The sequence below is a fragment of the Schistocerca cancellata genome, chromosome 3, assembly GCF_023864275.1.
Source record: "Schistocerca cancellata isolate TAMUIC-IGC-003103 chromosome 3, iqSchCanc2.1, whole genome shotgun sequence".
NCBI lineage: Eukaryota > Metazoa > Arthropoda > Insecta > Orthoptera > Acrididae > Schistocerca > Schistocerca cancellata.
In genome coordinates this window covers 705,361,881-705,433,969 of record NC_064628.1, presented here as the reverse complement: position 1 = coordinate 705,433,969, position 72,089 = coordinate 705,361,881, and the positions used below count along the sequence as shown (strand labels likewise).

The window sequence follows — 72,089 nt, the reverse complement described above, 5'->3', positions numbered from 1 at the left end:
TGGACATTTCATCACTGGTTAATATTCTGATGACTAATGACATGATACCCGTTGCAATTGCTCCATGGCACCTCTGAGTAGAGTCTCACGTTGGTTACTATAAGAACACGCAGGCAGTGATATCCGCTCACTGCGGTCAGAGCCAAGGTGATTTCTTTCTGTTTATGGTGAAGCGTCTGCTGCAGTGTCCACGCTCAGCCAACATAAACAAATCACGGCGGCATTGGGCACTGCTGATCGCTGCGCTTGTCGCGAGCCTCGACAACAAGAGCGCACTGTCTCTGCTAACGATACGATGGAGTTAATACATCTTACTTAACGTAACATGCAGGACGTGGGTTGGGTGAAAATTCAGTTTCTAACTTCCCATCGCATTAAAATACTTTACAGTCATATTTGATGAATTATTTATTGTTGGTTGTCTCTCTAATGTTAATAGTATTGATTCAGATTGTCCATGAAGACGAAAACACACATACATACACACACACACACACACACACACAGTCATTGATTCCAGTGAGGGTGAGAACTACTGTGTGCTGAACAACACATGCCCCGGTCAGTTCCGCAGTTGGCGTAGAGTGGATGAGTTTTTTCAATAACCTTGCATTGCAAGAATTGTAAGGAGGAGCCTGAAAGTAAATGGACTTGTATGCTAAAGAGCTGCGACAAAGCAAAGGTTGACCGATTGTCAGATAATTGTCCACATGGGTTTTGTGGACGAGTATACTTTTAGTAGCCGCGCGGGATTAGCCGAGCGGTCTCGGGCGCTGCAGTCATGGGCTGCGTGGCTGATCCCGGTGGAGGTTCGAGTCCTCCCTCGGGCATGAGTGTGTGTGTTTGTCCTTAGGATAATTTAGGTTAAGTAGTGTGTAAGCTTAGGTACTGATGACATTAGCAGTTGAGTCCCATAAGATTTCACACACATTTGAACATTTTTTATACTTTTAGTAACCAACCCATCCACGATCATTACGTAAGATTTCTCGAAGGCGTAGAGGAATTGATTTCATTAAGTCGTCGACAGTTTAGCGTGATGGTTTACTTCCCAACATATGTTTTCTATATTTGTCCAAAGGTCGCTTGCTTTTGTAGATCCACGTGGCAATGGCCTTGTTACCTCTGCCCGCATATTCTCTATCTGGTTGATGTTTGGTGATCGTGGAATAAACGGCAACAACTTTATCCTCTCTTGGCCCTGAAACCAATCTCGCACTGCTCTGCTATGATGGATGGCGCTCTGCTCCTGTAAATAAACTGCTAACTCGTTAGTTCATATGTTTATATTTAAATTACGTATTTATAATAAGCACATTGGATTATTATTTTCCACAGTGTTTAAGAATTCAGGCCCTGTCATAGATAAGTGATCTCTATCTAACAGTCCTATTAAGAATGTGATTTACCCAGTCTATTACATGATGAGAGTCGTAGTCGGATATCCACATTAAGACTTCCTGGCTGAATCCGATTAGAACTATCTGGTATCGAAACGAAATTACAGAAATCGGATAATTTGAACGTCTGTATTGCAACAATGCTGCGCACATAAATTCCTCTGATGGAGTAACAGGTAGCAACTGTCTACGAAAATGTGAGAAATATGTCTACTAGCAGCAATGTAACGTAATTATAACCCACATTTATGTGATGGAAATACTGAATCGAACAATACACATCTATATCAGTGGTGGGAAGATACACCATATCGGATTTGCTCATGACATAATGACAATAATAATAATAATAATAATAATAATAATAATAATAATCCCGTGTGGCGGATAGAGGAAACCCTCCCCCTATGGGTGGTACCGAGGAAATCAAATACTAAGGGTGAACCAAATACTAACACAATCCCGAACGGCTACTAAATCCGTTGAACCCAAAATCCAGACACGTCTGAGGGAAAATCACCGCTACTCTGGTCACCGTCTGTTAGCTCAATGAGCTCGGCTGAAAATATTTGCTTTCAAAGGCTTCAGCACCCTCTGGTCCTGTCCGATCCTGGTATCACCCAAGCCAAACCAATGAAACACAAGCAAACATGAACTATGCAAGCAAAGTCAACTTTACCCCAGGTGGTACACAACCCGGCTGTTGACAGGCGTCAGTTGGATTTTCGGATTCTGGAGAGTCCAGGTTAGCACGGCAGAGAATATCGAAGATCTCTGGTAAATTTCCCTACAAGCAAGAAACTTGCATTTAAAAGTAAACATCGATACATTGATCCAAACACGAAAACTAAATAATCTCACAAAAGAAATCCACCGACAAAAAATTCTCATCCTTGCTCCTCAAGAACCACGACTAACTGACAATGAAACCATTGCATTAGGGAAACCATTGCATCTTCAAGAGCAAAATACAATAAAAGATAGCGAAAGGCGTACCAATCTTCGGCACTGCATTTCTCGAACACAGATCTATCATCAACTCTGTCAAAGAAATCACAGCGCCCGCATCTCGTGGTCGTGCGATAGCGTTTTCGCTTCCCACGCCCGGGTTCCCGGGTTTGATTGCAGGCGGGGCAGGGATTTTCTCTGCCTCGTGATGGCTGCGTGTTGTGTGCTGTCCTCAGGTTTGATAGGTTTAAGTTCTAGGGGACTGATGACCATAGATGTTAAGTCCCATAGTGCTCAGAGCCATTTGAACCATTTTTTGGAAAGAAATCACACCCATCAACAATCAAACGGTTCAAATGGCTCTGAGCACTATGGGACTCAACAGCGGAGGTCATCAGTCAACTAGAACTTAGAACTACTTAAACGTAACTAACCTAAGGACATCACACACATCCATGCCAGAGGCTGGATTCGAATTTCGACCGTAGCAGTCGCGCGGTTCCGAACTGAAGCGCCTAGAACAAGTCGGCCACCGCGGCCGGCCCATCAACAAGCGACTTATGACTATGCTCATTCAGAGCCCCAGAAAAAAATATACACTCATCAATGCACGTGTCCCCACCAACATCGAAAATTAGAAAAACACCGAAAATGTCGAAAAATTATGGAACACACTCGAAAATACTATGAGCAAAATTCACCAGGATGACGTGAAAATACTAATGGGAGACTTCAACTCTCTATTTGGGGCAGAAAAAACCTGTAGAAAAATCTTTGGTACAAATTCAACTCACCGAAACGCTTAGACCAACGGCGCACGTCTGACTGACATTTGCCAACAATTCAACCACAAAAGGATGTCTTCCCACCTTAGGAAAAAACCAGTTCCCAGGTAACATGCTTAGCTAACAGGCGCAAGCTGCTTTCGTTCGCCTTTCGAGACTCGCTGAAAGCCAGGTTTTTAATTCTTTTGTAGCACAGCTACAAGCAGGCTGATAAAAACTCAATAAGGGAATCGTAAGACAACGCTCGAGCAAAATTCGTCTCGCTACTTTCAGTAACTCTTAGTGTCAGAGCGAAAACCATACGGTACTGCCAAATTCATAAGGCCACTTTTGTTCTCTGCCGACATATTGTTGTGAATACATAATTTTATCTATGAAATGTCACATTTTCATAATACTTACGAATGGTAGAGGAAATGAAATAAATACAGATCTTTTCGAAGTCAAAAGTCGGTAATATACTACTAATTCGTGTTAAAGTAGGCTCAATCGTCTCACAGACACTTAATGCTTTATTAAGATAGACTGCCGTCGTGATGTTTCTGTAGTAAGCTGAATTTAATTTGTATTAGTACAGTGAATATTTTAATGGCATTTTCCATTAGTTTACTAAACGCAACAGTAATTGTCAAAGAGAAATTAATCAGCAGCAGAACTTGCTTTCACGATATCTAAAACGATCTGACAATGCTAAAGTTGTTTACAAATTCTACGCCTGTAGAAACCTACTGGTTCTAACCATGTAATTAAACTAGAGCAGTTTAAAGAGTATTTTCGTCTAGAAATGAATTGCCTTGACGGTTGATCGATCAAGAGCGGGAAAGGTAAAATTTTACAAATATATGACGAGAGGGACAAGTGCTTGAGAGAGGACTTCCCTATCAATACAAGTGCCTGAGAGACGACTTTCCTATCAATCTCCTGGATAGTTTTGTTTCTCAAATCAACATAGTGCGTTATCACGCAGTAGCACAGGTGATGTAGTTTTGTTGCTCGATTTTTGTTTCACTGCGACCGAAAGGTGTCTGAGTTGTTGGCAACAAATTCCATCTGTGTTGCACACACACTGAGGGGCAGAATTCGTAGCCCAAAACACACTTTTGGATCTATCAGATATAAAATATTATGTTCACACTACTCTCTCCTCGAGTTTACGCTTTTGGTGGGGCTCAGCCTTTCATTTCTTCTTAGGAAGTTAACGATAAACCCATCATAACACGTCACCAGTAACAGTACTGTATAGGAATGCTCGATGAGTGACCTGATGACATTCAATAATAGTCACTCCGTTGATTTTTGTTGTTTAGAATTAGAGCATGCACTACTCCTACACCAGACGTCTGAACTTTGCCTGTTGAATGCAAATGTCGCATGATGGTTAAATGGTAATCTATCACATATACGAGGTGCGGCTAGAAAAAAACCGGACTGATGCTGGAAAAAAACATTTATTTACAATTATTTACAATTTCATGTTATCTCCTTCAATGTACTCTCCTCCTCGGTCTCTACACCGCTCCATACGAATTTTCCAGTGTTCATAGCAATGCTGCAGATCATTTTCGGTAAGTCCATACATTACTTCCGTCGCTTTTTCTTTTACTGCTTCAACAGTCTCAAATCTAGTTCCTTTCAAAGCTGACTTGACTTTAGGGAAAAGAAAAAAGTCACAGGGGGCCAAATCAGGTGAGTAGGGTGGATGATCTAAGATGGGAATGTTGTGTTTTGCCAAAAAGTCTTCACTGACAACGCACTGTGAGCTGGGGCATTGTCTTGGTGAAGGATCCATGACTTTTTTCTCCACAAATCGTTCCGTTTTCTCCGTACTCGCTCACGTAGGGTAGCCAGGACGCTAATGTAGTAATGCTGATTCACTGTTTGTCCCTCCGGTACCCAATCAATGTGCACAATCCCTTTGATGTCAAAAAAAAAAACAATCATCATTGCCTTGAATTTCGATTTTGACACTCGTGCTTTTTTTTTTTGTCGTGGAGAACCAGGAGTTTTCCAATGCATCGATTGGCGTTTAGTTTCGGGATCGTAAGTAAAAAACCACGATTCATCGCAAGTAATAACATTTTGTAAGAAGGTGGGATCACTTTCAGTGTTTTCCAGGATGTCAGAACAAATCATTCTTCGGCGTTCCTTCTGTTCAATTGTGAGACACTTTGGAACCATTTTTGAACACACTTTGTTCATGTTGAAACTTTCATGAAGAATCTGCCTAACACTTTCCTTGTCAACTCCTGTTAACTCAGACACTGCTCTGATTGTTAAACGGCGATCTTGTCGAACAAGTTTACCAATTTTTTCAATGTTTGCATCAGTTTTTGCTGACAATGGTCTGCCAGTGCGAGTGTCATCACTGGTGTCTTCGCGGCCATCTTTAAATCGTTTAAACCACTCAAACACTTGTGTTCGCGATAAACAATCATCGCCGTACACTTGTTGTAACATGACAAACGTTTCACTTGCAGATTTTCTTAGTTTGAAACAAAATTTGATGTTAACACGCTTTTCTTTCTGTACACTCAACATTTTCCGACGCACAGACAAAACGTCAAGTACTTAAAACAGACGCCACGGGCAGACTGAGTGCAGGAGACAGATGAAACTCGAGCAGTAAGCGGAGCGAGAGTCACGTGACAGGCCACGCGACTTTCAGCCTTATTGCATTCGTTTTATTGTTTCACCAGTACTAGTCCGGTTTTTTTCTAGCCACACCTCGTATCAGTAGTCGAGACTTCCTTAATGTGGAAAATCATTCATGCCAAAACGATCTTTGTTGAAACACGTGTATCTTTTTCTGGCGTATTTTTACCAAAAGCACTCGCTCCAAACACAGTTGATACATACACTGACAGCGTGGCTCCGCGTTCACATGGGCGGCGCCGGATTTCAGGCGGCGGGTGGCGTCTGGCCGGTGGCCGGTAGCCGCTGCAGCGCGAGGAAACGCTCGAGCGTAAGCTGTTCTGATCGCGGCGCAGCCACGAGCTGTCGTGGGGAGTTGTTTCTGGAATACTTGTTATTGCTGGTGGGTAGAATATTAAGCGAATTATCTTCGATGCTCAATCAGACTCATAACTTTAGACCGAAATGTGGTAAAAAAAAATAGTTGGACGCGAACAGGCGACCATAAGCTTAGAACGCATGACGATTACCACTTTGTTTTTGTGTTCATCATTGATCGTTGTGTTTGGTCGTTGCGGACGTCGCAGGACATCCTGTTCAAGTTCGGTGGTTGATCCTTCCACTCAGTTTTTTTATTACAAAGGCCAACCGGCTCTCTGACCGAACACGCTGAGCTACCGTGCCGGCTAGCACTAGATCACGGGCTCACACAATCCGAGAACATCTCGGAAGTAGACAACACTTCCTCCTAACACTTCCGCATCTTACAGTGTTGCCAGATTGTGCAGATGGCCAGTCAGTTTTATTGCCCACGTTAAGTGAATAGACTCTGTGGCGGGCGGCCGGCGGTCCGATTTTATGTCTAAGACTGTACACTTGAGATATTTCGTTTCCCATGAAATGGTGGCTGCCGATGCTGTGGCGTCTTCGAAGCGCGAGCTTCGTCAGTCCAACATATCTCAGCACAGCTGAGCGAACGTTTTCTTCCTGTTGCTAGTCTAATGGACAATGGCAATACCGTAGAATACTTTTGAGAACTATGTGATCATCGATTTTTGCTCGTGGGTGGTTCATAATTATGTTAGTTAAATATCTCGATATTTTTATGTCCTTTAAAATACATTTGCTTCAAGATTCGTATTGAAGACGTAGGAAATGTATGTTATTTGGTCCAGGAAGCACGTTCCAACATAAATTGATGCTTACATTGACATTTATGTTGCGAATTAGTCGTCTTATCCATCACATGGATAACGAGGATGCTCCGTTTAGCTACAGTTGTTTCATAGCTAACAAGGGAACCTCCTCATCGCACCCTTCTCAGATTTACTTATAAGTTGGCGCAGTGGATAGGCCTTGAAAAACTGAACACAGATCAATCGAGAAAACAGGAAGAAGTTGTGTGGAACTATGAAAAATGTAAGCAAAATATACAACTGAGTAGTCCATGCGCAGGGAAAGTGTGAGTTCGGGAGCACCGTGGTCGCGTGGTTAGCGTGAGCAGCTGTGGAGTGAAAGGTCCCTGGTTCAAGTCTTCCCTCGAGTGAGTCGTTTTATTTTTTATTTTCAGACAATCATCACCACACGTACTGTTTATCAACAAATGTAGGAAATAATCATACAAATGTTCGACAATCATTCGATCCCTTAAGGAACTTTCCGATGCCTTACAGTTCAGAAAATATTCATTGACATTGTTATTGAAGTCGCGAGCTCTATATGCTAGATTCATATTGCCCACGGAATGCATCTCACGTATTTAATGCACTCTCTTCCAAAGTAGCGAACAGTCAATTGCCAGCCATGGAGCCTCGTTAGCAGGAATACTCTCTCTTCCGTGCGCTGTAGTCGACTGACGTCATGTGTTTCGATGTTTGTTTCGGTGTAGCGTCATCATACTACGGCGCAGTTACCTCGCATCGGACGGACGGACGGACAGATAATAATTGTCTGAAAAGTATAAATTCAAGTTTTCACTCGAGGGATGACTTGAACCAAGGACCTCTAGTTACGCAGCTGCTCACGCTAACCACGGGATCACGGCGCTCCTGAGCTCCATCTGTCCTTGTTGTTGCGTATCTTGCGCATGGACTACTCAGTTTGTATATTTTGCTTATTTTTTTCATAGTTCCACACAACTTCTTCCTGTTTTCTCGATTGATCTGTGTTCAGTTTTTCAAGGCCTATCCACTTTGCCAACTTATAACTAAATCTGAGGGCGGTGCGATGGGGATGTTCCCTTGTTAGTGGTATTGTGTGTTGGTGGCGTTGCCAGTTTACATACTGTGCATGTAACACACAATAAATGTGTTGGATGCCTCCTGTGATCAGTTTACTTGAAAAACGTTTGTTGTCATCGTAATTTATGTAACTGGATCTCCGACTTCCAATTTGACACTTTGTGGAAAAATTGTTTACCTTGCTAGTCCTAGTTTCAAACATTGTCTGACAGAAAACGTAGGCATGAAGGAGTCAGTAAAAGAAATTATTCGCTATTATAGCAAACATTTGAATCCACTGAACACTTGAATTCTCTATATTGATTCTGAGAGTTTTGTTATTTCTCTTGTTATTTACTGTCTCAATGTCATCCGTGAGAATAAATTTAAAGGCAGTTGGATTAGGTTCCTGATCTACAAACTATGATTTAATATTCTGCGCTGCTAAATACATTTTGAAGGTTATATTTTTTACGTAAAACAGAGTATCGGTTTCAGTCCTAGGATTGACGATAAAGTTCAGAAAAACAATTATAGAATAGTGGCATATCGATTATGGCTCCTCACCATCAACAATAGTTGTTACCCATAGTTTCGTATTTGCTATTTTACCGTCGTTACCCTTTACAGACCAACCTGATCATTCCACAATGCCATTTTTGACTTGCTTCTTAATATGTCCTATAACTACAGATTTGTTGAAAATATTAACTGTTAAATACGCTATTCCACAAATTAAAAACTTCCAGTTATTCTTCATATCTTGAAACTTACTACCGTTGACTTTCACTGAAGAAAAGATACATGATAATAAAATGAAATCAAAGATTAGAATGTCAAAGCATAGTGTGAATGGTTAAAATGAAATGAACTAAAAATCATCTTCATGTCTAAAACACGTTACTCTTCCAGAGAACTTCGGCATCTCTCAAAATTTTTTAAACCTCTGATGTTTAGCCACATGTGGACAAATAGTGGGTCTCATGATGCAGCACTGTTTAGCCGTCACAAAATAAAGCCTCAAAAATCAGTAAATAAAACTATTCTTCTACTGTTGCTCCGTATCGCATATACCAACCGCCCTCTGCTGCGACAACGACTCAAAGTCTATTGGGTATTTGATTTTTCTCTGCTTTTTCGGGCCTCCTTACCTCTCCTTCTAGCCCAACCTTTGGTCTCCATTTACGCCTTCATCGGCGAGCTTCTCCTCAATATTTTTCATTTGTGCTGAATTGTTTTGTACCCTTCTTGCATATACACGTGTGTCATGTATTTTTTAGAGACTGCATGAATATATAAGGTGTGTATTTCTTCTCTTGTCAAATTAAATATTACATATCTTGCTGTGAATTAATTTGTTTGTCCCCATTCCACTTACTGCGTTTCCTTGAAATTATATAAAATATACGTCTGTAAATAAAGAAAAAACTTGAAACAGTTGTTGCAGCTGATTGGTGAAGGGCTGAAAAAAAAAACACCTCCGCTGATGCTGCTTAGTATCGCGTATAGCCTCCTTCGGCTTCCACAACAGCTCGAAGTTTGTTGGGCATTGAGCCCACAACTCGAGCCACATAACTAGGAGATTCAAGTAACTCATTCCAAGCGTCATGAATCACATCAGAAAGCTGTCGGCGAGTCGACGGTGACTGCCCCTTTTCTCTTATTACTCTGACCATTTCTGCGCAAATATTCTCAATGGGATTCATGTCAGCTCCTTTAGGTGGCCATTCCATTACAGTAATATTAATATGGTCGTCGAACCACCTCTTAACCACACGTGCCATATGAATAGGCGAGCGATCTTGTTGGAACATGATCTGATCATCGCCAAATCTTGCTGTCACAAAAGGCAACATAACGTTCTCCAGAACTGATATGTAATTGCGCGCATCGAATCTTCCTTCCACTTCCCACAGGAGCCCACACCCTTCGGCCGATATTTATGCCCATGCCTTTACCGACTCCCTGCCACTCCTTCGGCAACTGTAATATATTTTCGATTATACCTAGCACCTTTAGGCCGGTAAACAAGTACTTTTCCGGTTGATGCCGTAGAGTAAACTTCTTCGTACGTGAAAATCACTCGCCTCCAAAACTGGAGAGGTTTGTCGACATTTTCAGCAGCAAAAGCAAGGCGAGCTTCTCTGTGGGAAACAGTCAATGTCTCTTTCACAGCAGCGCTTCTTGCTCTCAGTCCACCTTCCCTTAGACGACGAGTGACGGTCTTACTGCTAACATTGAGACCCAAAGTCTGCTGAATTTGTCGTGCGTTGACAAATGGGTGTTTCTCACTGAAACGGCGTATCTGCTGATCCTGAGCTGCTGTTGTTTTGCGGCGACGGCCATGAGGCCTCCCATTCAGGTTAACACACTCTTCCTTTCGTCTGATCCACCTGGCTACCGTCGACTTGGGAAGACCCATAGTTCTTGCTATATAGCCATTTGAAGATCCCTCTGCATGGAGTGCTATTATAGCGCCCTTGTCTTCCTCAGCCAGATGGGGCATTTAGCATTGACTGAATGATTCGTCGCGGTTAATATCTGCTGCGGAAACGGTGCTAGTAGGAAACAGACTGCCTCCTCCACGACGGCAGCCACAACGCAGTGGCCAAGTATGTGTAACACGGAAATCGATGGCATAAACGAGAGGTCGCAAGCCCGTACCCTTGTCATTACATAGTGGAGCAACTTAGAGTCTGTAATTTTTCTCAGAAGGGACTGGTCCACTCTTGCCATGTCTTATCCTGATAAATATTACATGAAATGAAATGTTTACGTTTTGAATATGCGGCAGCCCTAAAGCAAGAAACATTTCTGAAATATATGAGGCAACCTGAAGAACACTTCGTGAATTTTAGCTGTAGAAGGTTGCCTTATAAGAATGAAAACGTGTTTATCCTCGCTCGCCGTGTTTCCAAGTGGCGCAGTTTACTCTGAGGCATACATAATTCTCGCCAGGCGTAAGAAGAGACTCGACTAACGAGGCGAAGTCGCCAGGTGTCGTAGGCTGATTGTCCGGAAAAATGGTTCAAATGGCTCTGAGCACTATGGGACTCAACTTCTTAGGTCATAAGTCCCCTAGAACTTAGAACTACTTAAACCTAACTAACCTAAGGACATCACACACACCCATGCCCGAGGCAGGATTCGAACCTGCGACCGTAGCAGTCCCGCGGTTCCGGACTGCAGCGCCAGAACCGCTAGACCTCCGCGGCCGGCTGATTGTCCGGAAACTTTGCTCAGTGAAGGAGAGGACAAAATAAGCGAACATGTGTTTCGACTTAGGTGCAGACACTCGACCGTTTCCGAGAAAACGACGGTCAAAGTTATCAACGCGCTCTTGCTATAGTGTAGATACCTTCTGCAGCCGAGAACGCAATTGAAGCGGTGGCTCAGTGGCTACCGTCGTTCCTTCTTAACTTTGATTCCCGTGTTCGAGACCATATTGGGTTTTTTTATTATTATTTTTTCCTGCCTCTCTATCAGAATTATCTACGAATGTTTTTTTTTCTAATTTATGTTGAAATAATGTTGTCATTATTCGCCAATTAACTTTATGTGTAATTAATGAATTAAAAAAATAATAAACGAATGAGACAAGCTGATCTAAAATCATCTGGTCTGCCTCATGTATCGTTATATCCAAATGGTTTATAAATGTTAATCTACATTCAGATCCGATGATGGCACCTTTAGTGTGTTGAAACCGGTTATCCAGTAAAACGGAATTTAAGCGATCTTTGCTTCTGAATTATTTCTACAACAGAGTGATCGCCCCACTATGCACTATGTGTACCCTTTTTAACTTATTTCTTTACACAGTAAATTAACTGACGAATAACGACAACAGTGTTTCAACATAAATTGGAATAAACATTCGTCGATAATTCAGAGAGTGAGGGGGGGGGGGGGGGGGGAGGAAGATCCGGGTTTCGAACTCGCAGCGCAAAGTTCCGAAGTCGCTATGGTAGCCGCAGAGCCACCGCTTCACTTGAATCCTTACCCGCTAAGAGGTATCTACACTATAGCAACAGCGCATTGAAAACTTTGACCGTCGTTTTCTCAGAAGCGGTAGAGTGTAAGCAGATAAGCCGAGACACGTGTTCGCTTATTTTGTCCCCTCTTTCACTGAGCGAAGTTTCAGCAAGATCGGGGTATGACACCTGGCGTGTCCCGTCGTAAGTAGCGTGCGTTGGGATTCAGTAGACAGAATGCGTCCACTTTCCTCGACTACTCATTGACATGTTTGGAAACTTTCTTTCTTGTAGTGGCACTTTGCATTATGAGGGTTGATTTTCCTGATAACGATCTACTAATGGACTTTGCTCCTAATTTACGTTACTGTGTAGTAGACCTACTGCAACTACTTAAACCGGAAATGTTTGTTTATTTGCATACTCCGCTTCTTAGTCGCTACATTTCGCTATAATATTTTCCTTTGTTTCAAAACGGCAAGTTAAGATGACCACTGCAACTTCGTAACATCAGTAACAATTTGATACTTTGAAACAGTTATATGTGGTGTAGAAGGAGTGTACTCTGTTGAATGAGGAATACATTGAACACGAAAGCTGCGTCCAATAACAATAATTAACTTTCGGTTACATGACAAAACACAACTCGAAGCACTGTCAGTTCATCTCAGTACCCAGTAAAACTCAAACTGGAACGATCGAAAACATACTTTTGTGGGGAAGACAAATGAATGACTGCGTTTTATTGGCCGCACACTAAGAATACGCAACAGGCCAACTGAAAACACTGCCTACACTACGTTTGTCCGTCCACTGCTATAATATCCATGACAGACGTGATTGACTGTGCACGCAAAAACGTCCAAGAAACGGTAGCACGATTTGTAATGTCACGAAATAGGGGAGAGAGGGGTCCCAGGTTTGATAATCGAGTTGGGGTAACATTCATGAAAACAAAAGTGTTTTTCGTTGCTGCGAGATCTTTTCACGAAATTTCAATCACCAACATCTGTTCTGAATGCCAAAACATTATTTCCTCGGGAACTTACACAGGAAGAAACCATAGTAATAATGTAGCTCAAGGCTCGCAAGAAAAGATTTAAGTGGTCCTTTTTCCCGCACACTGTTAATGAGTGGGACGGTAGACAAATAGTCCGAACCTTCTGCCAAGTACGTAAGTCTGGATTGCAAAGAAATCTTGTTGATGTAGTCATGTAGATGTAACAACGAAATTATGTTGTAATTGCGACATTTGAGTTGAACATCGAAGTTGTTTGCTGTTTATTTACTTTTTGTTCATTAGTTTCAGCCATATACGAACACCTAGGCGCGTTAAATTGATATTTAAATAAAGTGTGATGCATGGACCAATAACAATAAATTCTTACCTACTTGTTATGGTACTGCAATGTCTGCCAGCGTCTTCAGAAGTGGATATCGCATACGACGTTCCTAGGGTGTTTATAAATGGATATTGCAGACGACTTCGAACAAAGTTTGAATGTGGTTTCGTAAAAGTTCCGTGATCAAACGATCTGAGTTGCTGGCGAATACAGTTTATACTCACTAGACAGTATATATTATCATTATACATGAGGTGAATAGGGTTCCGCCGGGTGCTATCGCCCAGCGGTTCCAGGCGCTTCAGTCACGAACCGCACGGCTATTTCAGTCGCAAGCTGGAATCCTACCTCGGGCATAGATGTCTGCGATGTCCTTAGGCTAGCTAGGTTTAAGTAGTTCTAGGTCTAGGGGCTGATGACATAAGCAGTTTGGTCGCATATTTCTTGAAGCCATTTTTTGACCTTTCGCGTGAATTTTCTTTACATAAACATCCGTATCTTTACATTGCGTTGACATAGAAGCTCACTTGTTTACACCACCAAGGGACCGGTTACCGCAAGAAGTGCGATACATTTCCGCTTATTATGTCCACCCGTTCAGGAGGTAAACGGGTTTTAAAAGTTGGGTAGACCGATAGACGGTCAAGAAAGTGCGACTTGTAGGGTTCCGTTTTTACCGGTATAGGTGACGAAATCCTAACATCGAAAGCAGCTACGACAGCTACTGAAGATGAGGGCCGCAAAAATAACACCTCCTACTATGTATTCGAAATGTTCTAGTTGTAGTCGATACATCAGCATATTAATCGTAGCTACGCTTTCGATCCAAATCATGTTTACAGGAATGCAAATAGAATCCCTTTGCCTATACACGTGGTAATTCACATCCCAGTATTAATGCCACCGCGTTTTAGAAGTGCGAACATTCCCATTGCTAGCTAGCTTAAGAAACACTTAGGCTAATGAACGTTTTATGGCTGTGGCGTGTCTAGTGGAGAATTCGAAACAGTGTAGAATATGTTTGGCAGCTATGTAGCCGTTTATTTCCTGAGGTGGTGCAGAATTAACCTAGTAAATTTACTCTCTAATAACAGTATTTTGCTATTTCGATAAACATCCCGAATGATTGTCACATAAGCGGTGACATAAAGAAAGAACATTCATGTTTTTCAGCCCAGAAAGCTCTATGCAACAGAATCTGCAGATCATTTTGCCATTTCCATTGCGAAATTGCCGGCTTATTCATGTCTGGGGTAATAATAGAGGGCTGCCTGGGTTGTCTGCTAGCGTAGTGAAAGGAAGGTCTGGTTTGTTTTCGGTTCTAATCTTGATGGAGGCAGGTAGAATATCAGTAAAGCAATTTTAAGAAATTCTCGTGCCCCCAATACGTTTTATCGCTACCTTTATTCTGTATTGGCGCCCTGTGCATGTCAATATGACACTCTTGTAGAATTTCGTACATGTTACTGCCTACTTTTTCCGCTTCTGTCAATAATGGAATTGACTTAAGTGAGGCACTGAATGATTTTTAACTGAATTTCCTTATGAATCTTCACGCATTGCTAAATTTGCACACTTTCATGGTAGGTCAGCAACGGTAAGCCAGTATGACTGGTCTGAACGATGACACAGACCGTTTCGCGGCCGAATGCGGATAATATTTTGCTAATTCGTAACGATCTGGGGTTCTTTGTCTTACTAAAACAGTTATGTTATCTCGATAAGTTGAAATTCATTTTTATTGTTACAGTTCATACCAATTAGCGTTTCTTCTTTCAGTTCTGTCTTATATTTATGTGTTGTATTTAACACACTAATCAGCATTAATATTGTCTTACGAATTATTGAAAACAGCCTAAAAAGTTCAGATAGTTTGTCAATTTCACGCCTGTGCATAGTATGTTGGTAGCACTTCGTCGCCTTGCCTGTTATGCTGTGTAGCAGACTTTAAAGCCGTGCGGATCAGCATAACGAAAAGGCGAGGGGTCTCGCTCGTTTTGTCCACGACTGTACAAGTGCGATGCAACAGTTGTGGACAACTACGAAAGAATTAACAAAATTAAAGCACAAATCTTAGCACTACGGCGTAAACAACTGGAAGGCTACCAAATAAGGTCGCGTGCCCAGAACATAGCCCAGCACGAGGTCACTTCCATTTATCATGTCATTCGTGAAAGCAAAAGGGCGGCTCGCAAGATATTATCTGAAATAGCAACTGATGATGGAAGGAAGCTGACGAAGCAAAGAGAGATTAAAGAGGCAATCGTACAGCATTTTAAATCCTTAATGTCTAGTCAGCCGGTTGACGAACAGCTTCAAGACGAGTTAATGATTAACCTCCAGGGCAAAGTATGCCACGCGGAAGCACAAACTCTCATCTCGGAAGTGACTGAAGAAGACGTCGAAGAAGCTATATATGGAAGCACGAAAAATAAGGCTCCAGGGACAGATGGAATTCCGGCAGAATTTTATCGCAGATTCAGTGGCCTCGTAAAAGGCAAGTTTACTCTCATCTGCAACGAACTGCTAAACCCTGAGAATGACATCCCGAAGGAATTTCGTGAGGGACTCGTAGTGCTAGTGCCAAAAACTACCAATACGAAATCTGTAAGCGCTCTGAGGCCAATTACGCTTTTAAACAGCGATTACAAAATCTTTGGCCGCATCCTCGCTCGCAGGCTGAAAACCACAATGACCAGCGTCACTGGCCCTTATCAAACAAGTGTGGGCAAAGACAGAAGAATTCTCCAGACCCTTTGTGATTACAGGGACCTAATCTCAACAGCCGACGTCTGCAAAATAAAATGTGCACTCATCTCACTCGACTTTGACAAAGCCTTCGACAGAGTTAATCATAGTTTTCTCCTTCGCACCATGGGCGCAATGGGCTTCCCACCTCTATTCATTGCGGTAGTAAGAAATACAGTAACAAACAACTCAGCCAGATTTGTCATCAATGAACACAGTAGCCGCACGATTGACGTCACCAGCTCCATTAGGCAAGGGTGTCCAATGTCAGTGGCACTCTTCGCCATCGCCATCGAGCCCCTGCTTGCCTCCCTTATGAAACATCTACAAGGACTACAAATACATGGAGAAAAGATCGTGTGCAAGGCATACGCTGATGATGTTGGCTTCCTAGTCGTGAATGGCGCTGAAGTACAGAGCGCACTACGAATAGTAACAAAATATGAACAGGCATCTGGTGCAAAACTTAATAGAACAAAGTCGGGGATTTTCAACATCGGCCGTGGAATTGGGACGCAAACGCAGGATCTGTTACGTGAGCTTGTAACCATGAAATGTCTCGGCATAGATTTTAAGAGAAATATCAAGCACACTATTGCTGCGAATTATCGAAAATTACTTAACAGCATACGCGCCTCTGTACAAGCACATAGTATTAGGAAACTCGATGAACTTCAAAAAGTAACAGTGGCAAATGTATACATCACATCCAAAGTTAATTATGTAGCACAAGTTCTGCCACCACCTGCGACTTTGTTGAAAAGCATCGCATCTGCACTAGGACACTTTGTGAGCCGCGGACGTATTTTCAAAGTCAAATATGACATTCTGATGCTCCCTACGAAATGTGGTGGGTTAAATCTCACCGATATCAGCAAAAAAGCGCAAGCCTTATACCTTTCAACCACATACAAACAATGGAAAGAACCACGTGGTACCCTTGCTGCACATTTGTTAAACGAAATAGCTCCTGCTGACGTCAGTGCACCTATAAATGTCCAACACATACCCACCGGACTATACCACTTGAAATACTTTTTCGTAGAGTATAGCTATATACAGGCAAGGATTCCTGGAAAAGACATCATGAAAGTAAAAGAACTTTATAATAACTTGATGAAAGACAAACTCAGAAACGACGTAGAACAAAAGTATCCTTGTTATAACTGGGAAACAATATGGGAAAATATTCACTGCCGGAACTTGCCAACGTATGTCAAATCGACCTGGTACTTTGCTGTAAACAGAAAAATTACGACGAACTCTAAACTTCACTCTATTCGATTGGCCGAGTCACCGCTGTGTCCATTATCTAAAATACCAGATACCGAAGAGCATAGATTGCTGTGTGACAGGGTAAAAGAAATATGGCTCTACATAAGACAAAAGATAGCGAGCGTCAGCAGAACTACGCCCAATGCCGTTACGACTGCTGAATTTTTAAACCCTGACGGTATACCTTACCCTAAAACAAAACGAAATGCAATTAACCGGTTTAAAGGCCAAACGATGCATTACGTCCTAACAAAAGAATCAAGCAATAGGGAGGACTTCTGGGTATACCTTACAACTGAGCACCACAAGTTGATGTGTACTAAAAAATACAAAGAAAATTACGCAAACTTTTTAACTAAAACAATCCTGTAACCATTTGAAATGCGTAATTTACATTGCACATCCAAGCATTTCGTATATTAGACGAATGATTTTTGGTTAAAGTTTGTTCTTCACGTAGCAGGAGGAGGTTTTCCAACAGAAAGTAGTCAGAGAAGATCATCAGTATAGACCAATTAAGCCTATGTGTATCTATTACTTTGGTTTCGGGGAAACACAGTGATGAAACTGGTATACGCCATTTATTTAGTTTCTGTTTTTCTTTCCTTTTCTTTTCACAAGAAGACACATTTATGTTAATTAAGTGTAAAATCAAGCAGAAGAAGCCTATTTTACTTCATTACCTTCTGAAAAAGGAAATTATACTTATCAGCAATAATGAGTTTGCTTCTTTCCGTTTTTCCACGCACGGAGAACGAAATTTACAGATGCAGTTACATTTCCACAACAATTATGAGACTGCCTTCTCAATAGAATTTACATTTATTTTTATTCAAGCCATGTTGCGAACAAAGGCAACAGAAGGGGCATATTCGTTCGTCGTTCAGAAGAAGCGCGTTTCCACATCATCAAGTTACACTCATTCTTAAAGGCGGAGAAGCCGGGCCGAGAAGGCAACACTTGGCGAGCGTAAAGGATGGGTTGAAGGGCAGGAAGGAGACCCAAAAAAATTAAAAAAAAAAAAAAACAAAAAAAAGTCTTAGAGCATTCGACTGCAGGTCGAGAGGTCCCCGGTTGAATCCCGGGTGCCCCCTTCATTTTTCAGTATCTCGAAAAAACAAAAGACGATTGTCGCGGTGAGTTGCAAATACATGTTTGAGGTGCACTCCGCACGCCATACCGAAGGCTTTGGAGCAACATTTCAATGGGAGGATCGCAGCCAAGGGTCTTGCAGGTCATCGTCCTCCCGCCATGAGGTCGAACTGTACGAAATCCACTTGCTTGGGGGAAGAATCTTGTACAATGAATTTTATAGAATATGGTGATAGGCAAAAGTTTTCATGTATTGCTGCACGGAGAAACAAAAACTGGAGGAGCTGGGATTTGAACCCAGGACTTTCTGCATGCGAAGCAGACACTCTACCACTGAGTTACACCCCCGCCAGAGCAAGTACATCTGGGACGAGTCTCTCCTGGATCCTACTGTCATTATTTCTTAGGTTTGAATGGTACAGTAAGTGTTCGAGGAACCTATTCATGACAAGACCTAAGCAGCGTCGACTCCGTGGCGCAACGGTAGCGCGTCTGACTCCTGATCAGAAGGTTGCGTGTTCAAATCACGTCGGGGTCACAATGAAATTTTCGTTTACGAAAGCCATAGGCGAGTATGTCAGTTTAATCAGATACCAAACGATTACAGAGAACGGACGAACAGAACTTGCTTGAAAAAAGCTACTAGTGCAATTTTCGCATTCTGACATTAAGGTGAAGGCGCCGACTCGCACTTTCTCCAGGCGCGAAGTGTCTAGTATTTTTGATATTTATATCGTTTAACGCTAATATATAACTGAGAGATAATGATTACACGATATTTTGCTCGATTAGACGTCTTTAGCCAGGCAGAGTGTAATATTTTTCCTTAAGTTATGGGAATAGGAAGATCGTGAAAGGGGGTATAGCTTAGTCGACACCTTCGCGCCTCGTCTTCGGCGCGAGACGGACGTGTGGCGGCCGCTGCGGACGTTTCGTGTCAACAAGGCTGTTTTCCTGCGGGCCAGGTAGGCCGGCTCGCAAGCTCATTACTTGACTTTATTGTGTATTGATTTGATGAAAATGAGAAAAGAGACGATAAAATTCGCTTTCGATAGAAATTTCGTACGACCGAAAGCTTTTGAAATCAAACTGTGGCTAACAGAAAAAGTTGGAATTACTAAAGATGACTTAGTTGGAGTTCATTTGTCGTTTGTGACTAACTCGGCGTATGTGAAATTGGCAAATGCTGCTAAATGTGTCGAAATTGTTGAACAATGTGGTGGTATTATTAAGTTCAATCACTTAGACGGCTCAGTTAGCGATGTTGTAGTATCCTATGCTGGGATGGGAATACGAACAGTGAGAGTGTTTGAGCTTCCTTTTGAAATGCCTGTAGTCGAAATCAATCGTGTTCTCGGGGCGTATGGCAGAGTAATTTCCAATGTTGCGGAATTGTGGTCAGAACCACACATGTTTCCCGTTCTGAATGGCGTTCGCCAGGTTAAGATAGAACTTCTCAAGCACATTCCTTCCTTTGTAATTATTGGAGGATACCGTGCGTTGATCATTTACGATGGACAGCCTCGTACCTGTGCCATTTGTAACTCGACAGAGCACGTACGTGCTGAGTGTAGTAGACGGAGGGTTCCTCAATTATCAAGTGAAGAGTCCGCAAGTGCAGGGCCTGTAGTTCAAATGAAGATGACGTACGCTGCTGCCACGTCACCTTTGCGATCAGCTCGGCAGACATCTTTCGAACTGGGGGAACAATGCGAGCATCCAGAGAGTGTTTTCAGCCATATAGATAGTGGTAGTGCCGTAGCTGTGACTAACCATACAGCGTCCCAGCGCAACACCAGTGAAAGTCAGGTACCTGTAACTTACGACTGTGCCGATCCTTCTCGTAGCTCGCGAGCAGAACCTTCTGCGGTTACTGTGGATACCTCACTGCAACCGCCTGATAGCGAACGACAGGACGAGACCAACACGAACGTAGTGGCAACGGACGATCCAGTTAAGATAATTGTTGGGCAAGACATGATCATAGATCACTCGATCATCCAACTGACACAAGGAGTCAATGACTACGGTTCTGCTTCCCACAGCGCGGCTGACAGGCCACCTGCGACAGAGGCGAGTCTACATGCAGTAGAACTTTCTTCCACGCCTGGTGAAAAGAGCTGCGTTGGATCTTCGACTAGGACACAGGACCGGCTTGCATCGACGACTTCGTCTCCGCATTCGTCCGAAAAGTCCCCCGATTCGTCTCCAGAGAGGTCAAGATCGCCTCCGAAAGCCAGGAAACGTCGCAAAAAGCGGTTAGCACACCAGGCTGCTGAAAGCTTAGCCCCGGCTCTGCGGGATAGGTTAAGGAGCATTCAGGAACAGACAACAATCGAAGACAATGGCCGCAGGGAACCTGAGGTCGGAAGCATAACATCGAATCTACGGAAATCAACTGAGAACGATGTCCGGGACAAAGGAGCACCAGGCCTTGAATTTTCCGACCATCAGGACGTAACTAATTCCCAACGTAGACAATCTACCCAAAATAGTCGTTCTGAATGGGCAGAAGATACAGAGACAAAAACGCCACATATATCTGCGAACAATGATATGGAATGTTAACCGAAACGTCTCAAACTCAAGACTACACTTTGAGCCCACGAATGACACGTGAATTCGGAATACAAATGCCTACTCGCCGAAAAGTCAAGTAAACAATAACAGCTCGTGCTAATGGATCAAACGTATCACGTTATGACTGTCAATATTAACAAGATCCAGAGTGCAACTAAAATTGCTGCCCTCAGGGACTTCATATATCAGTCCGATACCGATATTGCGCTTTTACAAGAAGTATGTTTTCAAAATTTGTATGTTCCGGGATTTACTGCAATTCTCAATGTCGCCTCAGAAAGCGCTTGCGGCACCGCTGTCCTGGTCAAGAAAGGTATTGCAATAACAGATGTAACCATGTTGGAATCGGGGCGGGGAATCAGTTTTAAGATTTTCAGTGTTACGATTTTAAATGTTTATGTACCTGCAGGTAGCAATGGTCGACAAGAAAGAGCCAATTTTTTTAAAACTGATCTAGTGTATTTACTAAAAGAAAATCCTGTTTATGTAATAGTCGGAGGTGACTGGAATTGTGTACTACACAGGAAAGACCAAACGCCAAATTTCAATTTCTCCCAAGAACTAGACAGTCTTGTGAAAACAATGAAATGGCAGGACGCTTGGGAGGTCAAATACCCAGTGTCTGTCCAGTACACATATTTTAGCACTAAAGCGCAAAGTAGGATCGACCGCATATATGTAAGTTCAAATTTAGCCAGCAAAATCAGTGGAGTCGAACGCATACCAACTTTCTTTTCAGACCATCTAGCACGAAGGTGCAGCATTGGACTTCCTAAACAGAAGACATACTGGGGCCGTCCTTTTTGGAAATTAAATATCGCCATGCTTCGAGATAACGCCCTAACCGAGCAGTTAGAAGCTTCTTGGCAACTTTCACTCCGACAACGCCACAAATATCGGTCAACGATAGATTGGTGGACTTCATGCGCCAAAACGAAACTTAGATCTACTCTAATTTCTTACAGTAGGGAAAGGGCACTGTCGAATTCTATTATACTTGTCTGCGTGACCTTTGTGATATGCCAATGTCCGAGGCTGTCAGAACGAGTATAAAACAGGTCAAGGCCGAACGTATTAGTTTTAAACGCACACAGCTGGAAGGAATGACAATAAAATCACGAGTTCAAACCACAGTGGAAGAAGAACACGCTTCATTCTATCATCTACTCCAGCACGAAAAAAGTCGAAGAAATTTTATTCAGTCCTTGCTCTCTGAAGATCAAAGTATTTTAAATCAACAAAAAGATATTTTAAACGAGGCTCATAGGTATTATAATCAATTATACAGTGATCACCAGTATAACCCAGATCATGGACAGGAACTGCTCCGAAACTGTGATATGGAACACATAGTAACTGAAGAACAAAACAGGAGCCTCACTGTTGAAATCCTGTCTGAAGACATTTTAGAAGTAATCAAAAGCTCACCTGTTAAAAAATCACCTGGGCCCGACGGCTTACCCTTAGAATTTTATTCCAAATATTGGCATATTATAAGGAATAAATTCACACAAGTCGTCAACGAAATCTTGAGTGGAGGGCACATACCTGACGAAATGAAAGAGTGTGTCACTGTTTTACTTCCTAAGGGAAACAATTCGGATGTCAAACAGCTCAACAAAATGAGACCGATATCTTTAATGAACTCTGATTATAAAATTATTGCCAGGGTAGTCAAAAACAGACTCCGACCGGTGTTTGATACAGTAATTGGTCCCCATCAAACGTGTCTCCCGGGTCGGAATATTTTTAAAACAGTCTGCGAATACAGGGACATAATCAGTATCTTCTCAACGACATTGACAAAGGCTGGTCTCGTTTTTATCGACTTTTCTAAAGCCTTTGATAGGGTAAACCACGAATATCTATTTACCACAATGATGCATATAGGTTTTAACGACAAATTTTTAATTATCTTAAAAAATCTATTGCAAGGCATGAAAACCAAAATTTTAATAAATGGATACTATACTAAAGATGTCGAAATAGCAAACGGTGTCCCGCAGGGAAGTCCTTTATCAATGATGCTATTTGTGGTGGCACTAGAACCTTTGCTGAAACGATTGAACAAGGAATTAGAAGGCATCTCGATTTCAGGAGTCGGTAACGCTACCAACGCTTACGCCGACGACGTCGGAGTCATCGTCAGAAGTAATGACGACGTAGTAAGACTGAGAGAGATTGTTCGCCTCTACTGCTCCGCAACGGGAGCGCAAATCAACGATATGAAAAGCTCCTTTGTAAATCTCCACGGCTTCAGGAACACTGCCCTCGAATGGGCCAGGTCTGTAGACCATCACACTGCGTTAGGTGTGAGGTTCTACCGATGCCCCCTGCAAACAACAACATTCAACTGGAAGAAGGTCTTACATAGTATTCGAGGTACTTTAATAATGAACCGACTTAGAGACTTGAACATTATCCAAAGGGTGCAATTAATCAACTGTGCTGTCCTTTCGAAAGCAGTATATGTAGGTCAAATACTGACAATACCTAAAACGATATCAAAAACCATCATGAGCTTCATCTGCAAGTATGTTTGGAGAGGTGAGATATTTAAAGTGGCAGCCAGTACTATAACATTAAATCCGAGAGAAGGAGGCCTCGGACTGACCGATATCCGCCGCAAAACTACGGCTCTTTATATCAAGCGTACACTTCAGCTTTTAGAAGACCGCCACAACAATTTATCATCGAAACTTTTCCAAATACTTAAACCGGAGAGTATGGAACCCCCTATTAACATAAGTAAAATATCTTACAAATTGCAGCACATCCGATTCTACTATTTAGAACTCAGTTATCTGCATTGCATTGTCGCGGATAAGACCAAAAGACACTGTAGTAAGGCAATCCATTATGAAACTGCAAAGGAAAACCGAAACAGAATGGAATCAAAATATCCCACCGGAAACTGGCAAAATGTATGGAAGAATATAAACAATAAAGTACTGTCCACCAATGTGGGTGGAGCCTGGTACAAGGTTGTCAATAATACCGTTGCCACAAATGAAAGATTACAGTCTATAGGATTGAGTGACACAAATCAGTGTCCACATTGTAATGTGATAGACACCCTACAGCATCGTCTAATATGCAACGGCTACCAGGTCATTTGGGACAGAGTCCGCCAACAGGTGGCGTTTATCAATAGGAACGACGGCAGACACCTTACTGTCGACATTCTCGTCAACCCTGAAAGCGTTGCTTTCCCTATTCAGAAGAATAATGTTACCCTATGGATACTGGGGAACTATGTCAATTATGTCATTAATAAACTCGGCATGCCCGCCGTACTGGACTATGAGCGAAATGTATTAATGGAATATTATAAAATATATGGACAACGAAACAACAAGACATTGTATGGTAACATGCTAAAAATATTATTTGAAAAACAAGGCATCGGATGAAGTACGCAATGACGAATCTCGGATAAAATATCGAAGATTGCAATGCCAAAGTAGGGGATTGCTGCTAAGGGCGAAGTACGGTGGGGACTTCGTGGGCCCCAGGGCCGCTACGGTAGCCGTGAACGCCTTAGCAGAACCCTGAAAAGGCCTTGCATTCTATGCCTGAATCCGCAAGCAAGAGCAATGATTCAATGGAGATAAATACAAGGAAATCATTAAGCATATATACTCATTCCAGAAAAAAAAGTCGTAGAGCATTCGACTGCAGATCGAGAGGTCCCCGGTTGAATCCCGGGTGCCCCCTTCATTTTTCAGTATCTCGAAAAAACAAAAGACGATTGTCGCGGTGAGTTGCAAATACGTGTTTGAGGTGCACTCCGCACGCCATACCGAAGGCTTTGGAGCAACATTTCAATGGGAGGATCGCAGCCAAGGGTTTTGCAGGTCATCGTCCTCCCGCCATGAGGTCGAACTGTACGAAATCCACTTGCTTGGGGGAAGAATCTTGTACACTGAATTTTATAGAATATGGTGATAGGCAAAAGTTTTCATGTATTGCTGCACGGAGAAACAAAAATTGGAGGAGCTGGGATTTGAACCCAGGACTTTCTGCATGCGAAGCACACACTCTACCACTGAGTTACACCCCCGCCAGAGCAAGTACATCTGGGACGAGTCTCTCCTGGATCCTACTGTCATTATTTCTTAGGTTTGAACGGTACAGTAAGTGTTCGAGGAACGTATTCATGACAAGACCTAAGCACCGTCGACTCCGTGGCGCAACGGTAGCGCGTCTGACTCCAGATCAGAAGGTTGCGTGTTCAAATCACGTCGGGGTCGCAATGAAATTTTCGTTTACGAAAGCCATAGGCGAGTATTCAGTTTAATCAGATACCAAACGATTACAGAGAACGGACGAACAGAACTTGCTTGAAAAAAGCTACTAGTGCAATTTTCGCATTCTGACATTAAGGTGAAGGCGCCGACTCGCACTTTCTCCAGGCGCGAAGTGTCTAGTATTTTTGATATTTATATCGTTTAACGCTAATATATAACTGATAGACAATGATTACACGATATTTTGCTCGATTAGACGTCTTTAGCCAGGCAGAGTGTAATATTTTTCCTTAAGTTATGGGAATAGGAAGATCGTGAAAGGGGGTATAGCTCAGTCGTTTATTCGAGCCGCAGCCACGGCGCGGGACGGACGTGTGGCGGCTGCGCTGGCGCTTTGGTGTCAACAACGGCTGTGTCGCTGGTACAAGGTCTGTTTTGTATAGCTTCTTTCGTTCTTGCGTCTTGTGTAGCGTTTATTTGAAGACAGAATGAATACGGTTAATGTTTTGAGAAAAGATACGATCAAATTTGCATTTGACAGAAACTTTGTGAGACCGAAAGCGTTTGAGATTAAGCAGTGGTTTATGGAGAAAGTACAGATTTCTTTTGATGATGTTGTTGGCGTTCATTTATCCTTTGTTTCGAATGCTGCCTTTGTTAAATTGCACAGTCCTGACTTATGTTATTCTATAGTAGATAAAAGTGGTGGTGTCATCAAGTTTAATCATTCAGATGGTCTGTCAGTTATGTTATCGTTTCTCATGCTGGACTCGGTATCAGAACTATTAGAGTATTTGAGTTGCCCTTCGAGATTCCGGCCGAAGAGATAAATAAAGTTCTTCGGCGATATGGTAGGATTATTTCGAACGTAGCCGAGAAATGGTCAGAGTCCTATATGTTTCCAGTCTTGAATGGCGTTCGTCAAATTAAGATTGAGCTTCAGCGCTACATACCTTCATATATAACTGTGTGTGGCTATCGAGCTGTCGTTATATATGACGGCCAACCCCGAACTTGCGCTCTATGTAATTCGACTGAGCACATTAGGAATGAGTGCACTAAGCGGCGTGTTCCACAGCTCCCGGCTGCCGACTCTGCAGTTTCTGGCCCGGCGGTTAGTCTCAAGTTAACCTACGCGGCCGCTGCATACACTCGCGACCCCGCAGTACCGGCCCCCGCAGTGCATGGGGAAGCTCCCTCTGCACACGCGGTACCCGAGAATAACTTAGTACCGAGTCTCGGTGCAGCTGTTCGGGAAACAGACAAGCGGCCATTACTTGATGATACACGTGAGATCTCCATTACGACTGAACGTCTGTCAGGTGTGCAGCAGGAGGTACTGCACACCGCAAGAATTGGCATTGCACGGCATTCTTCGACTTTCCAACACGGGGGTCCAACGGCTTCCGATCAGTCAGAAAAGGATACCGCAGGTCCGCCAGTCCTACATACAGTGGCAACTGACGGGCCAATGGAGGCCACGTCGAACGGTGGAGACGAGGGAAAAGCAAATGCGAAAGGCCACCACTGTGTGCAGGAAGCCGATACTGGCAAATCACCTAAAGTTAGCGATGCGCTGGTGACGGAACCCACCACAGGGCCTACAAACGACACTGACATCAGAAATTTAGATAAACAGAAGGGACAGACAACCTCAGCGGGCAAATCTCCAGACTCATCTCCTGTGAGATCCCCGAGGAGAAAAAGAAACTCCAAGAAGCGGAGATTGGCTCATGACGCTGCCGAGAGTTTGGCACCTGCTTTACGAGACAAGCTCCGGTCCATACAGGGGAAAGACAAGGTGTTGGAAGGTTCTCCTCCGGCAAGTGCCAACGAGGGCCCTGCAGAACACGGCAGTCTTATGCAGTCTGAAAACGGACGCCAACCATCCTCTGACGAGATCAACACTACAACTGCAGATATCGTCGACGAACCCGCGCTCGATCGAAGTACTTTAGGCACCAAACTGGACTGGGCAGAAGAAGGAGAAAAATGTACTGGTGCAGGTATGGAAACACATTCCCTAAAAGACGAAGACAATTTTTATTAACGGAGTGGGCTTCCCGAATGTTATGTGTCATAAGAAGGAGCAATACGAACGACGACAGGGCGGGAGTATTTATTAATCCTTAGTACAACTTTAGCTCGAATAAATCATACATTGGTATGCAACAAACGTATCACGTGACTACATTAAACATCAATAAAATACAGAATGAACTTAAAGTGGCTGCTCTTGGAGACTTTTTATATCAGTCTGACACAGATATTGCGTTCTTACAAGAAGTTCATGTTAGGGATCTGTATATAGCTGGGTATAAACAAGTTTTAAATGTAGCTCCCGAGTGTCATTGTGGGACAGCGATCCTTGTCAGGGAAGGGATCGAACTGAAAGATGTAAGTTTGTTGGATTCTGGGAGGGGCATTAGATGTACAATTTTTAATACAACTTTTATCAATATCTATGCTCCGTCGGTTAATAATGCTAGGTACGAGAGGGCTAGGTTTTTTAAAAGTGACATTTTAACTTTACTTAAAGACAACCCGAGGGAGGTTCTCATCGGCGGCGACTGGAACTGCGTTTTAAAGGAATAGGACCAACGTCCCAATTTTAATAAATCCAGCGAACTTGATTGTCTAGTCCACCACATGAAATGGAAAGACGCGTGGGAAATAAAATATCCCACTGCGGTCCGATTTACCTATGTCAGTAGTCGGTCGCAAAGCCGCATTGATAGAATCTATGTTTCCTCGAACTTAGAAGAGAAAGTTGCTGCAATTGAAGTCGTCCCCACTACTTTCTCCGACCACCTAGGCGTACGTTGCAGTGTGAAATTAATGAAGCAGAAGACGTACTGGGGTAGGCCTATGTGGAAATTAAACATCACCATGTTGGCAGAGAACTCTCTCGCAGATCTCATAGCAGCGACTTGGCAGGCCTGTCTGAGGCAGCGTTATAAATATAGAACTAATATAGAGTGGTGGATCTCTGTTGCCAAGAAAAAATTACGAGCTACTCTGATAGAGTACAGTAAAGATCGGGCGAGGTGGGTCCGAAATACGATTGAATTCCACTATGCTTGCTTACGCGACCTCTACGAGCAGCCGATGACTCAAGACATTTTCCTACAAATTAACAGAACCAAAGCAAAGCTCCTAGCTCTCAAGAGGTCATAGTTAGAGGGTTTAAAAATCAAATCGCATACACCGACTCTTGTCGACGAGGAAACTACCTCAATATATCACCTCATCTGCCATGAACAACAAAGGAGAAGGAATTTTATTGAGTACCTCCGAGCTGAGGACACGAGCGTCCTGACAGATCAAAAAGACATTATGAATGAGGTTTTTCGATTTTATGATACCCTTTATGGTGAACGGCCAATTGACGAACTGGTAGTGAGAGACTTTTTATCGACATCTAGCATTGAGAACACAATAACGGAAGAGGATAACCTCGATATTAGAACGGCAATCACCGAAGACGATGTGTTCGACTTATTGAAGTTGTCCCCTTCTAGGAAGTCACCGGGCCCTGACGGACTGCCTTTATAGTTTTATAGAACTTACTGGCATATCATAGGGCACACTTTCACTGCCATTGTTAATGAAGTCTTGCATGGAGAGGCCGTCCCGCCGGAATTTAAAAAGTGTATCACGGTGCTTCTTCCGAAAGGTAGGAAAACAGAAATAAAGGATATCGGTAAAATGAGACCTATCACCTTAATGAATTCTGATTACAAAATCATAGCGCGGGTTTTCAAAGAGAGATACCGGCCGGTCTTCGACAAGGCCATTGGGTGTCATCAGACCTGTCTTCCTGGACGCAGCATGTTCAAGACTGTCAGTGAATATAGGGACATAGTCGCCATCTTTTCTAACACCACTGAACCAGGCGGTCTTGCTTTTATAGACTTCGCCAAGGCGTTTGATAGGGTCCACCATAGATACCTTTTTCAAACCTTGACGTATATAGGATTAACTGCTCCAAATGTAAATATTTTAGCTAACATTTTAACAGGTATCACCACCAAGATATGCCTGAATGGACACTACACTAAGGATATTTTGATCAGAAACGGAGTCCCTCAAGGGAGTCCATTATCCATGATGCTGTATGTAGTCGCACTGGAATCTCTTTTGAAACGTTTAACTGCTGCTTTAGATGGCATCCCCGTATCAGGTACGAAGACCGTTACCAATGCTTACGCTGACGACGTTGGTGTGATAATAAGAAGCAATGAAGACATCATGCGTTTAACAGAAGTTTTGCACTTTTACTGCAACGCAACGGGTGCAGTGGTTAATGAGACGAAGAGTGCGTTTTTACCTCTTAACGGTCTCACGGAAGCTCCGATTGCTTGGGCGAAATGTGTCGACCATCATACCGCCCTGGGTGTCACCTTTTATCGTTGTCCCCTTCGAACGATTGCATCCAACTGGAAAAAGATGTTGGACAGGATTCGAGGTGCTCTCATGTTACATCATATGAGAGAGCTCAATATAAAGCAAAAAACTAAACTTGTCAATCTTTCCGTTCTCTCTAAGGCCATGTATGTGGGGCAAATTTTCCCCATCCCTAAAGAAATAGCCAAAGCTATTATGTCGACAGTCTGTCGCTACATTTGGCAAGGAGAAATTTTTAGAGTAGCTGCTGCGATGATTACCTTAAAGCCGGACGAAGGAGGACTTGATCTAACGGATATCCAGACGAAAACTACTGCTTTGTTTATAAAGCGATCCCTGCGCCTCATTGAGGACCACCCGACCACCGTAACATCACAATTGTTAAAAATTTTTTAGAGATGCCAGTTTGGAGCCACCTGTCAATATAAGCACGATCAATTATAAATTGAAACATATTAGATTTTACTATTTGGAGATCAGCTACATGGAATCTGTTTTACAAGACATACATCAACGGAACTGCCGCTACATGGTCGATCGTTTAAGATCAAAAGCTACCCAACATAAGCAGGAGACAAAGATCCACATCGCCACTGGAAACACATTTGGAGAAATCTCCATAATAAATTCCTTCCTACCGACGTCCAAGTGGCATGGTATAGGGTAGTAAATGATATTGTTAGTACCAATGAGAAATTATATTCCATCGGACTTTGTGACACGAATACATGTCTACAATGTTCTGAACTTGACACCTTATCCCATCGATTCCTTTGTAAAGGATATAGAGACATATGGAACGACCTTTGGAAACAGATTTGTTTCATTAAGCGAACTGATGGTCGAGAAATTACATTGGATGCTATATTTTTCCCGGATGAGATTCTCTTTCCTCCACAAAAAAACAATGTCGTATTATGGCTCCCGGGACATTTTATCTACTACGTTGTCAATAAACAAGGACATGACAATATTCTGGAATTTACAGAATTTCTACGAGGACACTATTACAAAATCTATCGTAAAAAGGATCACAAAAAGAATTTCGGCAATATGTTGCACATTCTTTTCGAGAGACATGGAGTGGGATAACTGAGTACAGTTCCGCGCCAAACTTGGAAGAGTGCTAAAGTAGGGGATAGCTGTTGAGGGCGAAGTACGGTGGGGACTTCGAGGGCCCCGAGGCCGCTACGGTAGCCGAGAAGGCCTCAACAGAACCCTGAAAACGCTTCACTTCCAAGTGTCGCCTCAGGCGGAAGCATGCTCGCACCTACTGGTTTTGCAACTCGCCGAACATTAATAATTTTTGTATATATATATATATATATATATATATATATATATATATATATATATTGCGAGGGCGTATAGTGGGCATGCGGGAGGCCGGGTGGACGTACCGCCGAATTGCTCAACACGTGGGGCATGAGGTCTCCACAGTACATCGATGTTGTCGCCAGTGGTCGGCGGAAGGTGCACGTGCCCGTCGACCTGGGACCGGACCACAGCGACGCACGGATGCACGCCAAGACCGTAGGATCCTACGCAGTGACGTAGGGGACCGCACCGCCACTTCCCAGCAAATTAGGGACACTGTTGCTCCTGGGGTATCGGCGAGGACCATTCGCAACCGTCTCCATGAAGCTGGGCTACGGTCCCGCACACCGTTAGGCCGTCTTCCGCTCACGCCCCAACATCGTGCAGCCCGCCTCCAGTGGTGTCGCGACAGGCGTGAATGGAGGGACGAATGGAGACGTGTCGTCTTCAGCGATGAGAGTCGCTTCTGCCTTGGTGCCAATGATGGTCGTATGCGTGTTTGGCGCCGTGCAGGTGAGCGCCACAATCAGGACTGCATACGACCGAGGCACACAGGGCCAACACCCGGCATCATGGTGTGGCGAGCGATCTCCTACACTGGCCGTACACCACTGGTGATCGTCGAGGGGACACTGAATAGTGCACGGTACATCCAAACCGTCATCGAACCCATCGTTCTACCATTCCTAGACCGGCAAGGGAACTTGCTGTTCCAACAGGACAATGCACGTCCGCATGTATCCCGTGCCACCCAACGTGCTCTAGAAGGTGTAAGTCAACTACCCTGGCCAGCAAGATCTCCGGATCTGTCCACCATTGAGCATGTCTGGGACTGGATGAAGCGTCGTCTCACGCGGTCTGCACGTCCAGCACGAACGCTGGTCCAACTGAGGCGCCAGGTGGAAATGGCATGGCAAGCCGTTCCACAGGACTACATCCAGCATCTCTACGATCGTCTCCATGGGAGAATAGCAGCCTGCATTGCTGCGAAAGGTGGATATACACTGTACTAGTGCCGACATTGTGCATGCTCTGTTGCCTGTGTCTATGTGCCTGTGGTTCTGTCAGTGTGATCATGTGATGTATCTGACCCCAGGAATGTGTCAATAAAGTTTCCCCTTCCTGGGACAATGAATTCACGGTGTTCTTATTTCAATTTCCAGGAGTGTACATGTTTGAGGTGCACTCCGCATGCCATACCGAAGGCTTTGGAGCAACATTTCAATGGGAGGATCGCAGCCAAGGGTCTTGCAGGTCATCGTCCTCCCGCCATGCGGTCGAACTGTACGAAATCCACTTGCTTGGGGGAAGAATCTTGTACACTGAATTTTATAGAATATGGTGATAGGCAAAAGTTTTCATGTACTGCTGCACGGGGAAACAAAAATTGGAGGAGCTGCGATTTGAACCCAGGACTTTCTGCATGCGAAGCAGACACTCTACCACTGCGTTACACCCCCGGCAGAGCAAGTACATCTGGGACGAGTCTCTCCTGGATCCTACTGTCATTATTTCTTAGGTTTGAACGGTACAGTAAGTGTTCGAGGAACCTATTCATGACAAGACCTAAGCAGCGTCGACTCCGTGGCGCAACGGGCGTCAGTCTCGCCGCGTCAGCCGTGCTGTGCGGACGTGTGCTGAGTTTCGTGCGCCGCGGTCTGCTGTGCTTCGGCGTGGTAAGTCGCAGTGTTCTTGCATCGTTGCAGAAAGTCTACGCCTATTGAAATTTGAAATATGAATTCGTGATGGCCCACTTGAACAGACAAGATACTTTGAAATTCTCGTTTGATCGTAATTACGCCCGACCTAAACTACACGAAATCGAAGATTGGCTGGAATACGAAGTGAAAGTTGATTCAGAGGATGTCATTGGAATGCATCTTTCGATAGTGAGCAGCGTTGTATTTGTGAAATTGAGGAATGCTAACTTATGTGACAAAATAGTTGAGTCTTGCGGAGGAATTATGAAGTTTAATCATTGCGATGGGAACGTTGGCGAAGTCACCGTAACACATGCAGGGTTTGGAATCCGAACTATCAGGATATTCGAACTACCATTCGAAGTACCGGCGGAACAAATAAACGCAGCGATAGCGCCGTACGGTAAAGTTCTCAGCAATGTTGCCGAACGGTGGTCCAACGCACGCAAATTCCAAGTTCTGAACGGAGTGAGACAATTAAAGGTCGATTTGCACAAGCATGTACCGTGATACATCAGCGTATGTGGATACCGAGGTATCGTTATATACGACGGCCAGCCGAGGACGTGCGCGGCGTGCAACTCTCCCGGCCACGTCCGCGCTGAGTGTTTACAGCGGCGAGTGGCGCAGCTGCCGGCTGGCGAGGCGCCGCGACCGCCGGCTATGACTGCGCTGCCAGCTACTTACGCCACGGCTGCCCGCGGCCAATTCCTGACCCCAAGCCCTGATGTGAACACGGAGAACGATCCACCCCGAGAAGAAGCCCCGACTGCCACTACTGACACAACAGAAGCTAGACCACCCGAACCTACGGAAATCGTGACAGCTGTAACGGTTTCAACACAACCGACACCGAAAGATATTGGGAGCCACAGCAAATTCTCCGAATCCTCCGCCGTTGAGAATGACATGCAAAAACCATCCCGGAATGAGCAATCTCATAGTGAACCGGTTTCTCTATTGACACCATCATCCACCAAGAGCACGGTCGACAATTTGGCTCGAAACACCACCCGCTTAGAAGATGTGAAGCATGCTGAGGAAGACATCATCAGACAGCAGCCGGTGAAACCTAAACGGCAAACACGCAAACAGAGCCCTGAAGAGATTCAAGAACTGGAAAAAAACTCTCCCGTACCAAAAAAATTCTTAAAACAGATCGAAGCGGAAAGCAAGGCGTGGCAGACATCGGAAAACCAGACATCCCCAACCCGAATGAGGACGTACAGATGAACATCGCCCCTCCAATTGAAGAACCAATGGACACTGTTGACCGCTGTGGACCTGATACGGGGACAGCATGGTCTGACGACACTGAATGCGCTTAGTTGGACTACCGAATGAAGCAGGCGTATAAAATCGCTACGCTCAATGTAAACAGAATAGTTTCGGAAGTAAAGTTACAATCTGTGAAGGACTACTTATATGCTGCCGACATTGACATAGCGATGTTACAAGAGGTAGTTACGACCAAAATAGCGGATGTGTACGGATATGAGGCGATCTTAAACATAGGCAATGAATGTGGAACGGGAATATTGTTCAAACACGGCATACCATGTACAGCAAAAGCAATTCTTGAATCTGGACGAGACATCACTGCACAAATATATGATCTGCTTCTTGTTAATATATATGCTCCCTCTGGATCCAGCGGAAAACGAGCAAGGGGAAACCTGTTCCGGGACGAAATTGTCCCATTAATAACGTATCCTCGACTGCACATAATTTTGGGTGGAGATTTTAACTGCGTATTGCGTCCAGAAGATCAAGTCCCGAACTTCAACTTTTGTGAGGAGCTGTTGATGTTAACTAACGGACTAGACATGATAGATGCTTGGTGCCATCTTCGCCCGCACACCCGAGGATACACGTACGTATCCAGTACTTCGGCAAGCAGACTAGACAGGCTGTATGTAACGAAAGGTTTTATCCATAATGTAACTGACTGCGAAATTTGGCCTCTTAACTTCTCGGATCACTGCGCATTTCATATAACAGCGCTGCACACTAAACAAAAAACATTCCTGGGAAGGGGCGTATGGCAGCTAAACGTGTCTCTTTTGGAGGATGCAGTACTGAAACAGGAGATCCATGATACATGGCAGCGTTGTCTACGGACGCAATCCAGATATACAACCCGCATCATGTGGTGGCTACAGTCTGCGAAACCACAGATAAAAAAATGCATCGCACGATATGGTCGCATGAAAGCGTACTGGCGAAAACGCACCTTGGAGTATCACTTTCTTTGCCTCCGTGAACTATATGATGATCCCATGGGAATAGTAGCAAACAGCTCTCGAATAAAACGCACTAAAGCAAGAATAACGGCGCTGGTACGACAATCGCTGGAGGGGAAAAAAGTTCGATCACGTCCTCCGATTGAACTGACGCAGGAGAATACGTCCGTATATCACATGATACGGGAAGCCAAGCGAGGTAAACAAAAGTTAATCCACACTCTCAGTGATGAACAGGGGAACGAATACGATCAACAAGTCACCGTGAAAAACTACGTGGTGCAACATTATACAGATTTTTACGCCGCGTCGGCGACTGATGCGACTGCAAGTGAGCCGCTTTTATCCAACATTCAATCCACGGTCCATCCGACTGACAACGCCGACCTTGTAGCCCACATCACAGAGCAAGAAGTATGTGCCGTAATCAAAGATTCGCCCACAAAGAAATCTGCTGGTTCAGATGGCCTACCCATAGAATTTTATGCTTGTTTTTGGCACATCATAGGACCGGAATTCACCAAAATATGCAATGAATTATTGGGAGACGTGCAGATGCCATCTCAGTTTACCGAAGGACTGATTGTCCTGATTCCCAAAAAACCACGTAGCACTACGCTGAAGGATTTTCGACCACTAACACTGCTCAATTCCGACTATAAAATCTTCACCCGACTCATCAATTGTAGACTGAAGACGGTACTGCCGAAAGTACTTGGCCCTCATCACATGAGTGCTGTCCCAGGGCAATCAATGTCGAATGCATTATGTGAGTATAGGGACATAATATATTTGTCGTGGATATGTAAGTGCAATGTTGGTCTCATGTTTTTAGACTTCTATAAGGCTTTTGACCGCATCAGCCACCACTTTCTACTAAGTGTAATGCAACGGATGGGATTCAGTGCTCATTTTATTCAGATCATACGCAAATGTATAGTCGGAACTTCCTCTCGAATCAAAATTGATGGTCAGCTAAGTTCACCAGTCCCGATCAAGCAATCAGTGAGACAAGGCTGCCCCCTTTCTATGGCACTATACGCAATCGCCGTAGAACCGTTACTGTTAACCCTGCATCACAGGTTACAAGGTCTACAGGTGTTGGGTACAAAAACCGTGTGTCACGCTTATGCTGGTGACATCAGTGTAGTAGTTAACACGCACTCAGAAATGGCAGTCGTTCAACAAATAATCCACGCTTACACCACTTCTTCCGGAGCCAAACTCAATGAACACAAATCGAACATTTTACCTGTCGGACCCCATATGGAGACATTTCAAAGAACATGGCTACAAAGGACAGAGAAGACGAACCACTTAGGTATGATTCTAATGGCAAACCCAAGAGAGATGACGGTAGCCAACTGGGACCATAAACTAAATACATTCAGGGCTACTCTCCGTGAACACAAAACCAGAACGCTCAATCGGATACAGAGAGCTCTCTTGATTAACAGCTATGCGCTAAGCAAAATATATCACATCGCAGCAGTGTTACCAGTCCCCCAGGATACAGCGCAAAAGCTTTTAGCTGCAGCGTATTGGTTCATATGGAGCGGAAACATCTTTAAAGTCACCATGCCAACCATTGTGTTAACCCGCGCCGCTGGTGGTTTGGGCGTCAAAGACATCAAGAAACAATGCATTGCCATATATATGGACCGAATCCGCAAAATACTGGAGACACCCCACCCGACAATTACGAAAACGTTATTCAACAGTTTAGCCCCAATGAGCAAAAAGGCCCCAGTCGATGTTGGTCGCATCAGCGCTCAACTCGATCACGTCCGGACTTACTACCTGGAAATGAGCTATTTTCAAGATACTTCACAGCTGCTTAACACCAGAAGGACTTATTACCACCTCACCAGACACCATAGGCAAAACCCAATGGAAGCGAAATATCCAGCGGTCAACTGGAGTAACGTCTGGAAAAACATTAACAATCCCATCCTCCACTCCAAAGTAGTGTCCACATGGTATGACATAGTAAACGAGAAGGTCCCCACAGGTGAAAAGCTGCACAATATCAAAATGAAGCACAGTCCATACTGCGATCATTGCCATACTGTAGATACCTTGGCACACATTCTCATTTGCCGAGACCAATACCACATATGGAACTGGACTAGAAAAAAACTCGCAATAATTACTAGAACTACAGACTCTGGTATAACACTTAAAGATGTACTTCAACCAGAATGGCATTTCTTTCCTGCAACAAAGCACAATAGCTACACTTGGATCATCGGCCAGTTTTCATATTTTGCAGTTACGAATACGCATCTGAGTATAGACGAGTACATACAGTATATAATGGACGAGCACCACAACCTTAAAACGAGTCGAAAATACAAAGTTTTGTTTCAAAATTTCTTACTTCATACTTTGCCATAATGAAGCGGCAATTTTGGTTGATGCACAACACTACAGCGAGTCGATACTAATTTTGCTTCATTATAATTAAGTTGGCATTTATTTATTTATTCATTTTTGTAGTATGGCAATCAAAGTGTCTCAGGAAAACTAATTATGCCAGAAGCTGTAACATAAACGAAATCAGAAGTGCTTGCTTGATTTCGTGTTCTTCTGTTTTACGGGTACTGGACAGTTTGTCACGGAAAGACGATTTATTCAGTTTCTTTATATATATTTAAAAACAAAAACAAAAAAAAAAGAGTAGGTTAAGATAGGGTGAAAGTAGCGGTGGCAACAGATTGTTGCTTTTTTTTCTTTTTTGTTAGATAGGATTTTGTGGGTGATAAGGTGTATAGGAGCCAACGCCTGATGTGGAAGAGGTCAGGTAAAAAAAAAAAAAAAAGTTAGTAGGAGCAGCTGCGGAACGAAAGGAAAAAAAATGGATAAGGCGTCGGACTTCGGATCCGAAGATTGCTGGTTCGAATACTGACAAAAAAAAAAAAAGTCGTAGAGCATTCAACTGCAGATCGAGAGGTCCCCGGTTGAATCCCGGGTGCCCCCTTCATTTTTCAGTATCTCGAAAAAACAAAAGACGATTGTCGCGGTGAGTTGCAAATACATGTTTGAGATGCACTCCGCACGCCATACTGAAGGCTTTGGAGCAACATTTCAATGGGAGGATCGCAGCCAAGGGTTTTGCAGGTCATCGTCCTCCCGCCATGAGGTCGAACTGTACGAAATCCACTTGCTTGGGGGAAGAATCTTGTACACTGAATTTTATAGAATATGGTGATAGGCAAAAGTTTTCATGTACTGCTGCACGGAGAAACAAAAATTGGAGGAGCTGGGATTTGAACCCAGGACTTTCTGCATGCGAAGCAGACACTCTACCACTGAGTTACACCCCCGCCAGAGCAAGTACATCTGGGACGAGTCTCTCCTCGATCCTACTGTCATTATTTCTTAGGGTTGAACGGTACAGTAAATGTTCGAGGAACCTATTCATGACAAGACCTAAGCAGCGTCGACTCCGTGGCGCAACGGTAGCGCGTCTGACTCCAGATCAGAAAGTTACGTGTTCAAATCACGTCGGGGTCACAATGAAATTTTCGTTTACGAAAGCCATAGGCGAGTATGTCAGTTTAATCAGATACCAAACGATTACAGAGAACGGACGAACAGAACTTGCTTGAAAAAAAGCTACTAGCGCAATTTTCGCATTCTGACATTAAGGTGAATGCGCCGACTCGCACTTTCTCCAGGCGCGAAGTGTCTAGTATTTTTGATATTTATATCGTTTAACGCTAATATATAACTGAGAGATAATGATTACACGATATTTTGCTCGATTAGACGTTTTTAGCCAGGCAGAGTGTAATATTTTTCCTTAAGTTATGGGAATAGGAAGATCGTGAAAGGGGGTATAGCTCAGTCGTATTCATTCGCTGCTCGGCCGCCGAGCCGGACGGACGTGTGGCGGCAGCGCTAGGAGGGCTGGCGTAAACAGCGGCTGTGTGGCTGTTACGAAGGTCTGTAGAGCGCTTTGTTTACTTTGCATCTTTCAGTAATTTAAAATGACAAAATGAACGAAATTAACTGTGAAAGGAGAGATACGGTTAGATTTACCTTTGATTGGACTTGTCAAAGACCAAAGGCTTTTGAGATCAAAAGGTTGCTTTCAGAAACAGTTAAGATCACTGGATACAAAATTATTGACGTTCATCTTTCTTTTGTTTCCAATTCTGTGTTTTTGAAATTGATTTCCTCAGATTTGTGCTCCTCGATAGTTGACAAGTGTGGTGGCACTATGAAATTTAATCATGCAGACGGAACCGTTAGTGACGTTCTTGTTTCCCATGCTGGGCTAGGCATTCGAACAGTGCGAGTTTTCGAACTGCCGTTCGAGGTCCCTGCCGGAGCAATCAATGCTGCTCTTCAGCCCTATGGTTGGGTTATATCTAAATTTGCAGAAAAATGGTCGGAGCAATATATGTTTCCGGTTTTGAATGGAGTTAGACAGATTAAGATTGAGCTCTTACGACATATTCCTTCTTACTTGAATATCTGTGGCCATCGCGCTCTCATAATTTATGATGGGCAGCCACGGACTTGTGCGTTATGTAACGCCACGGGGCACGTCAGAAGTGAGTGCAGTAGAAGGCGGGTTCCTCAGTTACCGACTAACGAGGCGGCTGTCCCAGGACAAGTTGTGAGCATGCAAGTGACGTACGCTGCCGCGGCAGCTAGCCGCGCCCCCTATCGACAGAATATGGCCGAGCAGACTGAACCCTCCGTCGCGCGCACGGCAACGGGAAGCACCGCGGAGTTGAGTATCGATGACAATCAGCAACTGGCCAGTAATGACGTCACTGCGGGCGCACGGCGCTTGCCCTCTGAATCTGACAACTCTTCCAACGAGCGACAAGCTTCATCGATAATACCTGATGTAGACATGGTAGAGTACGAAGCGGTAGTTACACACGACATGGCCAACATTCCAGAGGGAACTACAGTGGATGGACATCAAGAGGAAATGATACAACAGACACCTGAGAACCACACAGATGACAGGACACTACAGACTGGTTCCGGAAACGTCAAAGGAAAAGGGGGGGCGCAAGAAGACGAACCAATGACACCACCCGTCTCACGTGTCGTAGAAACAGAAGCATCGGCCGACTCAGACATTAACGGAGCTCCAAAATCTTCCGCCACGAAGGCGGGACAGGAGACTTCTCCTCGACCTTCCACGGAGTCGCCAGGAAGTTTACCAAAGGTTTCACCGACGGGTTCACCGAAATCATCAAAAAATAAAAAGAGACGAAGAGCACATCAAGCAGCAGAGAATTTGGCCCCTCCCTTAAGAGAGCGGCTGAGGCAGATACAGGAGACCGCAAGGAAGGACGAAGATACACAAAAGGAAGCGGTCGGCGAGTCTTCGGATCGAAGCCAGAGACAAGAGCGGGCTGACGCGCCACACGGAACAGTTGAACCCTTGCATGAAGATACGACATCAGATATGGAAGATGATACCCGACTCGGACAAGGACATGGACACGACATCACCGAGCCACGATTTAACTGGGCGGACGAAAAGGAAGATCAGACCGATGCAATGGGGGCGGAAGGGGCTTTTGAGGAAGAATTTTTTTATTAAAAATTGTCACACTGAACTCTAAGAAGAAAGAAAGAAAACAGCGAAAAGAAGGAAAACCGTCAATGGAATAACAGTAAAATAAAATAACACTATATGTATCTAACCCGATGTTATTGTACGCGGCTCCACTACCGTGTCCTCTGTTTACTGTCTTGTAGCGTCTCACAGTGGAACATACATATAACGTGACCACCATAAACATAAACAAAATTCAGAGTCAAGCAAAGGTAGCTGCACTGAAGGACTTTCTGTATCAGTCCGATACAGATATCGCCTTCCTGCAGGAAGTTAATGTCACAGCATTGTATGTTTCAGGGTACAAAGAGGTGTTGAATGTGGCACCGGAAAACGCGTGTGGAACAGCCATCCTTGCTAAAGAAGGGATCGAGATGACAAATGTGTGCCTTTTAGAGTCGGGGAGGGGAATTAGCTGCAAAATTTTTAACACCACTTTTATAAACCTATACGCACCTTCAGCCAACAATGCGAGACGAGAGAGGGCAGCCTTTTTTAAAAGTGACATTTTATTTCTACTCCAAGACAACCCTGCCGAAATTGTCATTGGTGGAGTTTTTAATTGCGTTTTAAATAAAAAGGGTCAGCGACCAAATTTTAACTTCTCCCAAGAGCTGCAGGCGTTGGTCACCAACATGAAGTGGTTTGACGCGTGGGAAATACAATATCCGACGCTGGTTCGCTTCACATACATCACTGGTACTACACAGAGCAGAATCGACAGAATATATGTCACCCCCACCTTAGCCACCAAAGTCAGTAGTATCGAGGTGATACCAGCTGCCTTCTCTGACCACCTCGGAGTGAGGTGCAGCATCAAATTAACCAGGCAGAAGACATATTGGGGTCGCCCACTATGGAAATTAAATATCAATACCCTCTCTGACAACGCTATAGCTTTAAAGATGCAAGAAACTTGGCAATCTGTTTTAAGGATGCGTACTCAATATAGAACAACTATTGAATGGTGGACTATGGCCGCTAAGAAAAAGATAAGAGCAGCGCTGATATCTTACGCCAAAGAAAGGGCAATGTGGTCACGACACACGATGGAGTTTTACTACTCTTGCTTAAGAGACCTTTACGACCAACCAATGTCTCAAGACGTCTTTATCAATATTAAAAACGTTAAAGCCAAAATGATAAGTATCAAGAGGGTACATTTAGAGGGATTACAAATAAAATCCCACACTAGAACGATGGTGGAGGCGGAAAACACCTCCATCTACCACTTGATACAACACACAAGAAACAGGAGACGAAATTTTATTGCCAGCCTAAGATCGGAAGATAACAGAGTCCTGACAGAACAAAGGGATATCTTAAATGAAGCACATAGATTTTTTCAGCAATTGTATTCCGGAAATGCTACTGACGACAACTCAGTACAAGAGATTTTACAGAACTCCGGAATAGAGGCAGTTGTTACAGATGAGGAGAACAGGGGTTTAACGTTAGAAATTACGAAAGACGAGGTTTTTGATATACTCAAATCTTCACCTTCACGTAAGTCTCCAGGCCCAGACGGCCTGTCCGTGGAGTTTTATAGGACCTTTTGGCACCTAATAGGTTCCCAATTCACGGAAGTAGTTAATGACGTCTTGAGGGGAGAGGAAATTCCTGCTGCTTTTAAGGAAAGTGTAACTGTACTACTTCCAAAAGGAAGGAGTACGGACACGAAAGATATTACTAAAATGAGGCCTATCAGTCTCATGAACTCAGATTACAAGGTAGTTGCACGTATAATTAAAGAACGAATGGTACCGATTTTATCAAAAGTCATTGGATGCCACCAGACGTGTCTCCCTCGACGTACCATTTTTAAGACTGTATGTGAATATCGAGACATTATTTCTATTTTTTCATCATCGTCAGCGAATGGAGGCATTGCCTTCATTGATTTTGCTACAGCGTTTGACAGAGTCAACTACGGATATCTGTTCAGAACCTTAAAACACACAGGTTTCAATGATGGAAACTTAGCGGTTTTAATGAACATCGTCAGAGGCATACGCACCAAAATCTCGATCAATGGACAATATACTAATGAAGTATTGATATCTAGTGGAGTTCCTCGGGGAAGTCCTTTGTCCATGTTGTTTTATGTGGTTTCTCTGGAACCCCTTTTAAGGCTTTTGAACACAACCTTAGAAGGCATAACAATAGCTGGGCTGAAGACGGTTACAAATGCATACGCTGACGATGTGGGAGTTCTAGTAAGGAGCGATGAATACTGTGCCCAGCTAACAGACAAGTTATTGCTTTATAGCAGGGCAACTGGTGCGAGGATCAGTGAAACTAAAAGTTCCTTTTTAAATTTACAGGGTCTTGACAATGTACAGCTACCGTGGGCAAACAGGGTGGAGCGTCACACTGCTTTGGGCATAACTTTTTACAGTTGCCTATTAAGAACAACGGCTGCTAATTGGAAACAGGTGTTTGGAAAAATCAGAGGCAGCTTAATACTGCATGAAACGAGAGACTTAAATATGAAGCAAAGAATTAAACTAATCAACTGTGCACTTATTTCGAAAGCTGCATATGTCGCTCAGGTTTTACCAACACCTCCAGATATAGTGAAATCTATTATGAGCACAATCTGTCGATACGTATGGAAAGGCCATATCTTTAGAGTAGCAGTAGGAACGACTACATCGAGACCCGAAAACGGAGGCCTAGGGCTGACAGACCTTCGAAGGAAAAACACTGCCCTCTTCATTAAAAGAACGCTCAAACTTATCAAGACACAGCCGAACAGCATAACTGCCGCTCTATTTGACCTTCTCAAACCCGGAAGCATGTAGCCGCCAGTAGATGTTCACAACATCAATTACACCCTAAAGCATATTAAGGATTTTTATGTAGAATTAAGCTACTTGACATGCATTTTAACGGACAAAAATAAGAGGACAAGTCACTATATAGTAGAGAAGTTAAAATCACGCGAAAACCGAAATAAAATGGAGCTGAAGTATCCTAACAAAAACTGGGAAAAAATATGGACCAATATAAATAACAAAACACTGACTACGGAAGTGCAAGCGTCATGGTACAGAGTTGTCAACAACATAATTAGTACCAATGAAAAACTGTATTCAATAGGACTACAAGCAACCAATGTGTGCCAAAAATGTCACACTTTGGACTCCTTAAAGCATCGCTTCATCTGCAATGGATACAAGAATATTTGGAATGACATTGTATTGCAAGTCGCTTTTCTTAAAAGGAGCGATGGAAGAGAAATCACGCTAAACGATATACTCTTTCCAGAAGAAATTTCCTTTCCACCACAAAAAAACAATGTCATCTTGTGGCTATTCGGAAATTTTGTCAATTATGTTGTTAACAACAAAGGCAATGACAATCTCCAAGAATATCGAGAATATACGAAAGATGAATACTTTAAAATATACCGGTACAAAGACCATAAAAAGAAGTTCGGAAATATGATGCAAATTTTGTTTCAGAAACAAGGCATCGGTTAATCCCCATACCACATGGAACGACCGAACACGATAGACTGCCAAAGTAGGGGATTGCTGTTGAGGGTGAAGTACGGTGGGGACTTCGTGTGCCCCGGGACCGATACGGTAGCCGTGAAGGCCTCAACAGAACCTCGAAAAGGCATATTTTCCCAAGAAGTAACAGGCATCACGCCACAGCACAAGAATAGTAGGGATAAACTATTCTCATGAAAAAGACGTGCGTCACTGAAGAAGTTCAATTTCCTTTCGTCATTTTTACTTTTGTTTCACTCTCATTTTTGTTTAAATTCTAATGGATGAATATTTTGCGTTTCGTTAATGCGGTAAATAGTATTATAGAGAGAGTTATTTTCACCGTAACAAATTCCGATTACAACTTCAAATTTTCTAACATTGTCCTCCAGATGCAATTCAGTTCCATATCCACTGGAAAAAAAAAAATGTGGGGCATTGAAGCTCGCCGAAGAAGGCGCATGAAGGAGAGCGAATGGAAGGGCTAGAAGGGGAGATGGGAGGCCCTAAAAAAAAGAAAAAAAAAAGTCGTAGACTATTCGACTGCAGATCGAGAGGTCCCCGGTTCAATCCCGGGTGCCCCCTTCATTTTTCAGTATCTCGAAAAAACAAAAGACGATTGTCGCGGTGAGTTGCAAATACATGTTTGAGATGCACTCCGCACGCCATACCGAAGGCTTTGGAGCAACATTTCAATGGGAGGATCGCAGCCAAGGGTCTTGCAGGTCATCGTCCTCCCGCCATGAGATCGAACTGTACGAAATCCACTTGCTTGGGGGAAGAATCTTGTACACTGAATTTTATAGAATATGGTGATAGGCAAAAGTTTTCATGTACTGCTGCACGGAGAAACAAAAATTGGAGGAGCTGGGATTTGAACCCAGGACCTTCTGCATGCGAAGCAGACACTCTACCACTGAGTTGCACCCCCGCCACAGCAAGTACATCTGGGACGAGTCTCTCCTGGATCCTACTGTCATTATTTCTTAGGTTTGAACGGTACAGTAAGTGTTCGAGGAACCTATTCATGACAAGACCTAAGCAGCGTCGACTCCGTGGCGCAACGGTAGCGCGTGTGACTCCAGATCAGAAGGTTGCGTGTTCAAATCACGTCGGGATCACAATGAAATTATCGTTTACGAAAGCCATAGGCGAGTATGTCAGTTTAATCAGATACCAAACGATTACAGAGAACGGACGAACAGAACTTGCTTGAAAAAAGCTACTAGTGCAATTTTCGCATTCTGACATTAAGGTGAAGGCGCCGACTCGCACTTTCTCCAGGCGCGAAGTGTCTAGTATTTTTGATATTTACATCGTCTAACGCTAATATATAACTGAGAGATAATGATTACACGATATTTTGCTCGATTAGACGTTTTTAGCCAGGCAGAGTGTAATACTTTTCCTTAAGTTATGGGAATAGGAAGATCGTGAAAGGGGGTATAGCTCAGTCGCAGTTCCGCTTCAGACGCCGTGCAGTGTGGACGTGCCTAGTCTTCCGCTCCGCCGTAGCGTTACGTATAGTGGACTATCGTTTGTTTACGTGTTGTGTTGTAATATCTGTGCGTGTTTCTCCGTCGTTGTTTCGTCTCTTGTGTTACTTTGTGTGCTTCTTTCTGTGTGTTTTGTGCAGCGGTTTCGGCCGTGTAGTTTTTGCATATGTCGTCTCAGGTTATTCCTCGTCAGGCTACAGTTAGTTTTGCTTTTGACAAGTCAACCCGCCATGTGCAACCTAGTTCCCTTGAGATTCATGATTGGTTGGTAGGTACATTTGGCATTCATTCGGATCAGGTGCGCACTGCTTACTTTGATACCGAACTGTATGTGTTCTTTGTTAAGTTTATGGACCCTCTTCAGATTGATAAACTTCTTTCTAAATTTGGTCATCAAGTTCTCTTTCGGCATCGGGATGATTCTGTGAGTACCGTGCTGCTTTCAAATGCTTCCATTACGCACACCAGTGTTCGTGTTTATAACCTTCCACCAGAGGTGGATAATGTCTATCTTAAGGAGGGTTTACAAAAGTATGGTGATGTTAAGAGTATTCGCCTTGAACACTGGTCAAGCCAACATCGCCTGCAATGTTACAGTGGTATTCGTTCAGTCGAAATGCACGTTAAGCAGAATATTCCAACTCACCTGCAGATCGGTGGATATCGTGTCCATGTAACATATAGTGGTCAGGTTGGCACCTGTTTTTTGTGCAATGAAAGTGGTCACGTGCGTACCGACTGTCCGCGGAGGGTTTTTGTCTTAAAAAATTCTCTGGAACAGCGTCGTACGTTAACGGCCGCTGACCTCGTTGCCGGTGGTTCTGCTCTTGGTGTAGAACAGTCCAATGTTGGTAGCGCCCCACCACAGGTTTTGCACACCCCTGACACCGAATTTCCTCCTTTGCGGGCTAAATCTGATGTTGTTCCGTCTGCTCCTCCGGTGGGTGTGCCGCTTTTGAATAATAAACGGCGTCGCGCTCAAGATGGAAATAGTCCGAGCGACCAGCATCCTCCGAGCCACAGAGTAGTGTCAATGCTCCCTGCCCTCCTGAGGTAGCGGTTCCGGTGGCGGCTGCTGCCGCCCCTCCGGCCTCCGACGCGGCTTCTCTCAAGTCGGATCGTCGGTCGGGCGAGTTGGCGCCGTCTTCCGAACCGACTTCGTTGTCACAACAAGTGGAGCCGCAACAACTTCGTGCTTCGCTGCCCCACACATCTGCCAGCGGACCTGCTCCGCTTCCTTCCACCTTTGCGGCTTCGGAACTTCCTGCTCACGTTTCGCATCCGTGTAGTCCGTGTTTGCCGGATGCTACTGTAGGTGTCGACCAGTCCGTTTTGTCGGATGTTTCCCCCGCGACCCCGGATCCGAATGTGGACCGGCGCGGGTGGTGTCGGATACAGAACTTGACCCTCCTACGTCACCGGCGGCTGAAGCCTCCTTGCCCGTCAGCCGACGCAAGTTACGCGTTCAGCCGAACGTCAATGCTGTTCGTAAAAAACCGAAGCGTAAGGGATCCGCGGAACGGGGTAGCAGTCCCCCTCTCTCGGATGCCTCCGTCTCCCCTGCTATGGACTGTGACGTTGGTGTGTCGGTGTAGGTGATTTCTTCTCTCGCTTTTCTCTCCATGGTTCAAGCATACACCTTTCTTACCTTAAATGTTAACCGCATTGAGTCCGACATTCGCATTGCCTCTTTGCGGCAGTTTATTTACGACTCCTGTGCGGACGTCGTGTTTTTGCAGGAAGTGTTGTTTTCTGATCTCTCTCTACCTGGTTTTCAAACTGTTTTTAATGTCGCACCGGAATATTCAACAGGAACTGCTCTTTTCTTTCGAGAAGGTATTCCTATTACTGACATTGAATTCCTTGACTCTGGCCGTGGGATTGGTTGTCGTCTTTTTGATCTCCGCCTAGTTGTTTTGTATGCCCCCTCTGGTTCGGGTCACACTGTGGCTCGATCGCGCTTTTATAAGGAAGAGCTTATTTATCTTTTGCGCAAGAGTCCTCGGAGTCTCCTGCTCGGAGGCGATTTTAGTTGTGTTTTACGCCCTGAAGACCAGTCCCCCAATTTTAATTATTGCCGTGCTTTACATGACTTGGTTCGTACGATGCACCTGCGTGATGTTTGGGAACACAAATATCCAACCCTAATGAAATATACGTTTTTTACCGCGTCCTCCTGCAGTAGACTCGACAGATTCTACTTCTCTGATTTTTTATGTGATAAAATTCTTTCTGTCGATGTTATTCCTACTAGTATTTCTGACCATTGTGCTTTTACTGCAACTGTAAATCTTAGCCACCAACCTGCGAAACTTTATCGTTCCCAGTGGATGTTAAATGTTTCCCACCTTGCCGACAGTGCTATGGATGATGTTATGAGTGCCGTGTGGGAGCGTTGTCTTCGCTCTGTCCCGCGTTACCCCTCCTTGCTGGTTTGTTGGACTGCGTTTGCCAAGCCCAAGATTCGTCAGACTTTGATCTTTTACTGTGCTGCAAGGGCGCGTGATTTTAAAAACACGTATGAATTTTACTACTCTGCCCTGCGTGAACTATATGACGCGGCGGGTACCTCTCCTCGGCGAATCCAAGATGTTCGTCGTATTAAAGCCAAGCTCTTGGGCCTTAAACGACGTCAGATGGATGGTCTGCGAGTTAAGTCGCAACCTCACCCTCTTGTTGAAGGTTAACTGACATCTTTGTACCACCTGCTACGGCATCAGACTCGTCGTCGTCGCTCCTACATCTCTTCTCTTACGGTGGATGATGGACGACAGCTTATTGCACAGGAGGAAATGACTCGTGCTCTTCATCAGTATTACGCTAGTCTATACTCTGCCGATGATTTTGGTGAGTCTCTTTCGGATGATGTCCTTGGGGATCTCACTGCGACGATCACGCCTGACGCGAACGGCGAATTTCTCCGTGAGTTCCAGGAAGATGATATTTTCGATTTTATTGCTCGCTCTCCGTCCGGTAAATCGCCGGGTCCAGACGGCCTGCCTAAAGAATTTTATCTCCGTTTTTGGCCTCTTTTGGGTGGCACTTTTACGCAGATTTTAAATGAGATTGTCAGGGGGATGGATGTGCCTGCCGATTTTAAAGTAGGGAAAATTGTTTTAATTCCGAAGTCCTCTGGTCGTTTATCTGCTGGCAATCTTCGTCCGCTCACATTGCTGAACTTTGATTACAAGACAGCTGCTAGAGTGCTCAATAGCCGGTTGTCTTCTCTGCTTCGGGATGTGATTGGTGCACATCAATGTTGTTTTCATGATAGATCTATTCCGACCCCAGTAGCCGAATATCGGGATGTTGTCTCGGTTGCGGCGGTTACAAACGTACATTGTGCCTTTGCTTTCCTTGATTTTTATAAGGCTTTTGATCACGTCAGTCATGTGTTTTTAGATCGTGTTTTAGGTACAATAGGTTTTAACGCTTCATCACGTGGTGTTCTTAGCAATTTGTATCGGGGAATCACTGCCCGGGTGTCTGTCAATGGGCAGCTGACGCCGCCCATTGCTATCCGCCGCGGGGTGCCTCAGGGCAGTCCGCTCTCTATGTCTTTATTCGTATTGTCCCTGGAACCACTGCTTCGGACCATTGCTCTCAAGCTTCAGGGTATGACCCTCTCTGGTGGGAAGCTCACTGTTAAGGCATATGCGGATGATGTCGTTGTTCTCCTCCGTCAACGTGATGATATCCCGTTGTTGAAAGGGGCAGTTGATGCATACTGTCGTGTCTCTGGAGCGCGCCTCAATCAAGGTAAATGTAAGATCCTTGATATTCGAGGCTTTCGCGATGCTGATGTCCCTTGGGCCACTTTTGTCGATCGCCATACGTCCTTGGGGATTATCATTGATCGGTGTCCTCTAAAAATGGCGGCTCTCAATTGGAAATCTGTCACCGAGAAGATACAGGGGGCTCTGATGGTCCATGAGCAGCGCTCTGCTACCATTTTGCAGAAAGTCAGAATTTTAGACACATACGTTCTATGTAAAACCTATTATGTTGCTCAGCTGTTCCCACTTCCCCTGATGGTGGCGAAAAGGTTGCGCCAATTGTCTAGCAGGTTTATCTGGAAGGGCCATCTATTCAAGTTACGTTACGAGGTTATGACGAAACCGCGTATCTCCGGAGGCTTGGGCCTCTCTGACATTACTCGCAAGGCATCTGCCTTGTACGTCCGCCGTACGACTCTCATTGTTACGCAAGAAGTGACTTCAATTACATCCAGGCTTTTTACTGTTGTGCGTCCGGGGAGCCTTACTCCACCTGTCGACGTCAGTCGCCTCAATTTTAAGTTGAAACACATCCGGGAATTTTATATTGCGGTGAGTTCCCTCGGTGACGTCTTCTTGCGACGACCGGTGCCACCGACCAAAGGCTTGATTGCCCGCTGGGAGGGGCTGGCCGGTCCCAATCCAATAGAACTGGCGTCCCCATCCGTGTCCTGGAGGAACGTCTGGAAGAAAGTTAGTCTGCCGATCCACTCTATGGCTGCGGCGTCCACGTGGTATAGGGTAATTAATAATTTGGTCCCCACCGATGTACGACTGCACCGTATTGGTCTTTCTGACACGGACAACTGTACTCGGTGTGGTCTCCTGGATACCCTTGAGCATCGATTCACCTGCTGTGGGCACCTTGCTAATTGGTGTTGGCTCAGGAAACAACTGGCTTTTGTCACTAGGTCTGCTGAAGCCGCTTACACTATTGACATCATCGTCCTGCCCGATTCTTCCTTTTTTCCACGAACGAAGCTCAATACCGTCATGTGGTTGATTGGACATTACGTACATTTTGTCAACAGTTGTCATGAAGAGGATGGACACTTAGCGTTTCGGCAGTACATGCTTACTGCTTACTGGAACCGCTTGCGATTGCCAGGGCTCCGTGATGATTTTACAAACATGCTTAGCCTGACATTTGAAAGAGAGGGTGTTGGGTAAGTCCCCTGTGTGAGCCATTTTCTTTTATACTGTTTCTGGACTTTCCGCCTTTATGTATACTTCTTCAGTACACCAGGACTGATGTTTTCGTGGACCTATAGGGCGCACAAGATAAACAAACGTGAGACCAAGAACCCAGACAGTAGTGGAAAGTACGATGCCCTTGCACAGGTGCCATTCGGAAACAGGACGGTGGAGTCATCGTGGCCAGGCCTCGGGCTTCGACCCCTGCCCACTTTGCTTCCGCAGGCCTGAATCTGACTGTCACCGCTCAATTCTACACGATGAAAAAATAAACTAAGAAGAAACAAAAAAAACCGCTACAAGCATAATAATAAAAAAAAGAGAAAAAAATGGTGTAATGGTTAGCACTCTGGACTTTGAATCCAGCTATCCGAGTTCGAGTTTAGGTGGAAAAAAAAAAAAAAAAATGGATAAGGCGTCGGACTTCGGATCCGAAGATTGCAGGTTCGAATCTTGTCACAGTCGAGTTTTTCCTGTTCTGCAAAAGATGCATGCTGTTTTACTGTGTTGTTTGAGTACTGCAAAACTAGTTGAAAGTAGCTGCTGTCCGCTTCCTGGCTGCAAAACCGGCGTCTACCTGAAGCACAAGCAAGACAAGGGTGATCTGTAGCGAAATTTTCGGCACAGTGCCGTTCAGGAGAGTTTTTGTTGCAACTACTGCATCTGATTCAGGACCCAAGGGCTACGCCACAGGCGTCTGCGCACAGTCGAGCATGTGTGTTGAATAATGGTGCTGATAGCCACGTATCATTTCAAGCAGATTTGATGCCTTTCGGAGACAATTTTTCATTGAATAGGATTGTAGCTGATTTGTGGCAGCAGGAAATAAGCTGAAAAAAGAGGCGTAGAGCATTCGACTGCAGATCGCGAGGTCTCCGGTTCAATCCCGGGTGCCCCCTTCATTTTTCAGTATCTCGAAAAAACAAAAGACGATTGTCGCGGTGAGTTGCAAATACATGTTTGAGATGCACTCCGCACGCCATACCGAAGGCTTTGGAGCAACATTTCGATGGGAGGATCGCAGCCAAGGGTCTTGCAGGTCATCGTCCTCCCCCCATGAGGTCGAACTGTACGAAATCCACTTGCTCGGGGGAAGAATCTTGTCCACTGAATTTTATAGAATATGGTGATAGGCAAAAGTTTTCATGTACTGCTGCACGGAGAAACAAAAATTGGAGGATCTGGGATTTGAACCCACGACTTTCTGCATGCGAAGCAGACACTCTACCACTGAGTTACACCCCCGCCAGAGCAAGTACATCTGGGACGAGTCTCTCCTGAATCCTACTGTCATTATTTCTTAGGTTTGAACGGTACAGTAAGTGTTCGAGGAACCTATTCATGACAAGACCTAAGCAGCGTCGACTCCGTGGCTCAACGGTAGCGCGTCTGACTCCAGATGGGAAGGTTGCGTGTTCAAACCACGTCGGGGTCACAATGAAATTTTCGTTTACGAAAGCCATAGGCGAGTATGTCAGTTTAATCAGATACCAAACGATTACAGAGAACGGACGAACGGACGGCTTGAAAAAAAGCTACTAGTGCAATTTTCGCATTCTGACATTAAGGTGAAGGCGCCGACTCGCACTTTCTCCAGGCGCGAAGTGTCTAGTATTTTTGATATTTATATCGTTTAACGCTAATATATAACTGAGAGATAATGATTACACGATATTTTGCTCGATTAGACGTCTTTAGCCAGGCAGAGTGTAATACTATTCCTTAAGTTATGGGAATAGGAAGATCGTGAAAGGGGGTATAGCTCAGTCTTAGAGCATTCGACAGCAGATCGAGAGGTCCCCGGTTGAATCCCGCGTGCCCCCTTCATTTTTCAGTATCTCGAAAAAACAAAAGACGATTGTCGCGGTGAGTTGCAAATACATGTTTGAGATGCACTCCGCACGCCATACCGAAGGGTTTGGAGCAACATTTCAATGGGAGGATCGCAGCCAAGGGTCTTGCATGTCATCGTCCTCCCGCCATGAGGTCGAACTGTACGAAATCCACTTGCTTGGGGGAAGAATCTTGTACACTGAATTTTATAGAATATGGTGATAGGCAAAAGTTTTCATGTACTGCTGCACGGAGAAACTTAAATTGGAGGAGCGGGGATTTGAACCCAGGACTTTCTGCATGCGAAGCAGACACTCTACCACTTTTTTTTCCGGTACCGGGAATCGAACCCGGGCCTCCTGGGTGAAAGCCAGCTATCCTAGCCACTTTTTTTTTCCGGTTCGATTGCGGGCGGAAACCCGTTTTCGTCGCACTCAGGAAGACACTTGCTACGATCTCTACTGTGACCATTTAAATCAACTTCAAACGTTCCACCAGCAGGGTGCATATTGCTCAAATGAAACATGAAACGGTTTCAGAACTGGTTGTCGGATTTTAGCGCTGACTTGGAGGCCTGGAAATGCGTGAAACAGCCGTCGCCATGCGATTTGTTACCACACCGTTGTACAAAACGCAAGGGCTCGTCCGGGATTTGAACCCGGGACCTCCTGCACCCGAAGCAGGAATCATACCCCTTTTTTTTTCGCTCTACCAACTTTTTTTTTTTTTTTTAATATTACAAGAGGTGTCCTTCAGATGCAGGCCTGCGGAAACAAAGTCGGTAGGGGTCGAAATCCGAGGCCTGGCCACGATGTCTCCACTGTCCCGTCTCCGAATGGCACCTGCACTAGGGCATCGGACCTTCCCCTACTGTCTCGTTACTTGGCCTCATTGTTACTCTTTTGCAGCCAAAAGTTCCACGAAAACTGCAGTCCTGGCGTAAAAGAAAAAGAAAGAAAAATAAATAAATAAAAGAAGGACGACACGGGATAGATGCAAATCCAGAAACATCATAAAAAGGCGGAGCTCATGGGCGGCCTTATCCAACACCCTCTCTTTAAGACGTCAGGGTAAGCATATTGGCAAAGTCATCGCGGAGACGTGGCAATCGCAAACGGGTCCAGTAAGCAGTAAGCATGTATTGCTGAAACGCTAGGTGTTCATCCTCCTCGTGACAAGTGACGACAAAATGTACAAAATGTCCAATCAATGTTTCCTGAGCCAACGCCAATTGGCAAGGTGGCCACAACAGGTGAATCGATGCTCAAGGGTATCCAGGAGACCACACCGAGTACAGTTGTCCGTGTCAGAAAGACCAATGCGGTGCAGTCGTACATTGGTTGGGACCAAATTATTAATTACCCTATACCACGTGGACGCCGCACCCATAGAGTGGATCGGCAGACTAACATTCTTCCAGACGTTGCTCCAGGACACGGATGGGGACGCCAGTTCTATTGGATTGGGACCAGCCAGCCCCTCCCAGCGGGCAATCAGGCCCTTGGTAGTTGGCACCGGTCGTCGCAAGAAGACGTCACAGAGGTAACTCACCGCAATATAAAATTCCCGGATGTGTTTCAACTTAAAATTGAGGCGACCGACGTCGACAGGTGGAGTAAGGCTTCCCGGACGCACAACAGTAAAAAGCCTGGATGTAATTGAAGTCATTCTTGCGTAACAATGAGAGTCGTACGGCGGACGTACAAGGCAGATGCCTTGCGAGTAATGTCAGAGAGGCCCAAGCCTCCGGAGATACGCGGTTTCGTCATAACCTCGTAACGTAACTTGAATAAATGGCCCTTCCAGATAAACCTGCTAGACAATTGGCGCAACCCTTTCGCCACCATCAGGGGAAGTGGGAACAGCTGAGCAACATAATAGGCTTAACATAGAACGTATGTATCTAAAATTCGGACTGTTTGCAAAATGGTAGCAGAGCGCTGCTCATGGACCATCAGAGCCCCCTGTATCTTCTCGGTAACGGATTTCCAATTGAGAGCCGCCATTTTGTGAGGACACCGATCAATGATAATCCCCAAGGACGTATGGCGATCGACAAAAGTGGCCCAAGGGACATCAGCATCGCGAAATCCTCGAATATCAAGGAACTTGCATTTACCCTGATTGAGGCGCGCTCCAGAAACACGACAGTATGCATCAACTGCCCCTTTCAACAACGGGATATCATCACGTTGACGGAGGAGAACAAGGCATATTAACAGTGAGCTTCCCACCAGAGAGGGTCATACCCTGAAGCTTGAGAGCAGTTGTCCGAAGCAGTGGTTCCAGGGACAACACGAATAAAGACATAGAGAGCGGACTGCCCTGAGGCACCCCGCGGCGGATAGCAGCAATGGGCGGCGTCAGCTGCCCATTGACAGACACGCGGGCAGTGATTCCCCGATACAAATTGCCAAGAACACCACGTGATGAAGCGTTAAAACCTATTGTACCTAAAACACGCTCTAAAAACACATGACTGATGTGATCAAAAGCCTTATAAAAATCAAGGAAAGCAAAGGCACAATGTACGTTTGTAACCGCCGCAACCGAGACATCATCCCGATATTCGGCCACTGGGGTCATAATAGATCTATCATAAAAACAACATTGATGTGCACCAATCACATCCCGAAGCAGAGAAGACAACCGGCTATTGAGCACTCTAGCAGCTGTCTTGTAATCAAAGTTCAGCAATGTGAGCGGACGAAGATTGCCAGCAGATAAACGACCAGAGGACTTCGGAATTAAAACAATTTTCCCTACTTTAAAATCGGCAGGCACATCCATCCCCCTGACAATCTCATTTAAAATCTGCGTAAAAGTGCCTCCCAAAAGAGGCCAAAAACGGGGATAAAATTCTTTAGGCAGGCCGTCTGGACCCGGCGATTTACCGGACGGAGAGCGAGCAATAAAATCGAAAACATCATCTACCTGGAACTCCCGGAGAAATTCGCCGTTCACGCAGGGCAGAGTAGTAAAATTCATACGTCTTTTTAAAATCACGCCCCCTCGCAGCACAGTAAAAGATCAAAGTCTGACGAATCTTGGGCTTGGCAAACGCAGTCCAACAAATCAGTAAGGAGGGGTAACGCTGGACAGAGCGAAGACAACGCTCCCACACGGCACGCCTAACATCATCCATAGCACTGTCGGCAAGGTGGGAAACATTTAACATCCACTGGGAACAATAAAGATTTACAGTTGCAGATTTACAGTTGCAGTAAAAGCACAATGGTCAGAAAAACTAGTAGGAATAACATCGACAGAAAGAATTTTATCACATAAAAAATCAGAGAAGTAGAATTTGTCGAGTCTACTGCATGAGGACGCGGTAAAAAACGTATATTTCACCAGGGTTGGATATTTGTGTTCCCAAACATCACGCAGGTGCATCGTACGAACCTAGTCATGTAAAGCACGGCAATAATTAAAATTGGGGGACTGGTCTTCAGGGCGTAAAACACAATTAAAATCGCCTCCGAGCAGGAGACTCCGAGGACTCTTGCGCAAAAGATAAATAAGCTCTTCCTTATAAAAGCGCGATCGAGCCACAGTGTGACCCGAACCAGAGGGGGCATACAAAACAACTAGGCGGAGATCAAAAAGACGACAACCAATCCCACGGCCAGAGTCAAGGAATTCAATGTCAGTAATAGGAATACCTTCTCGAAAGAAAAGAGCAGTTCCTGTTGAATATTCCGGTGCGACATTAAAAACAGTTTGAAAACCAGGTAGAGAGAGATCAGAAAACAACACTTCCTGCAAAAACACGACGTCCGCACAGGAGTCGTAAATAAACTGCCGCAAAGAGGCAATGCGAATGTCGGACTCAATGCGGTTAACATTTAAGGTAAGAAAGGTGTATGCTTGAACCATGGAGAGAAAAGCGAGAGAAGAAATCACCTACACCGACACACCAACGTCACAGTCCATAGCAGGGGAGACGGAGGCATCCGAGAGAGGGGGACTGCTACCCCGTTCCGCGGATCCCTTACGCTTCGGTTTTTTACGAACAGCATTGACGTTCGGCTGAACGCGTAACTTGCGTCGGCTGACGGGCAAGGAGGCTTCAGCCGCCGGTGACGTAGGAGGGTCAAGTTCTGTATCCGACACCACCCGCGCCGGTTCACATTCGGGATCCGGGGTCGCGGGGGAAACATCCGACGAAACGGACTGGTCGACACCTACACTAGCATCCGGAAAACACGGACTACACGGATGCGAAACGTGAGCAGGAAGGTCCGAAGCTGCAAAGTTGGAAGGAAGCGGAGCAGGTCCGCTGGCAGATGTGTGGGGCAGCGAAGCAGGAAGTTGTTGCGACTCCACTTGTTGTGACAACGAAGTCGGTTCGGAAGACGGCGCCAACTCGCCCGACCGACGATCCGACTTGAGAGAAGCCGCGTCGGAGGCCGGAGGGGCGGCAGCAGCCGCCACCGGAACCGCTACCTCAGGAGGGCAGGGAGCATCGACACTACTCTGTGGCTCGGAGGATGCTGGTTGCTCGGACTCGGGCATCTCGGGGAGATCCTCATCCATACTATTTCCATATTGAGCGCGACGCCGTTTATTATTCAAAAGCGGCACACCCACCGGAGGAGCAGACAAAACAACATCAGATTTAGCCCGCAAAGGAGGAAATTCGGTTCAGGGGTGTGCAAAACCTGTGGTGGGGCGCTACCAGCATTGGACTGTTCTACACCAAGAGCAGAACCACCGGCAACGAGGTCAGCGACCGTTAACTTACGACGCTGTTCCAGATAATTTCTTAAGACAAAAACCCTCCGCGGACAGTTGGTACGCACGTGACCACTTTCATTGCACAAAAAACAGGTACCAACCTGACCACTATATGTTACATGGACACGATATCCACCGATCTGCAGGTGAGATGGAATATTCTGCTTAACGTGCATTTCGACTGAACGAATACCACTGTAACACTGCAGGCGATGTTGGCTTGACCAGCATTCGAGGCGAATACTCTTAACATCACCATACTTTTGTAAACCCTCCTTAAGATAGACATTATCCACCTCCGGTGGAAGGTTATAAACACGAACACTGGTGTACGTAATGGAAGCATTTGAAAGCAGCACGGTACTCACAGATTCATCCCGATGCCGAAAGAGAACTTGATGACCAAATTTAGAAAGAATTTTATCAACCTGAAGAGGGTCCATAAACTTAACAAAGAACACATACAGTTCGGTATCAAAGTACGCAGTGTGCAACTGATCCGAATGAATGCCAAATGTACCTACCAACCAATCATGAATCTCAAGGGAACTAGGTTGCACATGGCGGGTTGACTTATCAAAAGCAAAACTAACTGTAGCCTGACGGGGAATAACCTGAGACGACATATGCAAAAACTACACGGCCGAAACCGCTGCACAAAACACACAGAAAGAAGCACACAAAGTAACACAAGAGACGAAACAACGACGGAGAAACACGCACAGATATTACAACACAACACGTAAACAAACGATAGTCCACTATACGTAACGCTACGGCGGAGCGGAAGACTAGGCACGTCCACACTGCACGGCGTCTGAAGCGGAACTGCGACCACTGAGTTACACCCCCGTCAGAGCAAGAACATCTGGGACGAGTCTCTCCTGGATCCTACTGTCATTATTTCTTAGCTTTGAACGGTACAGTAAGTGTTCGAGGAACCTATTCATGACAAGACCTAAGCAGTGTCGACTCAGTGGCGCAACGGTTGCGCGTCTGACTCCAGATCAAAAGGTTGCGTGTTCAAATCACGTCGGGGTCACAATGAAATTTAGGCGAGTATGTCAGTTTAATCAGATACCAAACGATTACAGAAAACGGACGAACAGACTTGCTTGAAAAAAGCTACTAGTGCAATTTTCGCATTCTGACATTAAGGTGAAGGCGCCGACTCGCACTTTCTCCAGGCGCGAAGTGTCTAGTATTTTTTATATTTATATCGTTTAACGCTAATATATAACTGAGAGATAATGATTACACGATATTTTGCTCGATTAGACGTCTTTAGCCAGGCAGAGTGTAATATTTTTCCTTAAGTTATGGGAATAGGAAGATCGTGAAAGGGGGTATAGCTCAGTCATAGTTGCGCTTGAGACGCGCTAGTGTGAGGAGGTACCGTCCGCTCCGCCAAGCTAGCGATTGTTTACAAGTGGTGTTTGTGTCCGTCGCGTGTCGTCTTACTGTTCTGTGCCTGCGTGTTGTGTATTTCGTGTCAACGTTCGATGCTGTTAACCCGTTAAGGGTTAATTAGCGATATGTCTCGTCAGTGTCCCAGGAAGAATACTCTGAAATTTGAATTTGATAAGTCAACCCGTGCTCTGCAACCAAGCTCACTAGAGATCCACGAGTGGATTGTCGACGTTATCGGGATAACAACAGAACAGGTCCACACTGCCTATTACGATTTGGAACAGTACTGTTTCTTAGTCAAGCTGCACAATCCTGTTATCATGGAGCGACTTTTGCTGAAATTCGGGGGACGCGTTGAATTTCGCCATCGGAACGGAACTGTGAGTATCGTTACGCTTTCAAATGCTGATGTAGAGTTGAAAAATGTCCGTGTTTTCAATCTCCCACCTGAAGTTGAAAATTGCTACCTGAAGGAGGTTTTGTCGAAGTACGGTGACGTTAGGTCTGTTAGAAATGAAATGTGGTCCAGGGAACATAAGCTGCAGTGTTATAGCGGGGTGCGATCTGTTGAAATGGAAGTAAAGGTTAATATCCCGTCGCACATAATGGTGTGTGGATACAAGGGGCTAGTTACCTATACCGGACAAATTCCCACGTGCCATGTTTGTAACGAGAGTGGCCACCTGCGGCAGGATTGTCCCCGTCGCATGTTTGTTTTAAAAAACAATTTGCAACAGCGACAGCGGCTTACATTTAGTGATGTCCTGATGCGCAGTCATGTAGAACAGCCCGTTGTCTCTCTGAATTCCGATACCGTGCAAGATCCCACTTTAGTGAATGACAGTGCCATGATAATGCCTCTTGTAGAGGAGCAGTCTGCCCCTGCTGCTAGTGACCGTAGTGCCTCCGGCAATAAGCGGCCTCGGGACTCCGCCGATATTTCTTCAGATGAGGATGGTTCCGGTCACACCCACTCTGTGCAAAAGCAAAAAGCCAGTAATGAACCAGCACTGGAATCCGCCATTGCCATGGAGGCGGCATCATCAGGCCAACCCAATGCCAATGGTCCATTCACAGCTAATGCAGCAGTCGCTGAAATGGAACCGGCGGAGGCAGCCATGCAGGCATCAATTCCAGAGGGACCCGAAAATACGAATCAGGAATGTGCACAACATACTGAAGGCACTTCCTCGCCTACGGTAGAACAAGGCACTACGGTGAAACTTGTTGATCCAGTCGGTAGTAGTGATCACGTTCACGACTTAAATGACCCCCACAGTGCAGCCCAACAACAAGAGGGACCTGCACAAGGGACAGGCATTCCAAATACAGCCGGAACCGCGCAAGACACACAGCGGCGCCGCCTGAAGCCGCAGCCGAACGTCAACGTCGGCAGGGCGCAGGCGAAACGCAACGGGGGCACACAACGGCAAAACTCACCTGACAGTAAAGGAGTTGGAAATCCTGAAGTTTCCGTCAGTGTAGATCAAGACAATTGCAAAGATAGACATACAGCCTCCGCAGCTTCATCAACAGTAGTGAAATAGCAGCGGATTTCCGACTGGATCTTCTTCCCCTAAAATGCATTGTACACATTGGGCGACGTGTAAATCTCGGATTTTGTACTAACTCTACTTTGACGCCCCTACATGACCATTAACCTTCTCGGATGAGTCAAGCTTATAAAATATTAACTATTAATGTTAACAGGATAACGTCAGATTTGAAAAAAAGTTGTGTTAAAACAATTTATCTATGAAACAGAGGCGGATGTTGCCTTGTTGCAAGAAGTGTTATTCACTGATTTCATCGTGCCCGGTTTTCAAATATTTTATAATGTCCTACCGGACGCAACTACAGGAAGCGCAATTTTAACTCGTGAAGGTATTCCGGTAATGTTGTTGGATAAACTAGTTACGGGGAGAGGTTTAAGTTGTAAAATATTTGATGTCACTGTTGTAAATGTTTATGCACCGTCTGGTACCACCAACAGAGCAGCGAGAGCTCACTTCTTCAAGGAAGACATCATCTACTTGCTGAGGAAAACTCCTGCGTCTGTCATAATTGGTGGCGACTTCAATTGTGTAGTTAACAGAAAAGATCAGGTCCCGCATTTTAACTACTCCAAGGAGCTGCATGACTTCATCAAGTACATGAAGTACAAAGATGCATGGGAAGTCAAATTCCCTACGCTAGTCAAGTACACGCATTTCACTTCGACATCATGCAGTCGGATAGATAGGCAGTATGTGTCGGAGAATCTCAGTCATAACGTGTTGGATGTGGAAGTCATCCCGACATACTGCTCGGATCACTGTGGGTTTTCTGTGACTCTCAATTTAGTGAAGCAACCTACAAAATTTTACCGCAATCAGTGGATGCTCAACATTGCCCATCTCCGAGATGACGAACTAGAAGAGTGGGTCAAAGCCACATGGACTGCATGTTTGAAATCAGTGCATAAATACAGATCTAAAATCGAATGGTGGGTCAAGTTTGCCAAGCCTAAACTTAGGCAAACCTTAAAATCATACAGTTTTCAAAAAACTAAAGATTGCAAAAAGACAATCGAATTTTACTATACGGTATTGCGAGAACTACATGACAAACATACCGTAGCTCCCACTCATCTAGAGCAAATTCGAAAAATAAAAGCGAAGCTTCTAAGCACCACACGACAGCAGTTAGAAGGATTAAAACTTAAATCGAAGGCAAAGTCTCTGCTACAAGAAGAAACTACTTCAATGTTTCACCTGATCAAACACCAACTTAATAGGCGACGCAGTTTTGTTGAAGACCTCAAACTCGAAGACGGGACTGTAATTACAGACCAAAATGACATGGTGCGCGCAATCCAACAACATTTCGCTCATCTCTACAGTCCAGACCAGACTGCCGAGACTGCAAGTACTGAAGTGTTGCACTTATTAACGGAACGGATCACTACTGAAGAAAATAACTGTCTGATTGCTGCATTTGCGGAGGACGACATCTTTAATCTAGTAAAGACGTCACCTTCCAACAAATCGGCGGGTCCCGATGGATTACCAAAAGAATTTTATCACAAGTTTTGGCATATTATTGGGTCAACATTCACGGATGTAATAAACGAAACCTTACCAACTGAACTTAAGGAAGGAAAACTTGTCTTGATTCCGAAAAGTAAAGGACAAAAGAAAATCGATAATTTACGCCCCTTAATGTTGATGAACTATGATTACAAGACCATTGCACGAGCACTTAAGGAGAGACTCACACCTCTTCTAAGAACAGTAATAAAAGGCCATCAAGCCTGCTTCCCAGGCAGGACAATCATGTCAGTCATCTCCGAATACAGAGACCTTGTTTCTATCGTAGCAGTCACCGACATCAGGTGTGCGCTATACTTCATCGATTTCTGCAAGGCATTTGACCATGTCAGCCACCGGTATGTGGATCTCATATTTCAACACCTGGCTTTTGACGATCGAGCAGTTCGTGTCATCCATCAGATGATGACCGGCATAACTGCGAAGGCTTACGTAAACGGGCAGCCGACGAAAACTATTCATATACAGAGGGGCGTTCCACAAGGGAGCCCATTATCAATGCTTTTGTATGTTCTTGCACTTGAGCCTTTGCTACGGCAACTCAGAGACAAATTAAGTGGCGTCACAATATCCGGGGTCACACTTACAGCAAAAGCATATGCCGATGACGTGGGCGTCGTCCTTCGACACGGAGGTGAAATTAAAATTCTGGAAGAGACGATACGTCAATATAGTCGCGCCTCTGGTGCACAGGTGAACATACATAAGAGTAAAATCTTGAACCTACGAGGATTTGACAGGTTACGCAGCCAATTGGCTACACTAGTTGATTCCCACAGAACACTAGGTATTACTATGACCAATTGTCCAATGAAGATGGCTGCAGTAAATTGGCGGGACACGGCGAACAAAATACAGGGTGCGTTCACCGAACTTCGTTGGCGATCCGCGAATTTATTGCAGAAAGTTCAATTAATTAACACCTACATGTTTTCTAAAGCCTGTTTTGTAGCACAAATATTCCCGGCACCGAAATTACAGGTGAAAAAGGTAATGCGACTTGCCAATAGTCACTTGTGGAAAGGCAACATTTTTAAAGTTAGACTCGACAGTGTGACCAAAGCACGACTGATGGGAGGATTAGGGCTAACTAATTTGGTTAAAAAAGCATCTGCACTTTACGTCAAAAGAACCCTGTATATGATTAATAAGAACAGAAATAACATTACCTCCAGACTCTTCACAATTGTCCAGCCAGGTTCCCTGCAACCCCCAGTGAATGTGGGCCAACTAAACAACAAACTCACGCATGTTAAGGAATTTTATATTGAGGTCAGCTACTTAGAGGCAGGCACGGTGTACAAGTCACATATAACTACAAGAGAGATACTCAATACATGGCACAAATCGGATACACAAAATACCATAGAAATCAAATATCCGAACGTCATATGGCGTGCTGTATGGAAAAATATTAGCCTCAAAATCCATTCGACAGACGTAGCTTCCACTTGGTACAAGGTAGTCAGCGACACAGAACCAACCAATGAAAAACTTTATCGAATAGGACTCAGTGATACACATAACTGCACTAAGTGTGGATTCGTGGACACACTTCAACACAGATTCACGTGCAGTGGACTAGTTCACAATTGGACATGGATCAGAAGAAAGATAGCACTCCTCACCAGAAGTGATGGCCGCAATTATACGCCACAAATGCTGTTACGGCCTGAAGAGATATTATTCCCAGAACGGAAAAATAACACTGTCATGTGGCTCATGGGTCACTATACACATTACGTAATTGGTAGATATGGATCTGACAATTCAATTGATTTCATGGTCTACATGGAATCAGCTTACTGGGAATCCAAAAAATTCAGTAACCATAACAAACTCTACGGAAACATGTTGAATACAGTCTTCGAGAGAACAGGCATAGAATAAAAAGAACCACCACACGATAGAAACTATAAGGACGTCACAAGCAAACAGTGGACTCAGTAAACTATTTCATTGATCATTGAGAAGTGACTACGGCTTCTACACGGTATTATATACGAAACAAACGAAACCCACCGAAACAAATCTGAGAAAAACGAAAAGGCAAAAAAAAACAAAAAAAAGTGGTTACGGGGAAAAAAAGAAAAAAAAGTGGCAGAGCGGTGGTCTAGTAAACCAGGAAAAACAAATAAATGTTAAAAAAAAAGTCGTAGAGCATTCGACTGCAAATCGAGAGGTCCCCGGTTCAATCCCGGGTGCCCCCTTCATTTTTCAGTATCTCGAAAAAACAAAAGACGATTGTCGCGGTGAGTTGCAAATACATGTTTGAGATGCACTCCGCACGCCATACCGAAGGCTTTGGAGCAACATTTCAATGGGAGGATCACAGCCAAGGGTCTTGCAGGTCATCGTCCTCCCGCCATGAGGTCGAACTGTACGAAATCCACTTGCTTGGGGGAAGAATCTTGTACACTGAATTTTATAGAATATGGTGATAGGCAAAAGTTTTCATGTACTGCTGCACGGAGAAACAAAAATTGGAAGAGCTGGGATTTGAACCCAGGACTTTCTGCATGCGAAGCAGACACTCTACCACTGAGTTACACCCCCGCCAGAGCAAGTACATCTGGGACGAGTCTCTCCTAGATCCTACTGTCATTATTTCTTAGGTTTGAACGGTACAGTAAGTGTTCGAGGAACCTATTCATGACAAGACCTAAGCAGCGTCGACTCCGTGGCGCAACGGTAGCGCGTCTGACTCCAGATCAGAAGGTTGCGTGTTCAAATCACGTGGGAATCACAATGAAATTTTCGTTTACGAAAGCCATAGGCGAGTATGTCAGTTTAATCAGATACCAAACGATTACAGAGAACGGACGAACAGAACTTGCTTGAAAAAAAGCTACTAGTGCAATTTTCGCATTCTGACATTAAGGTGAAGGCGCCGACTCGCACTTTCTCCAGGCGCGAAGTGTCTAGTATTTTTGATATTTATATCGTTTAACGCTAATGTATAACTGAGAGATAATGATTACACGATATTTTGCTCGATTAGACGTCTTTAGCCAGGCAGAGTATAATATTTTTCCTTAAGTTATGGGAATAGGAAGATCGTGAAAGGGGGTATAGCTCAGTCGTAGAGCATTCGACTGCAGTGGTGAGTCGCGCCTCAGACACCGTGCTGATCGGACGTATTCAGTGCTCCGCTCCGACACGTGTTTACAAGTCGTGGTTATTACTTAACTTTCTCTTTGCCCGTGAAGTGTTCTGATTTAGAGTATATTGATGTCGAGTTTGATTTTCGTTGTTGTGTTATTCTAGCGGTTCAACCGCTGGCTATAGTTTGCAATGTCCAGGTCATTTCCGCGAAAGTGTACACTCCGTTTTGATTTCGACAAGTCTATCCGTTATGTGCAGCCTAGTTCCTTGGAAATACATGATTGGATTGTGGATGTTATTGGGATTACCTCTGATCAAGTGCACACAGCCTATTATGATACCGAGCAATATTGCTTCTTTGTAAAATTACTGAATCCTGTGTTACTGGACAAGATAATGGCGAAACACGGAGGGAGAGCTGTTTTTCGACACCGGGACGAATCTGTAAGTACTGTGCTCATATCTAATGCCGATGTAGAGTATACCAATGTGCGTATCTTTAACTTACCACCTGAAGTAGAAAATTGTTATCTGAAAGAGATTCTGTCCAAATTCGGGGATATCAAGCAGATTCGAAACGAACGGTGGTCGCACCAGCACAGGTTACAATGTTACAGTGGCGTCCGATCTGTGGAAATGCATATCAAGCAGAATATACCCTCTCATATAACCGTTTGTGACTATAGGGCTCATGTTACTTACAGTGGCCAGACTCCCACGTGCCATATCTGTAACGAGAGTGGTCACTTGCGTCAGGACTGTCCCAGGCGAATGTTTGTGCTAAAGAATTCGCTGCAGCAGCGTAAAAGGTTTACGTTGGCTGATGTAGTGGCGGATAAACCTATGATAGAGCGTGAGGTCCCTAGTTCTGACGTACCTTCGGAAGAGCTACATGAAATTCGCCCTGAAGAGTTTCCAGTTCTGGTTAGGAGAGATAATGGTACTAAGCCACCGGCGAAAGTTGATGCTACGACTAATAAGAGGCGTCGGACTTGTGACAGCCGTGACTCTGATGATGACATGTTCAGTGCGCAAGAGACCGCGGAACCGGACGTACGGCGAACCGCTTCGGACGCAAAAGTTCTAACCGGTGCAGCGATTGTGGACGATTCTTCTACCGCAATTTCAAGCGCCGATACTTCCGTAGATGCCGTTCAGTTACCACAGGCTGATTTCTCAGAACTTCCGCAACAACACACTCAGGAAGGTCAACAAATAGGTGTGGCTCACGTGTCTGCTGGAAGTACACACATCGAGGCTCGCCATGATGGTATACAAACAATGTCTCCAGGCGCGGACGCTTCAGAACACGTGGCGGCCGCTCCGGCCCTGGCCTCAGAACAATACGAATGTCAACAACTCCGCGACGGTATACGAACACAGCACCCCGGAACTGTCAGTGACAACAAACAGCTTCGGGCAGCGAGTATTGCCAAACAAGCTGATAGTGAAAGTGGTGGCTCAGCTGATCGCTCGCCAGAGGTTTCGGCGCACCCGCTCCCGGCGCAAGATGTGTCAGGAGAGAAGCTTGACGTCACCCACGACCCTCCCACGCCTCCGGCTGCAGCGGTGCTGCACAGTGTCCGTCACAGGATCCGATTACCACCCAATGTTAATGCTGTCCGGAAAAAGAGTAAAAACAAAGACGCAAGAGAACACCTCAGTGACGTTCCGGACACGAATTCCGCGGCCGCTACTAAAATGGAATGGCATGGAGATGTGGAAAGTTAAAGGCAGTTGATCCCTCCTTCTCTCAGACGTCCTGTTATTATGTCACAGGCCTATACGATCACGGCCCTCAATATTAATAAAATCAGATCAGAAGTGAAACTGAACGCATTAAAACAATACCTATATGAGTCAGGAACTGATATAGCACTTTTGCAGGAGGTGTCCATGCCACAATTTACTCTTCCTGGGTTTGTCGGAATTACGAATTTTTTCCCGGAAACGACCGTGGGGACCGCAATCTTAATTAGAGAAGGGATTCCAGTTACTGAGATTGACAAATTGGAATCGGGTAGAGGGGTGGGGATCACCGTTTTCGGCGTCACCATCATCAACTTGTACGCACCTTCCGGCAATACCTATAGAGCAGAACGAGCTACTTTTTTTCAGGAACATATACTCTATTTATTTAGGAAAAATCCCCGACGCCTTATCATTGGTGGTGATTTTAATTCTGTCTTATCCCGGAAAGATCAGTCCCCAAATTTTAATTATTCGTCTGAATTAAAGCGCCTCGTGACCGACCTAAAACTTAAATATGTGTGGGAAATTCGCTACCCGACATTGGTACGCTTCACTCACATCGTCGCGAATTCCTGTAGCAGAATCGACAGGATTTATGTTTCCGACGTTTTCGAGAATGATTTATTAAAAGTAAAGACGATCCCCTCCAGTTTCTCGGATCACAGTGGTGTCATCGCGTGCCTGAAATTACTTCCACAACCCACACTGTGGTGTCACCGCCAGACACCACACTTGCTAGGTGGTAGCTTAAATCGGCCGCGGTCCATTAGTACGTGTCGGACCCGCGTGTCGCCACTGTCAGTACTTGCAGACCTAGCGCCACCACATGGCAGGTCTAGAGAGGCGGACTAGCACTCGCCCCAGTTGTACGACGACATTGCTAGCGACTACACTGACGAAGCATCGCTCATTAGCCGAGCAGATAGTTAGAATAGCCTTCAGCTAAGTCCATGGCTACGACCTAGCAAGGCGCCATTAGCCTTACATAGCAATTGATAGTATCGTCTAAAGCATGTCTCAACAAGAACGATGTATACCAAAAGGATGGATTAAAGTTAAGTAAACAGACATTACGTTCTTTTCTTATAGCATTAATTAAGTATCCTGTTCCAGAACTCACGCCAGCCGGCGTGTGTGTACGCGTGCCTATCGGTAACCTCACCCTGTGTCTAGACTGTCTTGTATATACACAACACACACGATGGTATAAAAATCAATGGACACTGAATGTGTCTTTGTTAACGGATGTTGAGCTAGAGGAGGGGGTGCGTCGAGCTTGGGAGCAGTGCTTGCGCGCTACTAACAAGTTTCGTAGCACTATAGAGTGGTGGACTCTGCAGGCAAAGCCGAAACTGCGAAATGTCATCATGTACTTCGGAATTGAAAGGGCGGCGGAGATCAAAAAGACGATGGAATTTTATTACACAATCTTACGGGACCTGTACGATCGTGCAGACGCGACGACCACCAGAATCGACGACATTCGGAAAATAAAGGCAAAATTAATCAGTCTGAAGAGGATGCAACTGGACGGCCTTAAGATAAAATCTAAAGCGACGTCGGTTCGAGATGATGAAGCAGCCCTTCTGTACCACCTCGTCAAACATACACAGAACAGGAGGCGGACTTTTATTGACGCCCTGAAACTTGAGGATGGAACAACGGTTGACACTCAGCGAGACATTGTCAAAGCTCTGCACGGCTATTTTGTCAATACCTACGCATCAGCGGCTCTCCACGACGACTGCTATGATGGACTGTTTAGTGCCATTTCATCTACCGTAACTAGGGAAGAAACTGACTCTATTTCGTTAGCCTTCAGTAATAAAGATGTATTGGAGGTCGTCTGCAGTTCGCCGATTCGGAAGTCCCCTGGCCCTGATGGCTTACCAGTTGAATTTTACAGGCACTATTGGCACATTATCGGGGACAAACTTACTCAAGTCGTGAACGAAGTCTTGCAAGGAACGTCTGTCCCACCCGTCTTTAAGGAATGTAAAATTGTGCTTCTCCCTAAAAACAGAGGTACTAAAACTATCACCAATTTCCGACCAATCTCGTTGTTAAACTCTGATTATAAGATCGTGGCTCGCGCAATTAACATGAGACTCATGCCACTCACTGCTAAAATCATTGGCCAACAGCAGACATGTGCCTTCAGGAGAACAATTCTGCAAACGGCTGCTTTTTACAGAGACGTCATTGCTTTAACGAACGCTGGTAACATGAAATGTGGGCTGATCTTTCTTGATTTCTTTAAAGCTTTTGATCTCGTAAATCACGCGTACCTCCTCGAGACTACGCAAAGATTGGGTTTCTCTCAGAACACGATTGCCATGATTAAAAACGTGGCCATGGGAATCAATGCCAAACTTTCTGTCAACTCACAACTGACGCGACCAATACAAATCAACAGAGGGGTTCCACAAGGGAGCCCGTTGTCCATGTTGCTTTTTGTACTCTCCCTTGAACCTCTGTTACAACAGTTGCAGACGAAACTCACTGGGATTACGATTTCTGTGGTAAAAAGTGTAATCGGAGCTTATGCCGACGATGTGGGTGTGGTGATTCGCAATGTCGCTGATGTCACCATATTAGCGGCTGAACTTCGGAACTACTGTTTGGCGTCAGGGGCGCAGTTAAATGAACAAAAAACCAAATTTCTGAACCTCTGTGGCCTCCAGCATTTACGTGTTGATTATGCTACAACAGTCAGAGTACACAAGGCTCTGGGGATCATGTTGACGGCCTCCTCTCTAAAGATGATAGCGGCTAACTGGCGGGATGTTGCACGTAAAATACATGGTGCCCTGATTGATAATTACCATCGCAGCCTCAACCAATTTGATCGCATTCAACTTATCAACGCCTGTATTTTATCAAAAGCCTACTACATGGCGCAGCTTCTGCCGCTCCCTGCAGTAATTATTATTATTATTATTATTATTAAGCATTACAATCCATGAAGGCTTTTTGCTGCAGAATGGACAATGTTGAACCACTTTGCTCTGTCTTTACAAGTAATTTGCCACTGTCTGTCATGTCCTAGTTTTCTGAGATCGTCTTGAATATTGTCCAAGTATCTCATGCGTGGGCGTCCAAGAGGTCGTCTTCCGGTGGGAATCTCTTCAGTCACTTTCTTGATGGTCCTGTTTGGTGGTGCTCTGATGACATGCCCTATCCATTTCAGTCTTTTGGCTTTAATTTTGGCCACTATATCGGAGTCTTTATATAATTTGTAAATTTCATTGTTATTTAGCAATCTCCATTCATCACTGATCCTATCTCTTATGGGTCCAAATATTTTTCTCAAAATTTTTCGTTCAATACTCTTAATCTGTTTTCCTCTTTTTTTGTGAGAGTCCAGGTTTCAGATCCATAGGTGAGTACTGGTATAATCAATGATTTGTATACTTGTAGTTTGGTGTTCCTAGATATTAACTTGCTTTTGAAAACTGTCAAGAGACTATAGTAGCATTTGTTAGCCTTCTGAATTCGTGATTCTATTTCAATTTTTATGGAGTTGTCAGAGGTTACTATTGTACCAAGGTAATTAAATTCATTTGTCTTTGTGAAAGCTGTGTTATTAATTTGCAGTACATTATTATTTGATGGATAGCGGGATAAGATAAAGTACATTGTTTTGTCTGTATTCAGCTGGAGGCCTGTGCCATTTGTGGCTTTAATTAATTGTGCTGTAAGAAGCTTCAAATCATTCTCACTGTCAGATAATAATGCAATGTCATCAGCGTATGCTACAATGTTAATTTTGCTTTCCAGTTGTGCTCCAATTTGTAGTAGCTTTACTTTTTGGATTATTCTATTGATTACTATGTTAAAGAGAACTGGTGAGAGTGAATCCCCTTGTTTGACTCCAGTTTTAACCTCAAAGTCTTCAGAAAGTTTGCCAGCTACTTTTATTTTGTATTTTGAGTTTAAAGTGCAAGCTTTTATTAAATTTATCAATTTGTTAGGGATGCCAATCTGCCTCATGCACTTCCATAAATATTCCCTGTTGATACTGTCAAAAGCTTTTTTAAAATCAATGAAAAGCATATGTACATTTTGATTGAATTCATATTTCTTTTCACCCAGCATCCTTAGGACATATATATTGTCAATAGTCGATCTGTTAGGTCTAAATCCACATTGGGCATCATCTAGGGAGTCTTCAACGTAAGGGCTTATCCTTGCTAACAGTATATTTGTCAGAATTTTATATGTTGTGTTTAGTAACGCAATTCCTCTGTAGTTTGAACAATTTGTTGGGTCCCCCTTCTTGTATATAGGGCACACAACTACTTCTTTCCAATCATGTGGGACCTGTTCCTGCTTCCAGATGTTGGTGATGATTTTGTGTAAGCAGTTTACAAAAGGAAATTTACTGAGCTTCCATATATCTGTGTCTATACCATCACTTCCAGGAGCTTTATGTCTCTTCAGCTTCTTGATGCTTTCTTTAATTTCTGCTAAGCTGGGCTCTTCGTCCGATGGGTCAGCAGTAAGATATTCATTGTCATCTTCCTGAGAGACGCTTATAGTTGGAGCATTTAGTAACTCATTAAAATATTCCTTCCATCTGTTAGCAATGTCACTTCTTTCTGTTAGCAAGGAGCCATCTGGGTCTGTTATGAACTGTCCATAATTTTTTATATTCCCACTTTTAAACATATTTATGCTCTTGAAAAATCCTCTGGAGTCTGTGGTACGGTCATTCTCAGCTCTTTTTAATTTGTAATTCATAAAATCCCTTTTCTTTTTCCTAATGAGTTTCCTGGCAAGTTTCTGTTTCTCTTCAAAAATAAGTTTGTTTTGTGTTATTGGTTTTTGTAGGAATTTTTCCCTTGCTAATTTTCTATCTTCGATAGCGTTCGAGCACTCGGCATCAAACCAGGGGTTCTTAGTTGTAGTAAAATGTCCCAAAACTGAGGTAGTTGCTCGTGTGATATTTTCTTTCAGAGCGTTCCAGGCTTGATTAGTATCATCATTGTTAATTTTACTTTCCACTTCAGGTTTGTGTGTTTCTAATTCTCTAATGTACTGGTTGAGAATGTTTGGGTTTTTCAGTTTCATTGTATTAAACCTAGGAACACCATTTAATTTAGACCATTTATGTCTTGAGAGTGAGATCTTGAACTTGGCTTTTACAAGAAAGTGATCCGAATCGCAGTCTGCTCCCCTTTGACTTCTGATATCATGTATGCATTTATGATGTTGTTTTTCGATTAATACATGATCAATTTGATTTTTTGTGATGCCATCTCTTGAAGCCCATGTTTGTTTATGTATATCTTTATGTGCAAAATATGTACTTTTGATCAACATGTTTTTGGAAGTGGCAAAGCTAATAAGTTTTGTTCCGTTTTCATTACTCTGCTGATGTAGACTATGAGGTCCAATTGTAGGTTTATAATGATTTTCATGTCCTAACTTGGCATTGAAATCTCCTAGAATTATTTTAATTGAATTTTTCGAGAATGTATCATATACCTGTTCCAATTTGTTGTAAAATTCTTCTTTAATATTGTCCTCTTTATCCTCTGTTGGAGCATGGCAATTTATAACATTTAAAGTCTTATATTTGCATTGAATCGTAATGTGAGATATCCTTTCATTCACTGCCTCAAATTTCCTAATAAAAGGTAACAATTTGTTGTTTATTATAAATCCTGTCCCTAGTGCATGTATTTGTGTA

The 72,089-nt window shown here is 44.4% G+C and overlaps 12 non-coding genes across 12 annotated transcripts; 6 read left to right on the top strand and 6 right to left on the bottom strand.

Annotated features, from left to right (window-relative positions):
* Positions 1–18,691: 18,691 nt before the first annotated feature.
* Trnaa-cgc (transfer RNA alanine (anticodon CGC)) lies at positions 18,692–18,763 on the bottom strand. The gene has a single exon. It is a non-coding gene; the product is annotated as a tRNA-Ala (tRNA).
* Positions 18,764–18,881: 118 nt separating this feature from the next.
* Trnar-ccu (transfer RNA arginine (anticodon CCU)) lies at positions 18,882–18,953 on the top strand. Its single transcript has one exon. It is a non-coding gene; the product is annotated as a tRNA-Arg (tRNA).
* A 6,033-nt stretch (positions 18,954–24,986) lies between these two features.
* Trnaa-cgc (transfer RNA alanine (anticodon CGC)) lies at positions 24,987–25,058 on the bottom strand. The gene has a single exon. It is a non-coding gene; the product is annotated as a tRNA-Ala (tRNA).
* Positions 25,059–25,176: 118 nt separating this feature from the next.
* Trnaw-cca (transfer RNA tryptophan (anticodon CCA)) lies at positions 25,177–25,248 on the top strand. The gene has a single exon. It is a non-coding gene; the product is annotated as a tRNA-Trp (tRNA).
* A 12,918-nt stretch (positions 25,249–38,166) lies between these two features.
* Trnaa-cgc (transfer RNA alanine (anticodon CGC)) lies at positions 38,167–38,238 on the bottom strand. Its single transcript has one exon. It is a non-coding gene; the product is annotated as a tRNA-Ala (tRNA).
* A 118-nt stretch (positions 38,239–38,356) lies between these two features.
* Positions 38,357–38,428, top strand: Trnaw-cca (transfer RNA tryptophan (anticodon CCA)). Its single transcript has one exon. It is a non-coding gene; the product is annotated as a tRNA-Trp (tRNA).
* Positions 38,429–44,858: 6,430 nt separating this feature from the next.
* Trnaa-cgc (transfer RNA alanine (anticodon CGC)) lies at positions 44,859–44,930 on the bottom strand. The gene has a single exon. It is a non-coding gene; the product is annotated as a tRNA-Ala (tRNA).
* Positions 44,931–45,048: 118 nt separating this feature from the next.
* Positions 45,049–45,120, top strand: Trnaw-cca (transfer RNA tryptophan (anticodon CCA)). The gene has a single exon. It is a non-coding gene; the product is annotated as a tRNA-Trp (tRNA).
* A 6,518-nt stretch (positions 45,121–51,638) lies between these two features.
* Positions 51,639–51,710, bottom strand: Trnaa-cgc (transfer RNA alanine (anticodon CGC)). Its single transcript has one exon. It is a non-coding gene; the product is annotated as a tRNA-Ala (tRNA).
* A 6,298-nt stretch (positions 51,711–58,008) lies between these two features.
* On the top strand, positions 58,009–58,080 carry Trnaw-cca (transfer RNA tryptophan (anticodon CCA)). The gene has a single exon. It is a non-coding gene; the product is annotated as a tRNA-Trp (tRNA).
* A 5,941-nt stretch (positions 58,081–64,021) lies between these two features.
* Positions 64,022–64,093, bottom strand: Trnaa-cgc (transfer RNA alanine (anticodon CGC)). Its single transcript has one exon. It is a non-coding gene; the product is annotated as a tRNA-Ala (tRNA).
* A 118-nt stretch (positions 64,094–64,211) lies between these two features.
* On the top strand, positions 64,212–64,283 carry Trnaw-cca (transfer RNA tryptophan (anticodon CCA)). Its single transcript has one exon. It is a non-coding gene; the product is annotated as a tRNA-Trp (tRNA).
* The last annotated feature ends 7,806 nt before the right edge of the window (positions 64,284–72,089 follow it).